At 39.0% G+C, this 72,089-nt stretch overlaps 1 protein-coding gene and 1 long non-coding RNA gene across 3 annotated transcripts; one reads left to right on the top strand and one right to left on the bottom strand.

The window, feature by feature from the left end:
• Window positions 1–22,583: 22,583 nt before the first annotated feature.
• LOC140620401 (uncharacterized) lies at window positions 22,584–57,851 on the bottom strand. 2 transcript variants are annotated; one of them, XR_012020192.1, is made up of 3 exons: window positions 57,694–57,851; window positions 45,901–45,966; window positions 22,584–24,733 (listed from the first exon to the last, which is right to left on the bottom strand). It is a non-coding gene; the product is annotated as an uncharacterized lncRNA (long non-coding RNA). The 2 variants fall into 2 exon arrangements; XR_012020193.1 differs by lacking the exon at window positions 22,584–24,733 and adding an exon at window positions 31,653–31,809.
• Window positions 57,471–70,871, top strand: LOC140620397 (oxygen-regulated protein 1). The gene is made up of 3 exons (XM_072804608.1): window positions 57,471–58,091; window positions 59,395–59,566; window positions 61,757–70,871. The coding sequence occupies exons 1-3, from the start codon at window positions 57,471–57,473 to the stop codon at window positions 67,387–67,389; spliced, it is 6,426 nt and encodes a 2,141-aa protein (XP_072660709.1). The 3' UTR covers window positions 67,390–70,871.
• The last annotated feature ends 1,218 nt before the right edge of the window (window positions 70,872–72,089 follow it).

Below are 72,089 nucleotides of genomic sequence, written 5' to 3'. Positions count from 1 at the left end.
AACTGCCAGGATAATGTATTCACTCACTCATTCATTCCTTCATTCCTTCACTATCTGTTGACATCACAGTTTAACTTTCAGAATATAGTTAGCACATTCATTTGGGATGGTTCTTTACATAGAATTAAAATAAACAGGTCAATAAGGTGCTTTCTGAAAATGACTGTCTACATGTTATTTCTATCTCTCAGGCAGATTGAGTCAAATGACATCGGTTTTTCTAGATCAAGTCATGACATGGAGGGAGGACTGCTGAAGCAGAGGTAGTTTTGTGCTTGTGTGCCTTGCAGACACAGTAGGGAGAGATTAACTGATGGATATAATGATGATAAAAGCAGCAGTTAACATTTATCAAGTATTCCCTATGCACTCAGCAGTATTCTAAGCACGATATATAATTATCTAATTTGATCTTCAACAACCCAATTAAATAATTACTATTAATATCCTTAAGAACAGAGAGGAAACTTAAGAACAGAGAGGCTAGTGGATTTGCCCAAAGTTGCAGAACTGGGATGGCCTGCCAACTGAGCCACACCATGAACACTAACTAGGAAGGTATTGTTCTTGCCTGGCTTGATAAACTGGCACAAAGCAACTGGAAATTCAAGCAGTAGTCAGAAGAGCTGAAGAAACTGTTTTCTAAGAGAAAGTGTTGCTTTGGGTCCCCAGCTGATAATGTGTGATCCAATATTGGGGAGAAGGACATTTAGTTCCCTTTCATCCAAAGATAGTAGGCAGGTTGCAGGCTTCCAGCAGGATAAGCCATAGTCCTTTGAGAAACCCCCCTTGCAGAGAAAGCCAGTAGCCCTGCCTCAGAAGGAACCACTTTCAAGTGCTCCTGTGCAGTGGATTTCCATGAGGAAGTGGGATGGATTGATTCAGGCCTGTGTAGCCTTACCCTGGACCCACCTCATACGCCCAAGGGAACTGTGGAGGAGGACAGTTAGAAGCTTGCTAAGAACTAAGGTTCTACAGCCACTCAAGTAAGGCCTTATAAGCTAGCAAGCCTTAGGAAACTGCAACTTAATTGTACTCACAAGTAGGTGAGTCTGGATGTGTGCTGAAAGAATGAAGACTATTCTAAAAATAAATCTTTATTCAGTTTTATTCTATTATTCTAAGTTCCTAAGACCTGCTCAAAAGAACAAATGAGAGAATACTTTATATCAGGAAAATAAGCTCATCTTAGTTGTCAAGTGTTTTTGGAGAAGCAGGAACTCTTTATAGCCTGTTTCTCTACCATGTTTCTGTCCCCAGAGGCTAATATGCCATAGTCAATGGCACATAACAGATGCTCAACAAATGGCCATCAGCCTGAGCATTTCACAGATAAATGGAATGTGAAATATAGGTTTTTTTTTAAGTAACCTCTACCCCCCCCCAACATGGACTTGAACTCATGACCCCAAAATCAAGAGTCTCATGCTCTATCCACTGAGCCAGCCAGGTGCTCCTGAAATGTAGGTTCTTCAGAGGATAAATAAAAGGTTCTTCCCTGAAGCTTTTTAGTTACTACATGAGGAAATGCTAATAGGAAACATCTGGACAGTGACATAATGTGCAGCTATTACATAAAGATGAAAAATTCAGTCACTGTAATAAAACATCAAATAGAAACAAGAAGACACAACTCTTTAAGCCATGAGCAGGGTGAGAAAAGGCAATAGCACATTTAAATTCTGCAGAGAAATGTTTTTGAGAGATAATTCAGGTTTTAAAGTTATCACCAAAAATTCTAATCTCAATTTATAGGGGAAAAAAAGTCAGCCAACCAAGATCTCACTACTCCAACACGTCAGCTAAATTTAACCATGTTTCTTACTGGACAGATGCCCAACCAGTTTGTGTAGAACCTCTAGCTGTAAAGTTCTATTTACCTTCTGAGCCAGAGTGGCCACTCCTGAAAACCAGGTTTCTCTGCGAAGACAGCTGAGCATCTTCAGCAGGTGATGCTGGGTGGCAGAAGACCGATCCTGTGTGAGGGCTCCTTGCAGCTCCCAAGGAGAGCACAGCCAGGTGCCTCCCTTTTTCCCTCTTCATCACTGGCAGCTGTCACTGGTGCCATGTGAGTGCACGGAGAAGAGAAGCTATTGATTAAACTGGAAAAGATTCTTTCCTTGAGCTCAGATTAAGTTAGTCCCCACGTGACCCAAGGGAGCTTTCTTTTTTTTAATTGCGGCAAAATACACATCACATAAAACTTACCATCTTAACCACGTTTAAGGGCACAGTGCAGTGGCATTAAGTATATTCACATTGTTGTGCCACCACACCCATCTGTCCCCAGAACAGCTTTCATCTTGCAAAACCAAAACTCTGTCCAAGAGAGCCATTGGTACAACTGTCTCTTTTTTTTTTTTGGTACAACTGTCTCTTAAACGTTTTTTTAAAAATAAACTTTGCTTTCTTGTTGCTTTCAAAAAATCTAACGAGAAAGGAAGGTAGCAATATGAAACATTCTGTTTTTAATAGATGTAGTTGTCATGTTTGTAACAAATATATTTAAGACCCATATTAAGCCTGCATACTTACAAATGAAGCATGACCTTTGAAAAAGTCTCAAGGATACCTTTATTAAGAGCCATTCAAAATCAACCAAAGCTTCCAGGGGTTATAGTAGTGCAAATGCTACATTTCCTATGAAAAGAACTGTGTTATAATAAAGAATTTGTCTGGTCTTTGTCCTGGGTTTCTGATTGTCCAGGTTGTCTTTGTTATGCTAATGAGATGACTCACAGAGTCTCCTAGAAAGCTTTGGGAAGGTGGCTGGTCACCAGAAAGACCAGCCTTGTTTTTTTTTTTTTTAATTATAAATTTATTTTTTATTGGTGTTCAATTTACCAACATACAGAATAACACCCAGTGCTCATCCCGTCAAGTGCCCTCCTCAGTGCCTGTCACCCATTCACCCCCACCCCCTGCCCTCCTCCCCTTCCATCACCCCTAGTTCCTTTCCCAGAGTTAGGAGTCTTCATGTTCTGTCTCCCTTTCTGATATTTCCCACACATTTCTTCTCCCTTCCCTTATATTCCCTTTCACTATTATTTATATTCCCCAAATGAATGAGAACATATAATGTTTGTCCTTCTCCGACTGACTTACTTCACTCAGCATAATACCCCCCAGTTCCATCCACGTTGAAGCAAATGGTGGGTATTTGTCATTTCTAATGGCTGAGGAATATTCCATTGTATACATAGACCACATCTTCTTTATCCATTCATCTTTCGATGGACACCGAGGCTCCTTCCACAGTTTGGCTATTGTGGACATTGCTGCTAGAAACATCGGGGTGCAGGTGTCCTGGCGTTTCATTGCATCTGTATCTTTGGGGTAAATCCCAGAGGCAGGTCTATTTTTAACTCTTTGAGGAACCTCCACACAGTTTTCCAGAGTGGCTGCACCAGTTCACATTCCCACCAACAGTGCAAGAGGGTTCCCCTTTCTCCGCATCCTCTCCAACATTTGTGGTTTCCTGCCTTGTTAATTTTCCCCATTCTCACTGGTGTGAGGTGGTATCTCATTGTGGTTTTGATTTGTATTTCCCTGATGGCAAGTGATGCAGAGCATTTTCTCATGTGCATGTTGGCCATGTCTCTGTCTTCCTCTGTGAGATTTCTCTTCATGTCTTTTGCCCATTTCATGATTGGATTGTTTGTTTCTTTGGTGTTGAGTTTAATAAGTTCTTTATAGATCTTGGAAACTAGCCCTTTATCTGATACGTCATTTGCAAATATCTTCTCCCATTCTGTAGGTTGCCTTTTAGTTTTGTTGACTGTATCCTTTGCTGTGCAAAAGCTTCTTATCTTATGAAGTCCCAATAGTTCATTTTTGCTTTTGTTTCTTTTGCCTTCGTGGATGTATCTTGCAAGAAGTTACTGTGGCCGAGTTCAAAAAGGGTGTTGCCTGTGTTCTTCTCCAGGATTTTGATGGAATCTTGTCTCACATTTAGATCTTTCATCCATTTTGAGTTTATCTTTGTGTATGGTGAAAGACAGTGGTCTAGTTTCATTCTTCTGCATGTGGATGTCCAATTTTCCCAGCACCATTTATTGAAGAGACTGTCTTTCTTCCAATGGATAGTCTTTCCTCCTTTATCGAATATTAGTTGCCCATAAAGTTCAGGGTCCACTTCTGGATTCTCTATTCTGTTCCACTGATCTATGTGTCTGTTTTTGTGCCAGTACCACACTGTCTTGATGACCACAGCTTTGTAGTACAACCTGAAATCTGGCGTTGTGATGCCCCCAGATATGGTTTTCTTTTTTAAAATTCCCCTGGCTATTCGGGGTCTTTTCTGATTCCACACAAATCTTAAAATAATTTGTTCTAACTCTCTGAAGAAAGTCCATGGTATTTTGATAGGGATTGCATTAAACGGGTAAATTGCCCTGGGTAACATTGACATTTTCACAATATTAATTCTGCCAATCCATGAGCATGGAATATTTTTCCATCTCTTTGTGTCTTCCTCAATTTCTTTCAGAAGTGTTCTATAGTTTTTAGGGTATAGATCCTTTACCTCGTTGGTTAGGTTTATTCCAAGGTGTCTTATGCTTTTGGGTGCAATTGTAAATGGGATTGACTCCTTAATTTCTCTTTCTTCAGTCTCATTGTTAGTGTATGGAAATGCCACTGACTTCTGGGCATTGATTTTGTATCCTGCCATGCTACCAAATTGCTGTATGACTTCTAGCAATCTTGGGGTGGAGGCTTTTGGGTTTTCTATGTAGAGTATCATGTGATCGGTGAAGAGGGAGAGTTTGACTTCTTTGCCAATTTGAATGCCTTTAATGTCTTTTTGTTGTCTGATTGCTGAGGCTAGGCCTTGTGTTTAGAGGGTTGGAATTCCCAGTCATCCGACCTCTGGGAAGGAGAGAAAGGCTGAAGATTGAGTTCAATCACATTGCTAAAGTTTAATCAGTCAAGCCTATATAATGAAATTCCAGTAAATAACACTGGACATGAAGCTTAGTGGAGCACCTTTCCTGGTTGGTGAACGTGGATATGCAGGGAGGGTGATGTGCTCTGATTTCACAGGAATTTAATGCTTCCATACTTCTTATCCAGAGCTTTATATGTGGTACATGTATTAGTCTGGATTCTCCAGAGAAACTGAACCAATAGGAGATTATATATATATACAAACATACATATATATGTAATTATTTTTTCTGGAAAGAATTGGTTCACGTGATTATGGAAGCTAAGCAGTCCTGAAATCTGTAGTTGGTGGAGATCCAGGAGAGCCAATGGTATAGTTCCAGTCTGAGTCTAAGACTGAGAAGGAGTGAAGACCGTGTCCCTGGTCAAAGACAGGCAGGCAGAAAGAGTGAATTCTACCTTTCTCAGCCCTTTGTTCCTTTCAGGCCTTTAATATACTAGATGAAGTCCACTTACATGGGGAAGTGCAATCTGCTTTACTCAGTCTACTCATTAAAATGTTAATCTTATCCAAACACACCCAGAATAATGTTTAAGCAAGTATCTGGGCACCTGATGGCCCAGTCAAATTGACACATAAAATTCACTACCACAGTAGGCAACTGTTTGCTTTAGCTGTTGTAATAAATTACCACAAACTTAGTGGCTCAGAACAACACAGATCTATCATTTTATAGTTCTGGAGGTAACCCAAAATGGGTCTTTGTGGGCTAAAATCAAGGTGTCCCAGGACTGGAGGCTCTAAGGGAGGATCAGTTCCTTGCCTTTTTTAGCTTTTAGGAGCTACCTACATTCCTTGGATTGTGGACTCTTCCTTCATCTTTAAAACATAGCATCTTCCAATCTCTCTGACTCTGGCCCTCCTGTCTCCCTCTTGTAAGCATCCTTGTGGGATGCCTGGGCGGCTCAGTGGGTTAAGTGTCCAGCTCTTGGTTTTGGCTCTGGTCATGATCTCTGAGGTCAGAGATGAGCCCCGTGCAGTCTCAGGGCTCTGTGTTCAACATGGAGTCGGCTTCCCCTCTCTCTCTTCTTCTTCCCCTCCCTTCCCTGCCCTCCCCCACCATGTGCTCTCACAACCTTTCTCTAGAATAAATATATAAATCTTAAAAAAAAAAGAAAAGAAAAGAATCCTTGTGATTAGGCTGGGCCCACCTAGATGACCTAGGATGATCCTCCCATCTCAAGATTCTTGGCTTAATCACATTTGGAAAGTCCCTTTGGATATCTTTTGGGGGCTATGCTTCTGCCTACCACAGCAATCAATAAATAGTGTTGAATTAATGAACTATTAGTATAGTCACTTAACTGGTTTCTTTGTATTCAGTTTCACTGCCTTCAAGCTCAACCATCTCACCAGAATGGTAACTATAAAATAGAATTTCACTACTCTGTTAAAATTCTTTAGTGGCTTCTTGTAGACTGTGGTCTAAATCCAAACTCCCATGATGGGGTAGTCTCTGCCTCTTTTTCTAGCAGCCTAATTGCCTCACTATATGTATATAATAGGAATTTATATAGTTCAACCTAATACCACCATTAGCCACATTGATATACTGTCCTTAATTGCCTCAATGTAACAAGCTTCTCTGGCTTCCATGTTTTTTTTTTTTTTTAATTTTTTTTTTATTTATTTATGATAGTCACACAGAGAGAGAGAGAGAGGCAGAGACACAGGCAGAAGGAGAGGCAGAGACACAGGCAGAGGGAGAAGCAGGCTCCATGCACCGGGAGCCCGACGTGGGATTCGATCCCGGGTCTCCAGGATCGCGCCCTGGGCCAAAGGCAGGCGCTAAACCGCTGCGCCACCCAGGGATCCCTGGCTTCCATGTTTTTACAGATGTTGTTCTCTCTTCTCCCTTCTCTGATATAAATATATTGAAGCAAATTGCTGCACGAATTATGAGTACTTAATGTGATAAGACTGTGCAGGTTTTATTATTTGAGCCTTAGTACACAATGTAGTCTGAGCATTGCTTTCTCTCTTCTATCTGTCTTTAAATATTATCATTGTGCATCCTGTGATTACATTAGGACCCTTCCCCTCTTGTGAAGACTGGGGTCAGGCTGGTGTTTAGTAACTATGCAGAGAGCAAGAGGAGGTGAATGGAAGCTTCTATAGATCTGTTTGGGAGATCACTGAATTTGTAATCCTCAGAATGTGTGTATCCAATCAAACTGATCCTAAATAAATATTTGTTGAGTGAAGGAATGAAAATAATTTCCTTTGTCCCATTCTTTACTTAGATCATGAACCATGACCTCGTGGATATAGTAGCTGCTTTTCAGTGAATTAAATAGTCAAGAGGCAGAGTTTGAGATCAGAGTCAGCTACTAAAGGGTTGTCTGACCTCAGGAAAATGCTGTATCTTTCTGGGCCCAATGTCTCTACACATGAGACCAAGGGCCCTTCATTTTGACCCTCTGTCTTGCATTATTCTTTAGTCTTCCAGCTCATCAGTGATGTTGTCTGCTGCCTGGAGCTGTTGGAGGTGGGAGGCTCAGCACCTTCAATGCCAGGGCTGTTGTGTAACTGGATGCTGAGGAGTGATGTTTTCTGATACCTGTGTGGTTTCTTTGCTTGATAGAGTTGTAAGTACAGGCTGGAATGTTTGCTATGTACTTGCCTATTGCATCTTTCCTTGTGACATATCACTAAGGCCAGGTTGCTGTTTTCTGAATTCAAACGTTACACTTTGTATCAGATCACACAGAAGCGTGTAATGGAAGCTTTTCCAAATATTCACTAAACTCTAAAGCTAATTCATGAAGGTCTAGTAGGCATACCCTCTTTATAATTGATACTTTGCTGGGAGCTTTCATCATCCTGTTTAAGAAGCAGAAAAAAATCCTGCCTGCAGGGATTATTAGCCCCACTTGAAAATAGAGGGTTAGAGAAATTAAGGGCATTATCAAGATTCCTTTACCAAAAGAAACAAATTCCTGATGCATATATGTGATTTCTTTTACAAGATGTAAAATGGACAAATAGATTAGATAGATGATAGATAGATAGATAAATGTTCAATACCTACCACTCATTAAATATATTCCTCAGAACATCCCTGGAAGATAGGTCAGAAATATTTTCTTTGTTCTATAGTTGGCAGGACATTTTAGACAAGATAAAAATGAAATCATTTGCCAACTTGACTATCAGTTTAAAAAAAACTGGCTATTTAGAGATTACTTTCTTCTAAGTAAATTAGTAATATTTTTTCAGACGGTGCCAAATACCACAAATGAAATAAAACAAAGTGACATGTTTAGTGACTGGGAGAAGGCGAGCCAGTATTGGCCATGGTGGCCTCAGAGGAATGACGTTAGAGCTGAAACTTAATTGAGGAGGAGGAAAAAAGCAACCTAGCTTGTGCAAAGCCCTTAAAAGGGTGAGGACTGGTAAGGAAGAAGGCCAGTGGTGGTCTACTTGTAGTGTTCAGCACTATCTGAAACAACTTGACTCATGAAATTACTTGTAAATTGCCTGTCATTCCTATAAGAACATGAACTCTAGATGACCAGGAACTCTCTCTTCATGCTTGTGTATTGGTGTATCCCAGCACCTCATACAATGTCTGGCACATAGCAGGTATGCAACAATATTGAAAGAAAAAATATACTAGGTGTAGGAAAGTTTATCCAACCCAGCTCCTTATTTTGCAGACTGGTTAACAGGTACAGCAGAGGAGAGAAATCAGTCCCAGTTTCTAGCCAGCCAGACTCTGATCTTTCTGCTGCACCATCCTGCCCCCTGCTGCTTAATTTATCAAGAAATGCCAAGTTTTTCAAATGCACTGGTTCTAGATAGAATTTCTTGCTCTCTGGAATTGACATTTTGTGGTCACATTTTTTTTTTAGATTTTATTTATTTATTCATTCATGAGAGAGAGGCAGAGACACAGGCAAAGGGAGAAGCAGGCTCTGTGCAGGGAGCCTGACGTGGGATTTGATCTGGCGACTCGGTGTCTCACCTTGAGCCGAAGGCAGACGCTCAACCATTGAGCCACCCAGGCATCCCCTGTGGTCACATTTGAAGGAACTTTGTTTCCTGTGTGTTCTACGTCACAAAAAATATAATTTTTGCATTGAGATGAAAAACAAATAGATTGTGCCTTTGCTCTAAGCATTAAAACTATATGAGACTATTACTAAATACCAAAATAACCCAATTAAGAAATGGGCAAAGGACTTGAACAGACATATCTTCAAAGAAGATATATAATTGGCCAATAGGGATATGAAGAGATGCTCCACACCATTAATTATCAGGAAAATGTGAATCAAAACTACAATGAGACATCACCTCACATCTGTTGGGATGGCTATGATTAAAAAAAAAAAAGAACAAATGTCGGTGAGGACGTGGAGAAATTGGAATCCTTGTACACTGTTGGTGGGAATGTAAAGTGGTGTAGCCACTACAGAAAACAGTATGGTGATTTATCAAAAAATTAAAACTAGAACTACCATATAGGCCAGCTATCCATACACTTCTAGGTATTTATCCAAAAGAATTGAAATCAGGATCTCAAAGAGATATTGGCACTCCATATTCACTGCAGCATTATTCACAAAATATGGCAACATTCAACTGTCTGTTGACAGATAAAAGCAAAAAGAAAATGTGATACATACATACATAAAACAGAATATTATTCAGCTTTAACTTTGCAACAACATGGATGACCCTGGAAGACATTATGCTAAGTGAAATGAACTGATCACAGAAGGATAAATAATGCGTGATTCCACTTGTATGAGGTGACTAAAATAGTCAGATTCATAAAAGCAGAGATACTGATGGTGATTGCCAGGGCCTGGGGGTGGAGGAATAGAGAGTTGTTGCTCAGTGGTTATAGTTTCTTTTATGCTAGATGAGTAAGTTTTAGAGATCTTTGTACAACATAGTGCCTACAATTAACATATGGTATAGTGCACTCCAACTTTAAGATCATAGATCTTAAATACTTAACACGAGATATCTCCTCTTAAAAAACAAACAAACCAACAACAACAAAAAAGGAAACTTTGAGGTAATGGATATATCTGCTCCCATGACTGTGATGATGGTTTCACAGATGTTTATATATGTCCAAACTTATCCAATTGTAGCCATTAAACACATGCAGTTCCTTGTATATCAGTTATACTTTAATAAAACTGTCCAACACCCCCCCCCCCCCAGAAAACAATACAAGACTTTCAACCAGGGGCTCTGGTGACCAAAATAATGGTAATGATGATGACAAGTGATTTGATATACTTAAGACCTTCTGTGGCCCCCTCCTCCTTGGGCGGTTGCATTGCTCAGAGCCTATCTTTGCATGGCCAGAATAGGTACTTCTATGTATTGAGAGAATAAGAGAAAGTAGAGATAATATGTGCATTTGGGAGTCATCTAGAACAAAAAGTACCTGACTTGTGAACTCTTTGAAGTCAGACTTTTTTTTGGCAGGCATGTGTCTTAAATGGAACAACTCACTTGTTATGAGGACTTGACCTCCACTTCATAGTATCTAGATGAAAACATATTTTTCAAGATAAATATTCAAAATATCAACTTCAAAATAAGGTAAAAAGCTCATAGCTCAAAAAAGCTCATATAAAAAAAGCTCATATATCAAATTATATTTATATACCACAAAAGATCCATTGATTAGAAAAAAACCAAAATAGTATCTTTTGTGGCCATTTAATAAAATTGAATTTTATCTAGAATAGCTCATTTACTGGATATTATAGGCAACTGGAAAGATATGGGAGGGCAGCCCCGGTGGCCCAACCGTTTAGCACCGCCTTTGGCCAGGGGCGTGATCTTGGAGACCCAGGAATGAGGCTTTCTGCATGGAGCCGGCTTCTCCCTCTGCCTGTGTCTCTGTGTCTCTCATATATAAATAAATAAAATCTTAAAAAAAAGATAAGGGAAAGCACGTACGTGTGCTATATTTTGTGCTTTTTTTTTTTTTTAAATCAGAATGAGAGGAATCTACTCATTAATCCATAATAACAGTCTTGAATCTCACTCCCGCTTTATCCTTTGTCACTGCGTGGCTTGGGAGTTATGTGAAGTGTTTGCTGTTGCTATAGGTAAAGCATGTGATGATGCAAACATTGCTCTTTCCTTTGACCAGCCCAAATGAAAGCCAGGTTTACTCCTACGCAACATCTGAGTAATAAGGTCTCAGTGATTCCAGGCTCTTTGTTCTGATTCTTCCAAACTGTAGCCCTCTTAAGACATTCTGGAAGTAACAAAGGACTTTCTGCATATACTTTGGATGTTACAGGTAAAATACATGATTTTTTCTCTTCTGGCCTTTTTATTCTTGTTAGGTAATGGTAATCAAAATTTAGGTTTTATAATTTTTTTTTTAAAAAAAGATTTTATTTATTTATTCATGAGAGACACAGAAATGTGTATTTATTTATTCAAAGACACAGGCAGAGGGAGAAGCAGGCTCCTCGAGCGGAGCCCAATGTGGGACTCAGGGATCATGCCCTGAGCCAAAGGCAGATGCTCAACCACTGAGCCACTCAGGTGTCCTTTATAAAACTTTATTTTTAGAAGGCAGGATATCTTTAACTTTTATTTAAGCAAGGAAGGTTGCTTACTGGTGTGGAAAATATGTCAAAGATAAATAAAGAAAGCAGGAAAAGCCTGAACTAAAGAATTTTTAGTCATGGTTGCTGTGGGTGAGTGAACTAATTTTTCTTATGAAATAATTTTTGCAGATGTTTCTAAGATATTCTAGTTTTGAGAAGTTGTTTGATCACTTGTCCTCAAGTTCAAGAGCCTGCAGGCCAGCATAGGACTTGGAGTTTGATCCTTAAAGCCCTGGGGATAACTTGGAGAGTGTAAGGCAGAGGAATATTGTGAGTAATCTTAGCTTTTAGAAATAACAACTCACATTTATTAACTATGGAGGCAAATAGGAGAGTGGCTCATGGTGGCACAGGATTAGATATATGCTTCAAGACCACTTAGGAGGCTATCCAGATATCCCCAGATAGTCTGATATGGGATGACAGGGCTAAAACTAAAGAAGAGGAAAAGAATATTCACAAGACAGAGGGGGGTTATATTTAGGGACTCAGTCACCGAATGGGAGAAGGAGTTTAATATGGCTTCTAACGTGGAAATTTCCAACTTGGTTTCTTTTCTTTTTTTTTTTTTAATATTTTTTTTATTTATTTATGACAGTCACACACAGAGAGAGAGAGAGGCAGAGACACAGGCAGAGGGAGAAGCAGGCTCCATGCACCGGGAGCCTGACGTGGGATTCGATCCCGGGTCTCCAGGATCGCGCCCTGGGCCAAAGGCAGGCGCCAGACCGCTGCGCCACCCAGGGATCCCTCAACTTGGTTTCTGACCTGGATGACATTAATTACTCATATTCTTGCAACGCAATTTTTTGTGTTCAATAAGTTAACATTTAAGCTGCATATGTCTTCCTAGTTTGCAGAACAGGTAGACTGGGAGGGGAAGCTTGGATGCACGATGGCAAGTTCACAGGAGTCGGAGCCAGAGCAAGTGGCCCAAGCTGGAACCTGCCCCCCACCCCCAACCCCCACCGCTGCTGCCCACCCATGGGCGTGCAGGCAAGAGCCTCAGGGTTCCTGACACTCTATAAACTAAAGTGCTGCATGAATGTTAGTTATTATCTTAATTTTTTTTCTTATCAGTTCAAGGTGAAGTTTGTTTTCATTTCAATTAAGTGACTAGCGGTTCTGACAGCCCTGGAGCTGGCTGGAGCAAGGAGTTTTGCATAGGGCCACCAGTCTTAATGCATTTGTTAGATACGCAAACAGAGAAGCCCCGAAAGTGGCTGGCACTGAGGTCTCTGCATTGAGGCAGTCTTAGGTGGCGGCTCAAAAAGCCTGCTCCAAGTCCTCCAACCCTGTGCAAGTTATTCCACCTCCTCCTTCCTGTTTCTATCTGTGAATTGGGAATAGTAAGGGCAGGGTTGTGGAAGGTCACCACATATAGGGCTTAGCACATTGTGAGCACACAATATATCAACAGGTAGATCTTACTTATTCTGGGTCTGACATGCTGATATCATTTGGGTAGGGAGACCCATGCCGTCTGTATCATATTTGGTGTTATCCCTATGTGGGTGGCCTTCAGTGGCTCTATGTGGGGCTAGGGCTGGAGCCCCCATGTGAGGAATGTGGGCACATGGCTGGCTCTTGTGCTCCCCTCAGCATTGGAGACAGGGCTATTCCACAGCCTCAGGACATATGACAAAAGATTTTGACACTGGAGAGATCAGAGCTGATTTTGAGAGGGCCACATAGTGAAATTGCCTGCGATTGGAGTGGCAGGACTAGATGAGCCCTGTTATCCCAGAAGGTGGATCCTCAGAAGAAGGTTCTGTCAGTCTGGCCCTGTAGACTGAAAACCCAGTCTAGCTAAACCTTTTTGCTGTGAAAGCTTCTTAATAAGTCCCCAATCTCCTCATTTGATTTGGTATATTTGAAATTAATGTCATAATACTTTCATAAGAGCACACTATAACATCACTTTCTTCCTTTTGGAAAGCCACAATGTAGGTATTTAAAATTTGTAATGTAGATTCTGTGTTGACTCAAAGTGATTGCTAAGTTACTTTCCATTGGCCCCATAGCAATAGGTGTTTTATTTCTGTTTATATTTACTTTATTCAGTATCTTAGAATCATTTAATAGCAACATAACATAAAAGCCAAACAGCACCCTGAGAAACGTAAACACAATGAAGACTGGAGCATTACCACAGCTGAAGGATTCCTTCAGTACAAGCAAATGCTAGAGAAGTTTGGCAGGCATGACTTACCTGGTCAAGTCAGACAGAAAGTGAACAGCACAGATCATCAGCTTATAAAAAAGGAAGAAGATGTGGTGTTTCAGGTATTAGTGGTAGAGTGTTTAAGTTCCAGCCATTGGATTATTTTATTCTAGGTTGACTTATTAGTCACAAAAGAATTTTAGTAACTAGAAAACAGAAAAAAGATCAACAACAAGTATCATTGCTATTACATTCTATGAGTACACTTCTGCTTTCAATGCATGGTTGGTGAATGCCCAATCCCAATTAATGACAGATCCTAATAATATATGAGTTAATGTCAGAACACCAGAATATCATGCACACAATAACTATACTCAAATAATGGAAGTACTGTCAAGTATGAATGGAAATAATTTTTGTTTTCCTTTGAGAAGGTACTTCAAAGTTTTATAGTGCCTCAGGGACATTAATATAAATATCACTCATCACAACAAAATACCATAACTATGAAGGTATATGAGATTGGCTGTCAAATGAATGGATGGTCCCTAACTTGCCTAGAGAAAGATGAGATCCCAATAGTTAATATGAAGCAATTTAAAATGAATCTTCTTAAAAAACTCAGCAGCTTTTCTATTACTTGAAAGATTCAAGCTCAGAATTTCAAATTTCCTGTCTTATGTTCATATGTAAAATTAGTGAATATGGGTGTAACATTTTTATGCCCATTAAGAAAATAAAGACTCATTGATGAGTGCTTTGCTTTAAATAATTGCATGTTTCACATCTGAAGTTACTTGATGTTTCTGAGAAGGCTCTTCTAAAGAGCATATTGAAATGGTAACATTTGTTTATGATATATAAACAGGTTTCTGGAATAAAAGGAACATTTTTAGTAATATTAGGGTTGGTGAAGTATTATTTATTTATAATTATTCAGATTTCAATATTAATTGATTAAAAAAGCATTTTCATAGTAGATGCCAAACAATGGCACCTTCTTTGACATAGAAGAAAAAAAGTTTTCCAAAGGTCTTGGAAGGTTCTGTGCGAAGAACAAGGGACCAGGTAAATGCCTTCTGTTTCTATGGGCTTTGCCCTGAATGGGTGCTTCTGGCACTAGTCAGTCAGGCAGGCCACACTGAAGCATTCTTTACCAAGGCCCTGGAAAATCCAAGTTTCATAACACTCAAGGCATCCCAGTACTGCTTGTGGTCTTTTCCCCTTAAGTTTATGCCCTGTTATCTGCCCCTAAGTCTTACCACTCTGATAAGGAAGGAAATCAAATCTAAAGAAAGAATGAGGAAAGCATAAATAGGCTCAGAACAGAAGGGCCAGTCTTTGGGGTTGGCTCTGGCTGCTGTGTGGCTTCCTAAGGAGATCAGACATTGGGAACAGGCCAAGAGGGAGGAGATCCGGGACCTCTAGTCCCCTCAGTCGTACTGGAAATCTGGATCCTGTGATATGCTTGCTTGTTGGGATGGGCCTCTCAAAGAGAAGTACAGTGCAGGAGGGCATCATTTACCTCCTTAGGTCTCCATTTCCATATATGTGATGTAGATAAAAATACCTCTTTTATAGGCGTTTGATATTTTAGAACCCAGCGCATTTTAAATGCCTTACAAGAGTTAGCTATTATTTTTTGATACCCAAATCTTACTTTTCTGGCCCCAAAGTCCATACATTTGTCTAACACAGGGAAATAGCAGAAAAGGACTAATCTACAAGTAGTAATGTTGGCCCTTTCACAAATGTGGGTAAACATATCCCAGGAGGAGCTACCTCAAGATATGCTGATGTGATAGATTTGGTAGCCATGGTGGCTTTTCCTCACAGAAATGATGAGTCTCCTCAGAACATTCCAGTCCAGGTCTCCTTTGAGTAGGGCTTGGCAGCTTTCATCCCTGTCCTGGTATTATTATTTTTTCTTTCTGTCCTAATATTCTTTTTTAAAAATTTTTTATTTATTTATTAATGAGAGACACAGAGAGAGAGGCGGAGACATAGGCAGAGGGAGAAGCAGGTGCTGACATAGGACTTGATCCTGGAACCCCCAGATCATGACCTGAGCCAAAGGCAGACGCTCAACCAGTGAGCCACCCAGGCATCCCTGTCGTAGTATTCTTGATAGGGCTGGTCAGCTCAGCAAACAGATATCATTCAAGACTTACAGCAGTGGCCTTCAACTTGTGGAAGCTTGTTTTCTTACAGTAGGCTTCTCTACTAGAAGGATTTCTCCAATTTAGTCATGACAAGGATCTGATGGTAACACTAAAATGAATGCCACCAAACGCCAGGTACCTGCTATGATTTGTTACAGAGTTAGGGTTGGACTCTGGAACTCAAGCTTGGCCTGTGTTGGAAATGCAGTCCTGCACTTCATGGCACAAATAAGGAGAGTACCCAAGCTCTAAAATCACAGTGTCCTTCTTGGTCACATGGGGAGAAAAGTAAGAGTAGCCTCAGAGAGTGGTCATCAGGGTTGCCTCATTTTTCCCTATATGGTCATGATGAGAGACATGTCATTTACAAAGTCCATCAACAGAAGACTTGTGGCTAAGGATTTGAGAGGAACACAGCCCTTCACTGTTATTCTCTGGGGGCTCGAAGCTGGGCTTGGAGGACCCTGGGCTCTAAACAGGCCTGACTACTCTGGGTTATTCAGGACCTCTCTATCTTGTTAGATAGACACTTTCTGTGTTAGTGTCGTGGGACTGCCATAATGAAGCACAATGGTGGTTAAAGCAACAGAAATTTATTACCTTACAGTCTGGAGGCTAAAAGTCCATGGTCAAGGTGTCACCAGGGTCAGTGCCTTCTGAGGGTTGTGAAGGAGAAATCTGCTCCATGCCTGGTGCTTGTGGCAATATTTGATGTATCTTGGCTTATAGAACATCACTCCAATCTCTGTCATCATATCTGTATGGTATTCCTCATGTGTGCGTGTCTGTATCCAAATTTCTTCTTTTAATAAAGATACCAGTCATATTGGATGAGAGGTCCACCCTATCCAGTATCGCTTCATCTTGACTAATTATATCTGTAATGACCCTATTTCCAAGTAAGGTCACATTCCAAGGACTGTGGGTTAGACCTTCCACACATGAATTTGAGGGTGGAGACAGGACACAATTCAACCCATTATGCCTTCCCTTTTCTTAACAATAATCTTTGACTCCTTTCAACACAAACTTAATCAATGTTCTCCTGATAAGAGAGGGAGATGGAAGGATTGAATCTCTACTTCAGAAGGCAATGAGTTTACCCCGGGCTATCCTAGAGGTGGGTCAGGATGCTAAAACTTAATATAGATCCTTTGCATTCCTCTTTCCAAATCAAAGGAAAGCTCACATGTTTCAGGCTATGCTCCCTGAAGAGAGTGAAGGACCTCACCAGGCAAAGTTCCACCCCTCCCATTTCCTTCTGCACTGTGGGATGTATTGGCCAGAACAGGTGCTGGTCAGACTGGAGCCATTCAGTTTGAGAATCTCTATCTGGTGGCTGCCTTGTTCTGCCTTTCTCATTAAGAGCTGTCTTAGTTCAGTTAGGTTTGCCTCTCCTGTTTGAGCGATAGTTTGTAACCTGAGGCTGGCCCCAGAGAGCTGTGGTCAATGGGCAGTAAAATCCAGAGGTGAGCTCAGAGCTCTTCTATCTCCCCAGATGCTGGCCTCCACCCCACTTGTCTGGAAGTGAAAAAAAGGGAAAAGATAAGAGATTTAATGCTGACTAATTATTTACAAAAGGCTCAGATCACCAACTACTACAAGCCACAGAGACCAAATCACCTTATAGGGCCAGGGAAAGTATGCTGAATTTGATAGAACAGAGTAGGAGTGTTCACTTTGTGAGGAAAATGGTGGAGGTGAGACATTCAGCTCACCTGGTCCTGCACATCCCCTGGTCTGATTCTACTGGGAGCCCTGGGGATAGGGGAAACAGAGCTGACCCACCCCCTTACAAGTCCTGGCTGCCACTCAGGGGTCACCCTCAGCCTTGGGTGTTCCCTGCTTTTCTTACAGTTGATTTGAATACTTAAATCCCTGTAGCTCAAAAGGCAATCTGACTTTTGCTTTTTAAAAGATAAATGTTAAAGGAAAAACTCTTCAATATAAGCAATTATTTTGTCTCCTTACATCTAAATGCCTGTTTGACATATTTTGTCAAACTTCCCTTTAGTAACAGAATGTACTATTGTTATTCATCAGTTAAGGGCTTTAGGCTTACAGAGGGATGCCTACACTTGGCAAAATGAGTAGAGAACTTCCATTATTCTAGTAAAAGGGCCGATAATATGGGCATCAATGCCTAAGCAATATTTTTTTACAGTTTCAGATCTAAATACCCTTCAGGAAACTACAAAAGGCTTTATTTTAGCAGCATAATTCAAAGCTTATCCAGGTCACAGACATTTCACTTATTATCAAGAGGCTTCCTGAGGAAAAGGAAAGTAAAAATATAGGCATGCAGGCTTCCAGAACTTTACTTTTTAGCAGGTAGGTTGGAGAAGGAAAAATGTTCCCACTGGATTTGAGGTAATTATTTTCAGTGTAATGGTCTTTGAATTCAGTAAGCAATGGGAAGCTAGACCTTACTTTGTAGATTCAGAAAAAAAAAAAAAAACATTGTGTTTGGGAGAAGAATCTATTAAAAAGTCATGGATTTGACAATGTTTCACAAAATTTCAGGGTCCTCTGAATATTTCTGTACAATTTTTAGAGGAAATGTTTATGGTCAGTGTGATCTATTTGTGATTGCTTCATTAGATCAGGTTTTGCTGAAATACCCAAACTATTTATTTTCTGTCTGTATGTGTGTATTGGGGGTGATAGAGGTGGAGGGAGATTTGTTTCTAGTGTAATGCATGGCAAATAGTAGATGCTTCTCTCAGATTATTTTGCTGCACATAACCAAAACATGAAAAACAGACAAAGGCATTTCTTTCTTATTAAAAAGTGTGAATATACAGTCCAGGGTTGATACTGTGGATCTATCATGCTGAGACTCAGGATACTTCTATCTTTTCATTCTGCTATTACTGGCTACCATTCCCAGGATCACCCCATGGTCCAAGATGGCTACATGAGCTCAGCCATGGAACCATAGTTTAGGACAGAAAGGAGGAAGAAGAGGGAAAAAAGGAACCCCTCTTTATTAGTGAATCTTCCTGAAAGAATCAAACAACACATCTGTCTCCACTTTGGTGGTTAAAACAGTGACATGGTCACAGGTGGCTGCAACAGACACTGGAAAATGTGCATGAATACTTTTACCAAAAATAAAGAAAAATGGATTTTGAAATACAGCTAGCAATCCCTGATATACAGATCAAAAAATATTTGTTTAATTGAATTGGGTCAATTGGCTAGAATCGGTGTATATGAGACATCTTGTTGACTGATTTTCTGTCGGGAAAAATGGGTAGAAAGCTTCTTATCATACCTTGCAGGGTAATAAACATAGGATTTGGGAGAGAGAGTGCTGGTCCTGAACACACCTTGGGCTGATCTTGACTTACTGTGGGCAAGGACGTTAGAACCTTGTGTTCTTTTATTCTTCAAGAAGTTAGGTGTGAATGTGTATAGTCTGAGACAAATGCTTTCAAGTTCCATCAAATAAAAATCAAATGCTCTGAGGGTAAATGGGATTGATCTGACCTTTCCAGTTTCTTCCATGTAATCAGCACATTGGACAAAATCTAGGGAAGACTCCTGCTCTCTCATGAATTCACAGAATGTTCTTATCACACGTTAGAAAAAAAATTCAGTGAGTATTTAGTGTTCTGCGTATCTTTCCTTTCATGTTGTTTAAAGTAGTTGTCAAAGTGTTCTTAGCTCTCTTTCAATAAATAAGTAAATACACAAATAAGAACTCACCCTCTCATAGGAACCTAATGACTAAAACTCATTGAAAAGGAAAACTGGCTTTGTGGTCTAGATTAAGTCACACATGCTTATTCACTATTTGTTTTCAGCCTGCGATGCTCCATTTTAAAATAGAAAACAGAAAGAATGCCAATAGCCCAGCAGAAATCTAAATATAACTGAAGTCTGGCACATAGTAGGTGACTTCTTGATGGTAGGATTCCTTTGAAACTGGCACTACTGCCACTATTGTGAGCATCAACTCCTTAGTCCTGTGGTCTCAATGGACTGTGACTGACAGCCATTGCTATATCACGGGAGCCATATTTACTCCTTCATTTGCCAACCCTCCATTCTCCCCTTCTGGCTGTCTAGGCTGTCCCTTCCCTTGAGAAGGGTGGATGGTGCAAGATGTGATCCATGCAGGATCAATGGAACAACTCCTCCTCCCACTCCACCTTTCTCTGTTGGGGTGCTAATCCCTCATCCTCATTCTTTTCTCCTTTTTTGCTCATGGAAGTCTCTTCTGGCCCACAGACTAATCCAATTTTCCCAGGGCAGCCTCTGCACTTTCACAGCACACATCACAGTTATCATTCCTTGTTTAGAGCTGATCTTCCCTGGGAGACTTGGGATTCAGGGTCTCAGGGATTGTGTCTTTTGGTCCATGGCTGCATTCCATGCCTAGCCTGATGCCTGACATGTAATAGGCACTTAGTGAATATTTGTTGATTGTCTGACAGATGTAACCCCTCCCCTCTGATTATCATGGATAGGTTCCCAGGGTAAGGCATGCACTTGGAGCTTCTGTCCATGCCTGTGTAGAATGGACATGTTAGTTTCCAAGGGCTGGTGAGATTAATTAGTTCACTCCCTCTTTTTTTCAGATGAAGCAATGGTTTTAGTTTACTAGGTCTGACAAACAAATTGCCTCAGGCTTGGTTTGGATGACTGAAAGTTTTTGTTTCAACAGTTCTGGAGACTAGAAGCCCAAGATCAAGATGTCAGTAGGGGTGGTTCCTGCTGAGGGCAGAGAGAGAAGGATAGGTTCCCTGCCTTTCTCCTAGTTTCTGGTGTTTGCTGACAATCCTTGGTGTTTCTGGGCTTGTGTGGAAACATCACAAAGATGTCTGCCTTCATCTTCACATGGTATTCTCCCTCAGTACATGTCAGTCTCCAAATTTTCCCTTTTTATGAGGACACCAGTCCTACGGGATGAGGGCCCACCCTAATGACCTCATTCTAATGTGATCATCTGCAAAGACCCTGCTTCTAAGCAAGGTCATATTCACAAGTACTGGGGGTTAGGGGACACAATTAGCACATAGCAATGACTCAGTTCATAATACATTGTCCCCTCTGTTGAAAGATGATGCTACTGACTCACCATTCCTAGAATATGGAGGTTGGGTTATTTTCTAAGTCTAGTCTTATTTGTTGTCTTTTGTGAGCAAGAACAATAAGACAGAGGAAAACTTGGGTTATAAATTAAGAGGTTAGTTCACTCAGGTAATGGAGTTTGTTTGCTAGGTTTGGCAAATGGTCTTCACATTAGTGTTTTCAACTGATTGACATTAGACCCACTTGGCTGCATATCTACCAAGAAGGGCAGTCACAAGAGTTCATTTATTCTCATGGATCAATAAACAATTATTTAGAGAAAGTGACTTTGTCAACAATTTAATTAAAGTCACCCAACCTTTGAAATGAGAAGTAATCCAAGTTTGGCCTCATATTAGCTCCATGGCCCTAGGCAAGTGACTTAATTGTCTGGACCTCAGCGGGCTATCTGTAAAGCTCTGGTACTGGATTAGTAAACGCCAATGACTCTTCTGGCTGGAACATTCTTTGGATTACATAGTTCTTTTAGTGTTAAAAGCAGAACAGTCTTCTAAGGAATTGGGTTGTGCAAAGTATAAAAAGGAATCAATAGTTGAAACGCTTTTCCTATTCATTATCATCAGTAGATATGAGGTGGTTCTAGGCTCAATGTAGAAAGATGTTTGGTCCCTGCCATCATCTACTTTTATGTGCTCATTGTCTACTCCATGCAAATGACAGACCAGCACACAGGACATATGACCTCTGCTAACAGAGGACTATTCCCCTGGCCCACTCCAGTGATCACATGTTAGTGGGTCTGCAGTGTTAGAATTTGCATGGGTTGACTGTGTCATTTTCATCCCCCAAATAAGTAATTTTCTAAGGAGTTATTTATAGGAGTGCCTGATAACATATTTAAGAACCTGATTAGAGTTTTAGTTACTTGTTGCTAGTGTAACCAAGCCTTTGGGGTGTACACACTCATTCTTTATAATCTCAGCATAAAAATTCTTGCTTATAATATCATCTTTACTATAAATAGGGATCTTTAGATGCTCTGCCCTTCTATTGTCCTACCTCTTACAATGCTCAATGTATCTTAATCCCTTTTCTTTATTTTGTAACAAAACTGTGACCCCTTATTGTAGGGAGGATACAAAATAGACCAGATGTCTTAACCATGTTTGGATAAATCAGTCATCACTCTTCTTTTTTCCAAGAAAAATGAGACATAAAGCCTTGAGTGAGGGGCGTAGACCCTACTTTCCATTCAGTCTTTCCAAAGCAAACAGAAAAGAGGTGTAAATGTCTGTTAACTGAGCTATGTCACTTGAATGGGCATTCAGTTTTAAGGATGCGAATAGAGGGGGGAGACCCAACTGTCAGTGTTTTGTCTCATTTAAAATTGCGACTAAAAATAACCTCGGGAGAAAGCGAATTGATTCATTAATTTAGTTCTAATGTTTGAAAGGAGTATAGATTTTGATATGAAGCCAGGGAGACAAACTCTCAATACAGTAGTCTTTCCCTCAAATTTAGAATGCTACAATTTACATTTAAATAGTATCTGATTTCAGAACCTTACTTTTTTGCCAAAAAAAAAGTCCCCTCAACAACATTACAATGAGGCAGAGTTGATTTGCAGCAACATAACAATAAGTCAATCATCAAAGTATTTTATTCCAACATTTTATATTCTGTGTTAGGTATCAGTGGCCAGGTTAGATGTTGAGCATACATAATATTTAAAGCAAAACAACTTTATGAGATCAGAACAACTCCAATTTACACATGAAAAAAAAATAATACGGAAGAAGTTCAATAGTCTGCTCAGGTTCATCCAGTTAGGAAATAGTATACTCAGTTTTCATGCATGGAGCAGGACTATTTGACTCAAGCCCTGAGCTCTTTCCAAATACTCTGGAGTCCTATTAACAGGGTCTTGATTTTGTACACAGCTTTGCAGGAGTGAGAATCAGATTACTACAAAGGCCTTGTTCTGACATGGATTCCTATGGCATCATTCAGCTACGCCAGGACAGTGCTGGTGGAGTTAGGAGGAGGACCGGAAGCACACACTAATGGGCAGGCAGAGGTGAGGGAAACAGTTCCTCAGAGTACTTTTAGGAGGAAAAAAGTACACACATCATTATGATAAAAGAGACCATAAGAGTGCCATGAGAAATTATGAAATAATGCTAATGGGAGCCTGAGAAAGAAGAGATCCTGGTATGCAAAAGCCATTTCGAACCCCACTCCAAGTATGACCACTACAGTGGTGGGCTCTATCACTGGGGAGAAGATCAGGAAAGACCTATTTGAGGAAGGGGCACAAGGATGGGCCTGAAGGATGGTTAGGGTTTTGATAAGAGGAAATTCAGGGATCCCTGGGTGGCGCAGCGGTTTGGCGTCTGCCTTTGGCCCAGGGCGCGATCCTGGAGACCCGGGATCGAATCCCACATCGGGCTCCCGGTGCATGGAGCCTGCTTCTCCCTCTGCCTGTGTCTCTGCCTCTCTCTCTCTCTGTAACTATCATGAATAAATAAAAATTTAAAAAAAAAAATTAAAAAAAAAAAAGAGGAAATTCAGGTGGGAGATGGCATTCCAAGGGAATGGTGTGGGAGAAGCATAAAAGTGGTGCTACTGTATAGGCAGAAGAAGACACTACTGTAGAGTATCATAACTTAGGACAAATATTTGAAAAGCAGCCCAAGGTTTATAAAACTGGGGCCTGGGAATGTTCTAGTCCAAAGATTTCAAATTCTGTCTTGTGGTTCTTTAAGAAGCCTGGAAATGGGCTTTAGTTAGTCTATGAAGTTTTATTTGAAACTCTGAATGTATGTCCATATTTCAGTTATCTATTGCTGCATAACAAACCACTCCAAACTGAATTAAAATTGAACTGACTTGAAACAATAATTTATTATTTCTCATGATTTTGCAGTCCAGGCTGGCTCAGCCAGGAACTAGAAATTTGCTCAAAACTCCAACCAGGGATCCCTGGGTGGCGCAGCGGTTTGGCACCTGCCTTTGGCCCAGGGTGCCATCCTGGAGACCTGGGATCGAATCCCACATCAGGCTCCTGGTGCACGGAGCCTGCTTCTCCCTCTGCCTGTGTCTCTCTCTCTCTCTCTCTCTCTCTCTCTCTGACTATCATAAATTAAAACAAAACAAAACAAAACAAAACAAAACAAAAAACTCCAACCAGATGTTTGGGCCCTCTCACTTATTTTCAGGCCTCCTTTGTGTTTAGTGCTTGCCCTCCTGCCTAGAATTTGAAGCAACAGCTACCCCCATCCAGTGGTTCCCCATCAAAGGCCACTTTGGGGGACATTTCCACAATTTACATTGAACATCCCCTTGCTGTCAAGTACAGAACTTAGATAAAAGAGAGGACATTTTGTGGATCAGTTTGGCTCAAAATGAATCAGAACTTTCTTACATCTGGGCTATGGACCTTGTCCTCAGCCAATGAGTCATCCAACTTTAGATGAATTGAAGAAGTGAATGCGTAATGACTCAGGAATTCTGCAAAAGCAATTCCTTCACTTCATGAGGATGGTCTTATGATGACTTGGAATTTAAGGGTCCTCGATTAGTTGTTCCTTGACATAACAAAGCTACTGAAATGCAGAAAAGCTATAGAGATGTCTGGAAACAGCAGGGTACTTGATCACTGGAAGCATAGATAATGTCCAAATCCATAGCATTACGATTAACTGGTGGGAGAGGAGTTCTTTTTCACCCGAGGGTAAAAGCAGGGAGAAGGAAGACACTATTTTCTCCATCACTCTTTCCTGCCTTAGAGAGGTCCCAGCCTATGTGCTATTTATGTGTCCTAAGGAAAAAAGTAAAATGAGTGAATACATTAGACTCTTACCACTGATTAATGCTGATAATCAGCCTTGCAACATCTGCTCACTTAACAACTTTATTAGCAGCCACAGAAGTGTATATTTGTACTTCTCTCGTGTTACTTAATGACAATTTAATTTACATTGGTCCTCTTCTCATGCATTAAAGACATTCTTCAAAAGTATATTAGATATTAGCAGAATCATTGTCAGCTAAATTAAAAAAAATGATGTCATATAGGTCACAAGGAAGAGATTCCAACCTGCGGGTTCCCATTTTGACTGAATCTGAATGTAATAAATCACCTTTGTCACAGACATGCAACAGGTCTGGTCCTATCCAAAACTGCAGGGAAAATGTTAAAAGTCTGGAAGTAAAAACATGGGGAAGTGACTTATTTGAGAACAAGAGTTAATCTCTTTCCACTTTGGGTCCGGAAATTCATGGACTTTGTTCCTAGATAAGAGTCCCTACAGCTCTGGCCAACAGGAATAAGGTGGTGAGGCAATCCTAGGTGTGGACAGTGTTATCAATAGCCAAAAGCTAAATTTGATAGCCACTTCTGAAATCCAGTCTTGATTACATTCATCAATCAGAATATGTTTTAGATTTCTTTATAATGCTGTAGTTGCTCTATCTACTATTCTACAATTTTAAATATGAAACGAAAACTTTAAATAAAAGAAAACTATCAGAGTTATGGGGAAAAACTGCTTATTTTTGGTGTAAAAAATGTCAGTCCTTCATACATGACTTCCACGTTAGGGAGAAAATGTTACTGTCCTTGAGTGACTAAAAGATAAATGCTAGAAATAATGAATCTGCATTCCAAGTTTATGGTCTATGTGGTTTTCCTTATATAAATAAGTACTTTTTCGCTTACACAAAATAACAAATAATGTATTATTAAACTCACATTTCCTTTTTAAAAACTTTTAATCTGAAATAATTAAAGATTCATAGAAAATTACAAAAATAGTAGAAAGAAGTCCCCTTCTCCCAGCGTGCTCCAATAGTAACATCTTAAATGTTACTTAACATTTAAATCTTAAATAGCTAGAGTACAATATCAAAACCAGGAAAATGACATGAGTACAATCCCCAGAGCTCATCATAGTTCACCAGTTTTACATGCACTCATATATGTGTGTTTCTGTGTGCATGTTTGTCAATCTATAGAATTTTATTACCCTGAGGAGATTCATGGCCCAGCATCATTTTGTCTCTTATAGTTGCTGTACTCTTTTAGAATCTAATAATGAAAACAATATTCATAATAAGATCTCTGTTTCAATCATGGCTATAATTCTGATAGCTTTATCTAGTTTAGTTTAGCAGATAGAAAACAGTATTTATGCACTTCATATTTCCTTCTTACATAGTAAGTATGTTATGGAGCAGTCCTATGTGTTATGAATTGCTTACTTAAGGCTAACATGATTTCTTCTTATTCAGTGTTATGCTATTTTATCTCATAAATCCTCAAAATAAAGCTATAAGATAGATATGATGATAACCATATGGTATATGAGGTGGTAGAGACTTAGACTGTATAATTATTCAGGACACATAGCTGGAAAGCACAGAGGTGGGGCTCAAATCCAGGTTGTGTCCATTGTCAAACTATGCACTTTTGTCAGTGTACTCCATTGGCTTTTCACATGGTACATTGATAACCTCAGACTTGGATAAATTCCATTGATGAGAAAGTTGGTAGACATTTTCAGAAAGGAAAAGTTGGAAGCATTGAAATATTTTCTAAATATAGAGTGAAAAATGGCTCAGAGGAATCAAATATTTTCTTAAAGAGTATTAGTTGACAAAAATTAGTTGAGGGGATCCCTGGGTGGCGCAGCGGTTTGGCGCCTGCCTTTGGCCCAGGGCGCGATCCTGGAGACCCGGGATCGAATCCCACATCGGGTTCCCGGTGCATGGAGCCTGCTTCTCCCTCTGCCTGTGTCTCTGCCTCTCTCTCTCTCTCTCTGTGACTATCATAAATAAATAAAAATTAAAAAAAAAAAAAAATTAGTTGAAAGTTTAGAAAACTAATTCTGGTTTTCATTTCTTTTACCTTGGATTTTTGCTCTGGAAGTGAAGTATTTTTAAATTTCTAACAAGGGTCCCAGGATACTGTGGTTCCTTTCAAATAAAAGTATCTTATGTTATGGCTTCACAAAACGAGCTGCTCTGTTCTTTTGCCTAATGAATCGAAGGACTCTAGCATTTGTTAAGCATGAGACACTGTGCTAAGCAAATTACCTCCTTTGATTCTCACAGCAAACTGTGAGTGTGGTATTAGTGTAGACATTTTTCAGCCGACCAAATAGTCCAGCAAAGTTAAATGTCTCAACACAAGTTTTACATGCTATAAGCCACAGGGCTGAGATTCCAACTCATGTCTGCTCATGTGCTTCTTAGAAGAGATTTATTGTCCCTTGAAAAGTGAGGGAAATGAAATAATTTCCCCAAATAAACAGATTTTTAATTAACTTTCCAATTTTCTTTGTTCCCATGTTTTATTCTGAAGGTTGGATATATAGTTAATGAGAGTTCTAATTCAAAATCTGCAGCAAGTTTGAAGAGCTGTGTTGGTGTGTTGTTTCAAGAACTGCCAATCTAATCAACATAGCTTTTGTCTAGGAAAGTGAAGTCAGGGGCTTGAAGTGTCCAGATTTCCACTTGTGTTATCTCAGTAGACACACAGCTGCAAATCAGTAGTTACAGTCAGGCTTCTTTGATTATTCTCAACGTTTCCCTCCAAATGAAGGAGAAAACTAAGAAAACTAATGTTGAGTCTAGTCAGCAGGTTTTACCCATAAAGATTCAATAATTTGAAATGTAGGACTAATTCTGAAGGTCCAAGAGCAGGGAAATGTTATTGACTCACCTTCTTGGGCAGATGTGCTCCTCCCTTGTCACTTTGGTTATGGAAGGCTTTGGTGACTCGTGGCATATCTTCATTCTTTGTTAATCTGGGGTGTTTGGGATTATTGAGTCAGCTGCAGGAATGAATCCTACTATTCCTCTTAGGGTTTGGGTCAGCTTCCCAGTCCCATAAGTCTGTTCAGATTCTGATTCAAAGCCTTGGATAGATCCAGGATCCTGAAGCCCCATGGAATGATCAGCAATGTAAGTGTGGTTGCTAAGTATCGGGAACTGCTGCTCCTTGATCTTGCTCACTCCCCAGTTAGGGAAGCTGGGAACTTTAGATGCCACTCCATACTCTGGTATTCCCATAGCCTCTGAATCTAGGTTCCTTGTTCCAACAAGTTAACTCCATTCACTTACCCCTTCCTTAAAATTGGTCTGCACACATGGACCTACAATGTTTACCTACTTCTCTCTGAGCCTGTCTCCAGAAGTCTTAGAGGCAGGCTATCTCCTGAGAAGTGCAGTGTTCTGCTTCATTCTTATCTTCACATTCTGCTTGGATTCTGTTTAGACTTGGAGAGCCCAAGACCAGCTGTTAATATTCTCTGACAATGGTGCAGCAGTAACAGCAGAGGGCTGCAGAAAAAGCAATGGTTTGAGCCAGATGGTAACTGAAATATTGGCTCCAATGTGTGTTTAAATGGCCACGGGACCCAAGACAAGTCTCAGTTTCCTTGTATGCAGAATGAGAGGACTAACTGCTGTGCGTGCAGGGGTGGTTGTAAGGTCAGAGTCAATTCATATAAACCAATTCATATAAAGCTTAATGACTGGTATGTGTTAGCCATTTAATAGTTGATAGGGTTTATTATATGTTTCAATGAACTATTTGGACAGTGGGAAGCAAAATGTAACTTAGACATACTTAAGCCTCTGGTATGATTTGTAATAATGAAAACAGGGAAACCAGTACTTGAGTTCTCCTGTTCTAGCACAGGGATCTTTAGAGAATGCCGATCCTGGTTTTGATGAGGTCTCATTCTTACCTTTCTCAGGTATTTTAAAGGTAGACCTGACAAGAAAGAAGAAATTCTCTTTCTAGTACTTTATCTAGATGGCGCAGCCAGGGAAGGAAAGCCTTTGGAACCTCCTGGAAGGTTGGAAATTTAGGCTGAAGAACTGGAAGGGGAGACAACTTATGGAAGTTTGTTAGTGGAATAGTTTTCCAAATGAAGTGCCTGAAGCCAAAACTCTTAGGTCATCTAAAATTAGACTAGACAAACCTTGAGAGTGAGCTATGCTGGCAGGGAAATGAACAAGCTGGCCTAAGGACGTTTTCCATTTCTAATTTCTGTGACTCCATGGAAAGATCTCTTTCTTTTTTGTATTTTCAAATGTATTTTTTTTCTTTAGCCTTCTCAGGGTTTTTTTTTTCCTCCTCAGATACATTTATAAATTCTACTTACAAAGCTTAAAATTACAGCAAAAATGCCATTTCATACTGTTAAGTTTAGTCCATTTTAAATCCTGTCTTGCAAACTTCTCCTCCTACAAAGCAAAGCTGTCCCCATCATGTTGCCTTATGGCCATTGCTATTTTTGAATTACATTTAGAGTAGAGTTAATCCACCTTTGATAAGGAATTTAATATCTATTGGCAGATCAGCTTGTAACTTTATGCTGTGAATATAGCTGCAGATTATGGAGCATCTTTTAGTTTAAATTATTCCCTGGGATGGAAAGCCAAAGTATTCAATGCTGAATACTTTGTGCTGTAAAGATTAAAGAAGCATTCTTCCAGAAACAATGCATCTGCAGTGGACATGACTTTCAGGATGGGCTGTCACAGAGGAGTGCAATTGGTTCTGAGCATATGGTGGGAAGTTGGGTGTGAAAAAGCAAATACAAGAATGGAGAAGCATTAGGAGAGACCAGTATGGGACTGAGAGGGACCCAGAGAACATTAATCATGGCACTGTGGTTCAGAGCTGGGTGGGCTCAGAATCCAGACTGGTACAGGAAGCACTTTCGGGAGATTAGAGCAAGTAGTTGGGCTGGAGTTTAGGAAAGTAGCTGCAGTGTTAGGATCTCACAATGGCAGGAGGCAGGACCCAAGAAGGAACTGGATAATGGGCTTTGGTGACAGAAAAGGACACAAACTGACATTTCAGCTTAGTCCGAAGTTTTATAATGTTAGGTCTCAAGTCAGTGTCACAGCCTGTAGGTGTAGGTAACTGACAGTACCGGGGGGACAGGCTATCAAGTGAGATTTACAGGAAGAAAGAAGGTTGCCGACTTTATAATAGCTCTAACATAGGTCTACTTTGATTTCAATGTCCCTTGGTGTTTAGTTTTTATTCAGATACTGGATCTTCCATCTGAGAAGTAAAATGTAAGGGAATTAAATAAACATTTCTCAAAAGTCTACCATTTAAAAAGGACTTGGCTAGGCATTTTTCACATGCTACTCATTGAACTGTGACAGCAGCCTATGACATAGTTATTTTTATTTCTATTTTATAGAAGATAGGGAGGCTCAGAGGGGTATGTAATTCACCGTAGTGCACAGTTAAATGTGGTAGCCTTTAGATCCAGTTCCAGGTCTGCATGATTCTGAAGTCCCCACTGTTTCCATTCCACAACACTGCTTCCTACGGAGGCCCAATGACTCTGGAGGCTGGGCTTGGCATTAAGTGTCAGGTGCTGTTGACTTTCTCCCTGCCTGCTTCTCTTTCTCCTTCTCCTACTGATCTCTTAAAGATCCATTCTTTCATTTTCCCCCAATCTTAAAAAGTAGACTTCATTTTTTAGAGTAGTTTAAGATTCATGACAAAATTGAGCAGAAGGTACAAAGACTTCCCATCACTACTGTAGTAACTACCTGACAAGGCTTCAGACTCTACAGCAATTCTAACATCCTTCTCATAGTAACCAGAGTGAATTCTCTAAAATGTAAATAAGATTACTTAGTAAATAAACTCCAAACTCTTTACCATGGTCTAGACGTAAACAATCTGATCTCTTTCTATTCCTCTGATGTCACCTTTCTTTACTGTCTACTTTGTTTATATTTTCCAGCCATATTAGCCTCATTTCTGTCTCAGGGCCTTTGCACTTGCTGTCCTTTCTGTTTGGAATACATTTCTTCTATATCTTTGAATAGTATTTTCTTGTCCTTCAGATTTAAGTTTCATCTTAAATGTCCCCTTCTTAGAGAGGACTTCCCTGAGAAATTGAGTGACCCTTATCACCTTCTACTAAATTAACCTATTTTATCTTTTCCAAATCACTTCTACACCTGAAAGTATCTTATTTAATAATTTTCTTCTTTTTTCTTATTTTAGCTTTGCATTACATAGATAATCACCCCAAAGCTAGTGGCTAAAATGGCCACTTACTGAACTTACAAATCTTTGGGTGAGCCAGCTGGACTGGGCTCAAGTGAGTGATCTTCTGGGTTAGACTGGGCTTACTCATGCATCTATGGTTAGGTAGGTGGCTCTGCTTCTGAGGGCTGGTTGCCTGTTGGCTGGGGTGCCTAGAGCACCTGGACTAGGTTTCTCTCATTATCTAGCAGGCCAGCCCAGGTTTATTCATATAGTGGATAATAGAATTCTCAGGAGAACAGAGTATAACTGTTCTCTTGAGGTTTTGATGTTGGGATAATGTCACTTCTGCCTCATTCTATTGATCAAAGCTGCCCAAATTCAAGGGGTGGGTAGTAGACACCACCTTTTGATTTACAGATTACATTGTAATGGGGTGTGGCTATAGGGAAGGAATACATGCTGGTAAGCATTTTTGCAAACAACCCACCAGACAGTGTATACTTGCAATGCATCCGAGCCTATTAGCATCTGAATCCCTTTTTGAATCTGGGAGATTACCCACTTTATGGCTCTTCATAGGGCAAAGATTCTTTCTTTCTGTGGAACCTAACAAGCTACATAGTTTCTTTTCATTTTCCCCCCTTTAAGGCACAGGCACTTGTACAGGTTGGAAGTGAACAAGGTAGACCAGCAGGTTCCCTGTGAAATTTATTTTTTTGGTTAGAGTGACAGCAAAGGTGACTGTCCTAGGTTGGTTTTATTTGCAGGATAGTTGTGCTCCTAGTAGAAAAGCAGCAAGAATGTAAGCTGTGGCAATTCAGGCTCTGTGGCAGGCAGGTGATTTCTTCATCAGGCCAGTTCTTAGAGAAAGAGAGAGAGAGAGACCAAGAGAGAGAGGGAGAGAGAGAGAGCAAGAGAGAGAGCGAGAGAGAGCGTTAATGCATGAGGGGAGGGAAGGGGAGGAGAAAGGGGGGGCTGCAAAGGGAGAGGGAGAAGCAGGCTTCTTGCTGAGCAGGGAGCCCGATATTGGGCTTGATCCCAGGACTCCAAGATTATGACCTGAGCCAAAGGCAGATGCTTAACTGACTGAGCCACCCAGGTGCCTCTCATTAGGCCAGTTCTTTTTTTTTTTTTTAATTTATTTATTTATGATAGACTTAGAGAAAGAGAGAGAGAGGCAGAGACACAGGCAGAGGGAGAAGCAGGCTCCATGCCGGGAGCCTGACGCAGGACTCGATCCCAGAACCCCAGGATCATGCCCTGGGCCAAAGGCAGGTGCTGAGCCGCTGAGCCACCCAGGGATCCCCAACATTAGGCCAGTTCTATGAAAGGTTTTATATGTTGTTTCTGGAATCTTAAGTTTGAACCTCATTCTTTAGACCTCTCATAGATCCTGTGACCTACTCAATATTCTTTAAAAGACTCCTTTTCTTTGTAATCCTCCAGGGTCAGATTTGGTTGCTTTGCCACAAAGAGTTCTCTTCCAGCAGTTGGTATCAGGAATGAAGTTAATTTTTCTCATGTAACAGCAAGAATTAGGTGGTTGTCAGGTTGGCCCAGCTGCTCATACAGCTATAAGGATTCTTCTTCTATCTTCTTTTTTCACACTGTTGCCTCCTGCTAGCTCCATGTATTGCTTTCATGTTCCAGGCAGGAAGGGGTGGCACTAGCTGCGTTTGTTTCTTTTATAAAAAAAGGAAAAGTGTTTAGAAGTACCCCTTTAGATCTTCCCTTACACTGTCTTAGCCTAAATAAGATCACCTAGATTACCAACTTGAGAGACTAGGAGGTGAGTATCTAATCTCTCTGAGGAAGGCACAAAAGGAGGAAGCTAGAGAATCTGTGTTGAATAAAGTGATGACCAATACCCCTCACATTCTTAATCATCCTCTTTATAGAGATGGTTCCTGAAGATCAGATGGTTCCTGCTTCATACATTTTCTCTCCAGTGTTTAGAACAGTGTTTGGAAAATTCATTGAGTGGCAATATTGGGAGATTCTTTCTTTAAAATATATCTTATCTTTTGTTTCCATTACAGAACTACCATTTTATTCAGACCAATTATTAAAGATTTGTTTGTTACAGATCTGTTTTCATGCTGTATTTCTTTCTAGTCTTTCCCATCCTCTGTCTATATTACATTCTGCTACTAGTGTATCATCTTTAATGCCATTTTTGTCCTTTTTTTCTTCTCAAAAATCTGTATTAGTTTTCTTGTAAATCTCAATCTCTCAGCCTGGGATTCAGCTCCTTGCATTAGCTGTCTGTTTACCTCTCCCCATCAGCAACTTAAATGGTAATCACTCACAAATCCAGCTAATCTTGTGGCCATCTGGTACATGCTGTCATACCCACTATATGCAGAGTGACAGACTGCAGGGCTCATGGGGCAAAGGCAGGAGGCTTCACTGTGAAGGGAATAGGTGAGATACAGGGAAGGCTCTCAATAAAGGATGGCCTCCTTGCTGTTTTGTTGAAAGGGGTAGGGCAGTTACTATTCACTTTGAACTTGTCTTTAGTCTACAGTCTCATTGGTAGAACTCTTAACAGGCAGAGTCTGACCAGGTTGAAGCAGGCCTGGGCTAGCTCAGTCCAATCAATGGGGTGCTTGTGGCAGTCTTTTGGGGAAGTAAAGCATAAACCTTTTTGAGAAGTGGAGTCTTTTTGAGAAGTGGAACATGAGAAATGGAGCATGGATCAAGAATAGCAGATTGAAACACAGACTGGTCTACAGGGCAGAGAGTACAGGGAAGGCTGAAGTTCAGGGGCATGCAGGTGTCCCAGGGCTCCCTAGAGCAGATAGGACCATGGACAGTCAGCCTTGGCCCTTGTTGGTCTGAGACTGGGGAGGCTGAGCCTATACTTTATAGGACCTCACTGTTGGCATCCAGATTGTGTTGGATCATGCAGGGACTCGCAGCATCACCCTCTTGCTTCTTTTCTTTACCTTTACAAATGTTCCACTTTTTGTTAGAAACATTCTCTTCTGGTGTGCTTAGAGGGACATTTTGAAAACTGTGGGGGACAATTATGATATATCTCAATTTATTTGATGAAAAGTAATTTGAACCATTTTTACAATAAAACAGTATAGATACAGATAAATTTGACATGTATAGACACAGATAAATTTGACATGATGTTTTTCAGGCAAAATTAAGAGTTAAATTTCAAACTTTGATTAAAACTCCAGTCTATGATTATACATTCATTCATTTCATTAGGGGTGCTAGGATGGAAAGAACAGAAATAGAGAATTCTAAGACAAATCAAGGGCCACTAGAGACACTAAACATTATGGAAGTGGTTCATTAAAGATACGTGTACTAGGAATTTAAACTGAATTAAAAAATTTCCATTTTTAGAATGAGTTAAAAAGACCATGCTCGAGATTTTAAAAAATATTCTCTAATAGGAAAGGAAAGTTCTTGATAATAGCATTTGGTGCTAAGGATTAAAATAAAATTGCGATTTGGAGACAATATCTAAATGCCTTTTTTCATAAGGTAAAAATGTCAAGTCAGTCTAAAAGAATTTCAAGGTATTTTTCTCACTTAAGAAAATAACCTATTTCTCTCTTAAATACATCCTTCTGCATATTGTACTTTTATTCAAAAATGTCCGTGTCCTCTAAGCAATAAGGATCTTCTGAACATTTAAAATTAACAGTCTGATCACATGGATGGATTGAAACTTTTCAGGGTCATTGTTTCATAGCAAATTGGAATCTTCAAGCACCTAAATATCTTCCTGTGGCAGGGTGCTAAGAATGCACCAGGGGAGTTTACACCAAATCACTCTTTTTCACTGGCAGCTTCCAATAATTGATTTGAAATCCCAAGAACTGCTTATCAATTGAGAGAGAAAATTATAAACCTCGGGTCTACTTACCTGATTATTTTAAGCAGAAACTGCTTTATTGTTCTGCCAAGGTATTTAGGAATAATTTTGTGTACTGATTCATCTCTTAAACATAGCTTGGTTATGCATATTTTGAGGATAACTGCATTTTCTTTCACTCATGCTGAAGTTGTTCCTTTTTATGGGAAATAAAATATATTCCTTAACAATATTTTGAACACTCTTAAAGACTTTATGGAAGAGGTGATTTATCTCTGACAAGCAAATTTTTTTTTAAAGATTTTATTTATTTATTCATGAGAGACACAGAGAGAGTGAGAGAAAGGCAGAGACATAGGCAGAGGGAGCAGCAGGCTCCATGAAGGGAACCCAATGTGGGACTCAATTCCAGGACCCCAGAATCATGCCCTGAGCTGAAGGCAGATGACCAACCACTGAGCCACCCAGGTGTTCCGACAAGCAAATTTTTTAGAGAAGCCCATTTTTTTTTTCATTCAGTTCTGACCAAGTGATTATAACTTAATAATTTGTCCTGAATTAAAAAATAAGTTTTGTCAAATGATAAATTTTAATTTAGAATAGCTTAAATTCTTGGGATGATAAATTTTAATTTAGTACAGCTTAAATTCTTGGGATATGTAGGATTCTACTTCAATAATACTATTTCTCCATAAGACTGTAATAGACTTCAAAACATTTAAATCAGAATCATTTGAATTTTAATTTAGAGTACATTTAGATCAGTTTCGTCTGATCAGCCACTAATGGAAATGTGAAATTCCACTGTGATTTGGGATCTTTCTGTTATCTTAACATGACCTAGATTATCTTGTCCATTATAGGACAAGATATCACAACTATAAATATATAATTTCTAAATATATCTATATCACAACTATAAATATATAATTTCTAAAGTTTGCTCATTTCATTACATGAGCAGTAATCTTCTTTTATCACAATTCTTTCAGCAATTCCAAGACACAGGCTACATCCTGGACTTGAATGCTTCTAAAATCTCTTGCTTATTCTGACCTCTGTCTCCTAATCTCCAATCATTAATAACTGCTTTTTGAACATCACCACCTGGATGTCTTTCTATGACCTTAGTAAGTATGTTAAAATGGAACGGATTTATGCAATTCCTGACTTAGCATTCTCTCCTCTTGTGAGAATTGTTGTTAATGACACTATAATTTTGCTAGGCTTAAAAATATGAGTGGCTCCTTTAAGCAAGGCCACCACAAGCACTTAGTAAGAGCCAACTCGTCATTTTTGCTCTTCCTGCTTCATGCAAGTTTTTCTGAACGGTGCTCAGTGCTGGATTCTTTAGTTACAAAAGATTATTCATTTAAAGGATTAAATAAATTACCTATCTCCTTGTCCTCCACAATTAACCTATTGTTATGTTATTTTGGGTCTACCTCTGAAATTTTGGGGGGAATAATTTCCTTCCTTTCAATTCCTATTTTCATTACTCTAAGTCAGGCTCTCAGGAACTCTTGATTTAACTATATTTAGAGCCACCTCACTGGTCTGTCATCACAGTCTCTTCCCTCCAAATTATCTGACTTAGCAACGTCAGGGAAATGTGCAGTTCTGATGATGTCACTTCCCTGATCAAAAATCTTCAGTGCATTTCCATGTTCTAGAAAATAGAATCAAAACTCCTTAGCCTGGTATTTTTTGATCCTCCACACAGATAGGTTTTAACATTTAATGGAGAACATTACTGCAGGGTGGTTAAGAGGCTGTACTATTTACTGTCCGTCTTTTGGTAAATTACTATTTCTTTCTCAACCCCAGTATTCCTACCTGGAAAACAGGGATAATAATAGTACATACCTCATAGAGCTGTCGTGAGGATTAAATAATTTATTTAAGGAATTAAACATGGTGCCAGGCACAAAATAAGTAATCAATACATTTTATCATTGTTATAGCCCTGCTAGATGAGTTGATAAACAGATACTATTCATGGAACTTGGTATCTGTTCAGTTCTACTCTGTAGGTTTTACAAATGGGGACATGAGTCTGCTTATAGCACTGGGAATTCTGGTTTCCCACCATTTAGTTCCCATGTATTTCTCATTAGCAATTATTTCCAGGTGAAGGGCTCTGCCTGTTGTCTTGTATGGACACACTGAAAACTGTTGTGACCACTTCCCTAATAGCATTAGTCATAAAACCCAAAAGTCCCCTAATTGGTGAATGGAAAAAAATATATGGTATGTTCATACACTAGAATACAAAGGAATGTTGTACTGATATATGCTCAAACATCACCGAACCTCAAAAACATTATGCTAAATAAGTGAAACCAGACACAAAAGGCTCCATGTTGTATGATTCTGTTTATATGAAATGTCAAGAATAGGCAAATCTATGAAGACAGAAAGATTACTGGCTGCTTTGAGCTATGGGTGGAAGTGAGAAATAACTGTAAATGGGGTCAAAGTGTCTTTCTGGGTTGACTGAAATGTGTATATATAGTTATATGTCATTTTATTACAGGTATAACCATCATCACAATTAAGACACAGGATTATTCAATTCCCACAAAGATCTCCCTTGGGCTACCCTTTTATGGTAACAGCAACAACTTCTCCATACCATCTCTACTCCTGACAACCATCAATCTATTCTCCATCTCTATAACTTTACCATTTCAATAATTTTATGTAAATGAAATCATACAGTATGTGAGTCATTTCCATTTAATGTAATTTTTGGTATCTTAGTGGTTAGGTATGCCATATTATTTTTTAATTTTCCATTCTGTTTTTTCATTTTTCTATTTTCTCTTTCATGCCTTCTTGTAGGATACTTGAATAGTTTTTAGAGTTCCATTTTGATTTATATATATTATTTTTTAGCATATCTCTCTATGTATGTTAGTGGTTGCTTTAGGTATTACATTATACATATATCAGTTTACTGATGTAGACATTTTACCAGTTTGAATGTAGAAAGCTACATTTAACTTCCCCCATTTATAATTGTTTTAATATTTCCTCTCCATACATTGAGAATTATATAAGGCAATAGTATACTTTTTGCTTCAACTGTCAAAAATCACTTAAGGATTCAAGAGAAGGAAAATCTACTATATTTATTCATATTTTTGATCTTTCTCTTTTAAATATTTTTTTTATTGGAGTTCAATTTGCCAACATATAGGATAACACCCAGTACTCTGTTGCTCTTTCTTCCTTCCTAATATTCCAATATTCCTTCTTTTATCATTTCCCTTCTATTAGATAGCTTCCTTTATTAATTCTTTTAAAGTAAGTCTGCTGATGATAAATTCTCTTAGCTTTCCTTCCTGTGAGCACATCTTGGTTACTTTTCATTCCTCAAGGATATTGTCACTGGATTAGAACTCTAGCTGACAGCTCTTTTATTTTAGCACTTGAAAAACAGTTGTAGTTTCCTTTTGACCTCTCTGGTTTCTGATGAGAAATCTGTTGTTATTCAAATTGTTTTTCTCTTAACAGATAATGTGTCATTTCTCTTTGCAAAAATTTTTGTCTTCAGTTTTCTAAGTTTGATAATGAATTATCTTGGTGTAAATGTCTTTGAGTTTATTGTCTTTGGGGTTTAATCAGCTTCTTGAATCTGCAGTTATGTTTTACAAAATTTGGGAATTTTTCAGCCATTATTTATGGGAATATTTTTTTCAGCTCCACTTTCTTTCTCTTTTCCTTTTGCAACTCAGGTGACCCAAATGTTAGCTATTTTGTTAAAGTCCTAGAGTTCCCTAAGGTTCTGTTTATTTTTCAAAAAATCTATTTTCTATTTTTTGTTCAGATTGGGTAATTTCTATTGTTTTATCTTCAAGTTTACTGATGCTTTCTTCTGTCTTCTTTTTTTTTTTTTCTTCTTCTGTCTTCTTTATTGTGCTGTTGAGACTATCCATTGGGCTCTTAAATTTTAGTTATTATATATTTTCAGTTCTAGGATTTCCACTTTTTTTAAAAAATATTTTATTTATTTATTCATGAGAGACAAAGAGGCAGAAACACAGGCAGAGGGAGAAGCAAGCTCCATGCAGGGAGCCCGACGTGGGACTCGATCCTTAGACTACAGAATCACATCCTGGGCCAAAGGCAGGCGCTCAACCACTGAGGCACCCAGCCATCCTGTTGACTGTATTTTTTCAGTCAAGTTCAGATTTTCCTGGTTCTTGGTATGGTGAAATTTTTTTTTTCATCTTATTTTGGGTATTATGTTATGAGATTGTGGATCTTGTATAAAACTTGTGTTTTAGCAGATCTCCTTTGACATAATGGAGTACCCTCTGTTTACTGACAAGTATAGATAGAAGTCCAGGTTCCCTATTGCCTCATTTGACACCCTGCGGAAGGGAAACCTCATTACTTCTGAGTGGAGGTGAATTTCAGGTTTCCTGTGTGGTCTCACTGACCCTGGAGGGTGAAATGGCCTCACTACTCCAGAATGGTGGTGAAAACTTTGGCTTTTTTTTGGATTCCTTCTGACACTTCCTCTGACATTGCAAGGAGGGGAGCAGTATGGATCCCTTACTGCCAGTTGGGGATGGAAGTGCTGGGTCCCTAATTGGTCTTCCTTGATGTCATCTCAGCATGGGAAAGGGAGGGATACCACACTGAAGCTGGGAAGGGATAGAAGTCAAGACTTTCTAAGGCAGTTGGAGGTTTTTTTGTCCCTCATGGTGTGTGGTTGTGGTTGGCAGCTATTGTTTCTGCATTGCTAGGGTTGCCCCTTTCCTGGACTTTTGCTAGAGAGAGCTGGCTTCTGTTGGAGCATTTTTTAAATTTGCTCCCATTGGTGTTTCTGGGTTGTTGGCTTCTCTAGTACCAGTCTAGATGCATCAGGCAAAAAGACAAACCAGGAAACAGATTGTCATATCAGTCCTTGGGTCCTAAGATACCTTGCCTTATGCCTCCTCCTTGGTATCTTTCAAGGTATTTGTTTTATATATAATGACCATGGTGTTTAGTTGTACTTAGCAAGAGGAATAAGAAGTAGTCTTTTGTTAAAATCCTGTGGGTCCCTGAGATTCTATTTATTTCTTTAAAAATCTATTTTCTCTTTATTGTTCAGGTTAGGTAATTTCTATTGCTCTATCTGCAAGTTCACTGATGCTTCTGTCTTCTCCATTATGCTGTTGAGACTATCTATTAGGCTTTTAAATTTCAGTTATTATATATTTTCAGTTCTAAGATTATATTTAGTTCTTTATATCTTCTATTTCTTTGCCAAGGCTTTCCTGGTCTGGATAATACATTTTAATCAAGTAATCTGACCTTTTTTTTTTTTTTTTTGCCACTCTGCTTTAGGATGTAGGAGTATTGATTTGCATGATCTATAAGGAAGTAGTATAATGATAAAACAGGCAAATAATGGAGTTTACTAAGATAAATAATGGAGTTTTACTAAAGATACATCCTTTTCACTATAAAAAATTAAGCTTTGAAATCCCATCATAAGAAAGTAAGATAAATAGAAATAAAACCAAAAATATATTCAAATTGTAGATATGTATAATTTTCTTCTCTTAAAAAGAAATGGTATCGTCAAAAACTTATACATAAATGTTCATAGCAGTATTATCCACAAAGACCCAAGTCTAAAAGCTCAAATGCCCTTCAACTGGTAAATGAATAAGTAAAATAAAACAAAATTTAAAAATCCATAATATGAATTACTATTTGGCAATAATAGGGAATGAAGTACCAATACATGCTACAACATGGATGAACTTTAGAAACTGCTAAACTATGCTACATGAAAGAAGCTACATATCACAAACGACCACATATTATATGATTCCATTTATATGAAATGTCCAGCACAGGCAAATCTGATTAAAAAATGGTAAAAAAATAATAGGGGGAAATTTAACGAAAATTAGAAAGTCTTATACATAGTTACTAAGTTAATCGCAAATATCATGACAACAATAATCTGTGTATACTGAAATCTCTGATTGTTTTTTAACTTTTTTAACTCTGAAGTCTTCCATTATTTTCTCAAGTCCAGCAAGTATCTTAATGATTGCTGCTTTAAATTCTCCATCAGGTACATCACTTATATCTGTTTCACTTAGATCTCTGGCAGTGACCTTACCTTGTTCTTTCATTTGGGATGACTTGCTGCCTTGGCATTTTGTCTAACTCTCTGCCTTCTTCTATTATGTTTGAAAAGCCTGTTATGTTTCCTGGCCCTGAGAGTGAAGGCTTTATAAAGAAGAGGTTATATGGTGTCCAGGGCCTGATGCTTCAGGAAGTGTCTCTGGTATGTGCTCTGTGCACTCTGCTGTTGTGTTTTAGCTGTTTTATCCCTTGGTCAAGTCATCGGCAGAGGCCCTCCTTGCCTGCAGTGGGCAATGTTTGGTCCTTGGTCAGTATATGGTGAGTTTTAACTAGGTGTGCTCTGGTTTGCTTGTTAAATGAGATCTGATACTACTTCCATTAGAGCTGAGGCCCTGTAGAACTCTCTGGTGGGGAGACATGATGTGGGCAGGGGTTTTTGGTGGTTATCTTGGGAAGGGGCCTGCTGCTCTGGGACTGAGGCAAGATTTACTGAGAAGGGCAGCCACCACCACAGTGTAGGATTGTGGGACTTGGTATAAAAAGGTTAGGCATCTAGTGTCCATGCTATGCTGCTTACCTACCACAGGTGACTCTGTGTTTATGCTGAGAGGCAGAAGAGGAAAATAGCTCCTGCTGGCTCCTTTGTCCTTGGAGAAGAATCTGTTCCAAGAAGAGGGAATAATCTCCCTGCTGTGTGCCCTAGGTGTTCTTCAGATCCTTGTTTCCAGGCTGTCTGCCCTGCCCCCCCTCTCTGGGGTTGTTTGCCTGCCTTCTCTCCAGGAGGAGGGCAGCACCCTGAGGGCTCCATCCCAGCCAAGTCAGGCTACTGCTAAAACTCCAGTCTTCAAGCCCTGCTGCTTGCAAGAACTCACGAAAATCAGTTCCTCTTGTTTGCCCAGCCAATGGCTTTGGGGAAATGTTCTTGTGTAATCCCTTGTACATTCTCCTGTCTCTCCCCTTTCCCCATGACCAGAGCTCCCTGCCCTCCACCGCACCCATGATCCATTTCTCCCCCAAACCACATCTCCATACTCCCTATCTTCTTCACTGTGGCTTCTTCTCTCCTTTTAGTTGTGGAGTTTGTTTTATCAGTCTTCAGGTTGATTTCTGGGTATTTGGAATGAATTGATAGTTATCTAGTTGTGTTCAAAGGATGACATGAACCTAGGATCTTCCTACTATGCCACTATCTTAGCCCCCCTACCTATACCACACCTGTGTGTATTGAAGTTTTTGCTAGTTATCTCTCCCTTCCAAGAAGCATCCCATCCTACAACATTTTGGTTAGTTAAGTATATTTGGGCTGAGTTTGTCTCCCTGTTAGGCACTAAGCACCATGAGGACAGAAGCTGGGCCTGCCTTGTCTATCGTCACATTGTAGGATCCAGCACAGGTCAGAGATCAGGCTCTTTTGCTTGGTTTTGCAGGACTCTAGGTTACAGACAGGTATGCTGAGGTATGGGAAAGCTCTGTAGTTGGGGCCAGGAATGCCTAGGTTCAGCCCGGATACAGGTAGTGAGCTGTGATGGATATATCCATCCATCCATCCATCCGTCAGGAAAAATCAAGAGTACCGACCAAGAAATGGTCCTGTTCTATGATCATAGCAGGTTAGTACTGTGCACTGTGAGCCAGGCTTTATCATCTCTTGGCATCACTTTACATTTGTGACTCCCAAACCTTGGTGCAAACCCTGGTGCAGCCTGCAAACCTACTATACCTCTTTGTTCAGTTACTCTTCTACTCCATTACTATTCCACACTATTCTTCCCAGATTATAGCACTTCCTCCGCACTTGCACCCTCAATGGGTAGCCTCTTATTAGAGGTTGCTGATACTAGAAAAGTACTCAGTGGGAAGTTTTACGTCTACCTGCCTTCCTGCAGCTCTGTGTGGGAATCCAGGCTCAACATAGAGTCTGCTTGTCCTTATTATTCCCCCTTCTGCCCCTCCCACTGGCTCACACTTGTCAGGCTCATGTGCACCCCACCCCTGCATGCCTTCCTGCAGATAGACGTAAAACTTCCCACTATTACTGTTACTAGGGAAGATCGTCCCTGCAAACCCTGCTAAGGTGTGACCTCCACTGTGCATTAGATCCCATGTCCCTGCTAATCCCTCAAGGACACTGCTCCAGCAGTTCTTGCCTCTTGCCGTCTGCATTGAATCTTCCCTTTTGACTGGATCATTCTTGTACATCAGCATAGTATTTCTGATATTGAACAGGAAAATCAAACCAAAATTAGCAAAAATATTAACTCTACACTCTGGCTCAAATCCCTCTTCTTCCAGTTTTCTCTTTCTCCTATTCCAGTGAGGCTTTTACCTACTCTGTTCCACCAAAACAGCTTTTGTCAAGGTTACTGATAAACTCTACACTGCTAAAGCCCATACCTAATTCTTGGTACTCTTCTTAATTCCTTCCTTGCTACCTTCTTTTTTTAAACACTTGCTTCCCATGGCTTCTAGGATACTACTCTGTTGATGCAACCATTTCTTCAACACCTCCTTTGTGGTTTCTTTCACATCTCTGTATCTGTTATACTCTCAAGTGTCCTAACCTCTTACCTTGACCATTCTCTTCTCTGTTTATACTTACTTCTTAGAAGTTCTCATCTAGACTTAATCAAATACCATCAGATTGTAAGTGACTTCCAAATTTTTCCATCAGCTTGACCTTCTAGTATACATATACCTGATTGTCTACTTGATAATTCTACTTGGATGTCTAATATGCTCTTTGAGATGATGTTCATCACCATCTCCCACCCTCCAGACTGATACTTCTGAGGTGTTCTCTAATTGAACAATCAATAATTTCATTCTTCCTGTTTCATTGGACAAGAACCTTAGTCATCTTTGATAGTTCTTTTGCTCTCATTCCTCACAGTTGATCTGTAAAAATCCACATGTAATCCAGCAGCAAATGCTGTCAGTGCTATAGTGGAGATGTCCAGTATCTCACCATACCCACCACCTGCACAGCAACCCTCTTGACCTGAGCCACATTCATCTCTTGCTTGGATTATTAATCACTCTATTAATGGCCTTACTTTTATTTCTTTTTAATAATTTAATTTATGTAATCTAACAATCTAATTTATACCAACTTAATTTCAATAGCACACAAAATCTCTGCTTCTATAGTTTTGTCCTCTCTTCTGTTATTGACATCACAAATTAGTTTTTTATACATTGTGAGTGCAGTGATATTGCTTAATACTAGTTTTTATGCATTTTTATTTTAAATCATGTAGAAAATAAAGAATGGAATTGCAAACCAATATTAAAATAATACTAGCTTTTATAAGTTGCCCATTTTACCTTTCTAGAGATCTTTATTTCTTCACATGGTTTTGAGTTACTGTCTAGTGTCCTTTCATTTCAACTGGAGGGACTCCTTTTAGCATTTCTTATGGAGCAGATATAATGATAATTAACTCCCTGAATTTTTGTTACTCTGGAAGTGTCCTAATATCTAATTTTTGACGGGTGGTTTTTGCTAGACATAGAATTCTTGGTTGAGTTTTCTTTTTTTTCTTTCAGCACTTTGAATACATGACCCACTGCCTTATAGCCTCCAGGGTTGAACAATCAGTTGATAAAATTATTGAGGATCTCTTAAATGTGAAAAACTGCTTCTCTTTTGCTGCTTTTAAGATTCTCTTTGTTTTGGCTTTTGACACTTTGATTATGTGTCTTGCTGTGGGTCTCTTAGTTTATCTTACATGGAGCTCATTGAGTTTCTTCAATTTGTAAATTTATGTCTTTCACAAACTTTGAGAAGTTTATCGGGGTGCCTGGGTGGCTCAGTTGTTTGAGTGGCTGACTTATCATTTTGGCTCAGGTTGTGATTGCAGGGTCCTGTTATTGAGCTCTGTGTGGGAATCCAGGCTCAACATAGAGTCTGCTTGTCCTTATTATTCTCCCTTCTGCCCCTCCCACTGGCTCACACTTGTCAGGCTCATGTGCACTCCACCCCTGCATGCCTTGCTCTCCTGTGTTCTCAAATAAATAAATAGAATCTTTTAAAAAAATAATTTTTTCAGCCATTATCTCTTCAAATATTTTCTATATCTGTCTGTCTCACTCTCTTTTCTCCTTCTGGGACACCCCACTGCATATATTTGTCTGTTTGATGTGCTATAGGTCCCTTAGGTTTTGTTCACTTTTCCTTGATTTTTTTGTTCCTCAGACCCAATAATTTCAATTGTCGTGTCTTTAAAACCTACTGGTTCTTTCCTTTGCCTGCCCAAATCTGCTTCTGAACCACTCTAGTGAATTTTTCATGTCAGTTATTGTGTTTTTCAGTGCGAAAATTTTTTATTTCCTTTCTATTTTGCTTTTTAATAGATATTCTCATTTTGTTCATGTATCAATTTCCTTTCTTTGTTGATGTCTTTCTTTAGCTCTTTGAGCATCTTTCAGACAGTTGTTTTAAAGTCTTTGTCTAGTATCTGGACTTCCTTAGGGATAGTTTCTGTTGATTTATTTTGTTCCTTTAAATGGATTATACTTTCCTGTTTGTTTGTATGCCTCATATTTTTTTTTTATTGTTGAAACCTGGACATATGAGTCATATATTTTGATAACTCTGGAAATCAAATTCTTTCCTCCTCCAGGATTTTTAGTTTTTTTTTTTTTTTTTTTTTAATTGTTGTACAGCATCTCTTTGCCAAAGATCAGCCTAGGGTGAGAGCTTAAGGTCTTTTCAGGTCTTTTCTGAGGTCGTGTTTTTCCCAGAGTATGTAAGGTGACTTTCTAAATCGTCCCATACACAGTTACTTCTGAATATGCTGGCCTTGAATGCCTGCTCCTAAAAGGGGGAAAAAGTAAGACTGGAGGGGGAAAAGTCCTGGTGCTGTTCCTTTAAACCCTATTAGCCACTTCAGCCAGTAGGGGTTGCAACAATGGGTACCCACCTCTGGGTGCACCTCCATGACCAGAAGCAGTAATCAGCCATTAGAACACAGAATCACATTATTTGGAGGACAAGGTCATTATTACCCACCTTGGCTTCCCTAAGCTGCTTCAGGGATGCGGCCTCTTGTCCCCCATAGTTGGCTGCCATACAGGGCTGGAGGATGAGACATAGATAATTACTACCATGCTAAGCTGAAACAGATAAAAATTGACCACAATTTTACCAGCCAAACCTTTCCCTGGTAGCTGCAAGCATTCTAACAGACTGCAGAGTTCCAAAATAGTTGCTTCAGGCAGTTTCTGCCAATGCATGTGCTGTTCAGGTGTTCAGAGTCCTAGCACTTTCTACCCCACTATCTTCCCTCTCATCTACCCCTATGTTTAACTCCAGTTTTATTATTTTTTTAAGATTTTATTTATTTATTTGAGAGAGAGCACAAGCCAGGGGGAGGGATAGAGGGAGGGGGAAAAGTAGACACTTCCCTGAGCAGGAAGCCCGATGCAGGGCTTGAACCTGGGACTCCAGGATCATGACCTGAGCCAGAGGCATACATTTAGCTGACTGAGCCACCCAGGCACCCCTTAAATTCAGTTTTTAATACAATATTCAAAGTAATAAAGTAATACTTCATAGTATCTTTGAAATTACCCCTCAAAAGCCTCCTTTAGTTTCTCATGTCAAACAAACTGTGTTTAAGTCAAAGTCTTTACAAAGGGTACAGGCCTTATGTAACTTGACTTCTCTAGCCATCCTGACCTTCCTATCACTTCCCAAGTACTTCACATATTTCCCACACACTCTATTTTTTTTTTTTTAAGATTTTATTTATTTGAGAGAGAGAAAGAGAGTGCGCACGCACAAGCAGGGTGATGAACAGAGAGAGAAGCAGACTCTCCACTGAGCAGGGAGTCCGACATGGGCTCAAACCTGGAACTAGGATCGTGACCTGAGTCAATGGCAGACATTTAACTGACTGAGCCACTCAGGCGCCCCCACACACTCTATTTTTGACTCAGGACTTTGCATTTACTTTCTCTCTAGGAACACTCTTCTCTCAGATTCCTAAATACTTTTCCTCCACTGCTTTAAGGTTCCTGCTCATATATAACCTTCTCAAGGAGGTCTTCCCTGACCTTCAGCACTACCATTCCTACTTTGCTTCATTTTTCTTCATAGCACCTAGCATTGTGTAACATGCTGAAGACTTGTTTGTTCATAGTTTGTGTCTGATGGATAATGTGAGCTCCATGAAGGCAAAGATATTTTCTGTTGCATTCACTTGTGTGTGCTTAGTGCACAATGTGTGCATTAAATATGTGTAGAATGAATGAATGAACAAATGAATGAATAAGGAAGATAATGTGAGAAACCCAAAGGCTACAGGGCAGTACTCCTATGGACTGAATGATGTACTCCCCAAATTTGTATGTTGAAGCCCTAATCTTACAATGTGATAGTATTTGGAGATGGGGGTTGTGGGAAGTAAATAGGTCATGTGGGTGGAGCCCTCATAATGGGATTACTGCCCTTAGAAGAAAAGACACAAGTGAGTTCTATCACTCAGGTAAGTGTGAGCACTCTTACACTCTCTCTCCACTCTCTCTCACAATGTGAGGACATAGTAAGAAGCTGGGTGTCTTCAAACCAGGAAGAATGCCCTCACTAGCAACTGAATTTGTTGGCACTTTGACCGTGGACTTCTCAGTTTCCAGAACTGTGAGAAAGCAATGTCTGTTTAACCCACTCGATTTATAGTATCCTGTTATAGTAGCCTCAGTGGGTTAAAACAGATCTCAATTTCAAAGTCCAGGATAAGTGTAATGTGAGGAATGGTTTCGAAGACAGAGACTACCAGGTTCAACAACCAGTAATTTAATTTCAACAGAATGGACCCTATACAGAGTTCCATGTGAAGTGGATGGAAATGACAAAGGTTATATTCCATGCTAACTGCATAAAATGATTATGCATCCTGATAAAGTCTGATATCTGCCCTAGGTTCCTTGGGCCTGCCTGGAGAGGTAAATTCTAGCAGTTAAGATTAGCCAGAGTTCTTTAGGTATATCTATGTATCTATATATATCTATTAACATACTGTATTAAACACAAGCAGAGGATCATTCGTTTGGTCAATATTTATTGATTGTCTACTATATAGAAGGCATTGAACTGTTTCTGGAAATTCTCAGGTGATAAGTAAGTTGCATGTCTGGTGCTTAATGAGCTTATTGACTAAGAAGCTACCAATTGCATTGCAGTATGAAATGTGCAGGGCATATATTTTTACAGATAACAGATTACAGTGGAGCGTATCTATTCACCAGGGAATTTTTATGCAGTGGGAACACAAGGGTTCATAAGGGTTTCTGAGATGAACTGAGTATTGGAGGAAGAGATGCAAAGGTGGTTGGTGATGCAGGGCAGGGAGTTTGGGCTAGGAGAAGGCATTCTAAGTACAAGAAGCAGTATGTGCAAAAGTTTGGAGCCACATTTAAGAAGTATCAGGTAATTCAAACTATAGAGTAAGACACATGGGTTGAGATGAAATTGGAAGGTAAGCTGGTGTCAGATCATAAATGGCGTGGCAGGGTAGGGTGTGGTGATGTTTTACTAAAGGCTACAAGGACCTTGGGAGTGTTTTAAAAGATTAACATGGAAAAAATAATAATTTCCATTAATTTTTAGGACATTTAGGTGCTCTGCCAAATACATAATATGTGTTGTCCTATTTAAACCTCACAATGAGACTATAAGATAGGTATTTTCTCACATTTTCTGGCCAGGAAAATAGGCATAGAGAAACTAAGTAAATGGCCTGAGGCCATCCAGCTAAGTGGAAGGAACAGATAGGATGTGAACTGAAGTCTGACCTACTTCAAAGCATGTATGCTTAACCACTGTGCATTGGACTCCCCGCGAGCTGGCTACTCTGTCAGCAGTGACCACCTAGAATTTAACAGTTTAGACATGTCAGGCAGGTTGCCTCAGAGGTCATGGCTATCAAATCCATTAACAGGGAGGAACCTTAAAATGAGCTGTGCCATAGAGGCTTTTGGTATTTCTCAGACTTAATATAATCAAAGTGTGGTCTAACATCAGCAGCATCAGCATCAGCAACAGGGGATTAGAAATGCAGGCTCTCAGGCTCCACCCGAGACCTACTTAGCCACTACAGTTCAGCAAGATCTTCAGGGGATTCATCTGCAAATTCAAGCTTGAGAAACAGTGGTGTGGACTTCCCACACTGCTGTGTGCCAATACAAGTGATGCGAGGGAGATAGCATCATGGCATGATTGGGCAACAGGTGCACTTGGTCCCTCTTCTTAACTGAAGTCCTGGGAGTGCAGCATGTGTTACAGGAGATTCTTGGAGAAGGAGAGTTCCTTCTTGCTGATGCATGAAATTTTACTCTTCCTAAATGTGCCCAAAAGACTTCCTTTAGCTGACATTTCTTCACTGTTGAAATAAAACTGATAGATGTGAGTTGTTTATCAGACATGGATTGTAGGATTCAAAATAAAGTCAACAGAAATGCCTCATTAGCCTGTAACTATTTAGGGGCAGGTTGTATCTCATGCCAAATTTTTAAAATGTGTCCTTTTATTTGAAGCTAGTAATGATGCCATTCATGTATATTGGTACCCTGTAAACATAAATTTCTTTTTTTTATTTATATTTTTTTAATTTATTTTTTATTGGTGTTCAATTTACTAACATACAGAATAACCCCCAGTGCCCGTCACCCATTCACTCCCACCCCCCGCCCTCCTCCCCTTCCACCACCCCTAGTTTGTTTCCCAGAGTTAGCAGTCTTTACGTTCTGTCTCCCTTTCTGATATTTCCCACACATTTCTTCCCCCTTCCCTTATATTCCCTTTCACTATTATTTATATTCCCCAAATGAATGAGAACATATAATGTTTGTCCTTCTCCGACTGGCTTACTTCACTCAGCATAATACCCTCCAGTTCCATCCACGTTGAAGCAAATGGTGGGTATTTGTCATTTCTAATAGCTGAGTAATATTCCATTGTATACATAAACCACATCTTCTTTATCCATTCATCTTTCGTTGGACACCGAGGCTCCTTCCACAGTTTGGCTATCGTGGCCATTGCTGCTATAAACATCGGGGTGCAGGTGTCCCGGCGTTTCATTGCATTTGTCTCTTTGGGGTAAATCCCCAACAGTGCAATTGCTGGGTCGTAGGGCAGGTCTATTTTTAACTCTTTGAGGAACCTCCACACAGTTTTCCAGAGTGGCTGCACCAGTTCACATTCCCACCAACAGTGTATGAGGGTTCCCTTTTCTCCGCATCCTCTCCAACATTTGTTGTTTCCTGCCTTGTTAATGTTCCCCATTCTCACTGGTGTGAGGTGGTATCTCATTGTGGTTTTGATTTGTATTTCCCTGATGGCAAGTGATGCAGAGCATTTTCTCATGTGCATGTTGGCCATGTCTATGTCTTCCTCTGTGAGATTTCTGTTCATGTCTTTTGCCCATTTCATGATTGGATTGTTTGTTTCTTTGCTGTTGAGTTTGATAAGTTCTTTATAGATCTTGGAAACTAGCCCTTTATCTGATATGTCATTTGCAAATATCTTCTCCCATTCTGTAGGTTGTCTTTTAGTTTTGTTGACTGTATCCTTTGCTGTGCAAAAGCTTCTTATCTTGATGAAGTCCCAATAGTTCATTTTTGCTTTTGTTTCTTTTGCCTTCGTGGATGTATCTTGCAAGAAGTTACTATGGCCGAGTTCAAAAAGGGTGTTGCCTGTGTTCTTCTCTAGGATTTTGATGGAATCTTGTCTCACATTTAGATCTTTCATCCATTTTGAGTTTACCTTTGTGTATGGTGAAAGAGAGTGGTCTAGTTTCATTCTTCTGCATGTGGATGTCCAATTTTCCCAGCACCATTTATTGAAGAGACTGTCTTTCTTCCAATGGATAGTCTTTCCTCCTTTATCGAATATTAGTTGCCCATAAAGTTCAGGGTCCACTTCTGGATTCTCTATTCTGTTCCACTGATCTATGTGTCTGTTTTTGTGCCAGGACCACACTGTCTTGATGACCACAGCTTTGTAGTACAACCTGAAATCTGGCATTGTGATGCCCCCAGCTATGGTTTTCTTTTTTAAAATTCCCCTGGCTATTCAGGGTCTTTTCTGATTCCACACAAATATAAACATAAATTTCTTTATTGAGTCAATAGCCATGTCATTGTGTGAACAGTGATGATTATATTTTTTATTTTTTTTTAAATTTTCATTTATTTATGATAGTCACAGAGAGAGAGAGAGAGAGAGAGAGAGAGAGAGAGGCAGAGACATAGGCAGAGACAGAAGCAGGCTCCATGCACCGGGAGCCCGACGTGGGACTCGATCCTGGGTCTCCAGGATCAGCCCCAGGCCAAAGGCAGGCGCTAAACTGCTGCGCCACCCAGGGATCCCCAGTGATGATTATAAATGGAGGTTCGTATCAAAGTTAAACACTATTGTTTCTCTTATCTACACCTCTCTCCCTCCATCTTTCCTTCCTTCACTCAGTGACTCTCTCTCTCCCTTCCCTCTCTTACTCTTTTTTACTTTTTTTTTTTTTTTTATTGATGATAGTCACAGAGAGAGAGAGAAGCAGAGACACAGGCAGAGGGAGAAGCAGGCTCCATGCACCGGGAGCCTGACGTGGGACTCGATCCCGGGTCTCCAGGATCGCGCCCTGGGCCAAAGGTAGGCGCCAAACCGCTGCGCCACCCAGGGAGCCCTCTTTTTTACTTTTTAGTAGGTGACATGTTATGAAGTCGGTATTTATCAGGCAGAGTGTGCCATTTCACGAAAGTCTTTTTCCTTTCGTGATCTGTTTGGAGACAGCATTTGAGAGCACATGTTTGAACCCGATCTTTTTTTCCTGGAGGACCCCTTACATTGTTTTTGTGGTTCAGAGCTGAGGCAGGAAGCCTGATAGGAAATCTGATTAGGTAGGGTAACTTCAAATCAGATTAGACTACAGGTAGCCATTAGAGGCAGCAGGTGTCACCTCAGGTGACAAAGTCCTGAAACATGCTCAAATCTCATCATGATTAAGCAAAGCGGAAGAGTGCTATGTATGCAGAAGCATAAAATCACTTTGTCATGTGGTGCCTCTTTTATTTGTCTTGTGTTATGCTGAGCAGCCAAATTGTTCACATTTACAGCCATTTTCATTAGAACTGCATTGATGCAGTAATAAACAGGAGTGCTTAAATGACTACCATGAGCAAATACGGACTCAGAGTTACTTGTCAAAGAATGATAAAATGTCAAACTGTTTCATTTTTAGCAGCAGAACAGTCTTTTCTCCTTAACATAAATAAATGAGAATTTAAGACTGTCTGAGAGAGAAAAGCTCATGGATTGGTGATCTGAGAGTGATACTGGGTAAGCAAGACAAGGCAAGAAAAACTGATTAGGAAGACTTCATGACTGTGGAGCGTGCTAGGAACTGGTTTGTTTCTGGCTGTGGTCTCCTTAAGGTGAATTCTGTCTGGTGATTAGCATCACTTTGGATTAAATTAATTGGCTTACTCAATCCCTGGGTGGATACGCTAAGAATAAATCCAAAGACATTAGTTTCTTTGCATGAAAAGAGCAGGTTACATATCCAGTAACATTATATAAATTATATAAACAACTTAAAACAGGTTTTTCTTTAAAGGGGACGTTTCAAGTTCTGGTAAGTAAACTATTTGAAATCTTTATTTTGAAAGCAATCTGTGTTTAGCTGTATTTTATTTTCCATTTTATATCTAGATTGTATATTTGTATTCTATCTTTAACCATTAGAAAAAAAGAATAAATAGGCTAGAAACCTTCATAATTTGCTGATATTGAAGTAGGAGAGAACTTCAGTATCAAGAAATCAAGAAATTCTAGTGTATTCAAATAGGGGTAGGTTTTTTTTTTTTTTTCCTGGTTATAAGAACACTATTTACACATTAGAGGAATCTGAGCAATCCATTAAAGAAGGAAGCTGGCTTTAATTCAATAATGCTGTGACCACCATAGGGGAGAATTTGTGTATTTCCTTTTTGAACTCCCATCCTTAACCCCACCTCACAGAGTTATGATAAACTGTGGAATGAATGAATTTTTCTTGTAATGTCAAATCTCTGAATCACCATAGAACTAACTTTATGAATATACCAATGAAGTAGAAGTCTACTTAATTCTTTTTCTGAACTGCCTGAATTCCTAGTGTATAGTAGAAAATTAAAATTATAATTAGTGAAATGATGCATGTGCATCTTGTAATTCTGCAGTGTGTTTTGTCAAGTGAATGGTGGTAAGAAGCTATGGCCCTCTTGGTAGAGCAACTATTTAGATCTGAGCAGTACAGGTATTGAGAACAATGATGGCACAGATAAGCATAATCATGGGTAACCAACACTTTCCACCAGTGAACCAAATAGTGTTAAAAACATCTGCTGAATCTTAAAAATTGATACAAATATCATGATAGTTCTGCAGTTTGACTTTTGGCAATGAAGAGAATGCAGAGAAGAGGTAAAGATACTGGTAGCATGCTATCAAGTCACTGGAAGTAGATTTCACTATAATGTGGGCTGTGGGGAAGAGATTTTGTTTATCAGATCATTTGCTACTTCTAGGAAAAGTCAGCGGTGAGAAAAACGGAGGGCCTTAGGAATCTAGCTTCCTCATTACTTCTTTGCACCTCTACTTTTCCTTCAGCCTAACCTGCTGGGAGAAGAATTAGACCACTTCAGGCTACTTTGTCCCCCCAGATCTCCCTCCCCTAAGTATATTACTACCTTATTCAACTTTAGAGGGCATAGAATAAACCTTACTATTTAAAAAGTATGAAAAGAGATATTTTAAAATTTCCATCTACATTCTGATCAGTTTTTAAAGCTAATTAAGAAGGGTAAGACAAGGTAACTAAAAGGTGTGAAGGGGCTGGTAGCTCTGTTTCACAAAAAGGGACAATCTACTGTCAAGACTCACTGACCACATTCTTGGTCTTGCTCAGGTCTTTGGCAGAAGCTGTACTAATTCCTGGAGGGCATCTCCATCATTCTGCCTCTGGCATCTCAGCTTTATGCAGTCTCTCCTGTAGAAACTGCCATTTCGGGGATCCCTGGGTGGCTCAGAGGTTTGGCGCCTGCCTTCAGCCCAGGGCATGGTCCTGGGGTCCCGGGATCGAGTCCCACATCGGGCTCCCTGCTTCTCCTCTGCCTGTGTCTCTGCCTCTCTTTCTCTCTCTGCATCTCTCATGAATGAATAAATAAATAAATAAATAAATAAATAAATAAATAAATAAATAAATAAATAAAAGAAACTGCCATTTCTTCCAACCCTCAGTGCCAATCTATCAGGCTCAACGAGAGATCCCTCCTTGATATTCTCATGACACTCCTACTCTTCCTTAACTGTGCTATTGAATTTCTCAGTGAATTTCCCATAGAAAATGTAGGACACATATATGATTATATCAAGGCAAAGATTGAAACATTTCTTCTGGGAGGAATCTGGCTTTGTCCTTTCTTCTTCAATAATGATATTGTGCACTGGATGCACACAGATCCTTTAATTCAAAAATGATACTGAATATTCATCATGTTCTGTATTTCACATACAATGCCCACCTTACCATTGACTCTTAAACCTCACTTGCATGTACACAAAGTGTCAACACTTTCCACCAATGACTTCTAGGCATTTTCAGAGATCTTCTTACATGCAGTGAGGATCCTATGTGTGTGTGTGTATATATATATATATATATATATATATCTATATATATATATATATATATAGATATCTTTTTTTTTTTTTTTTTTTTGCTACAGCTTCCTTCTCAAGGACCCCGGTAACCATCTTATAGGTTCTTTCTCTATAAATACCCCTCCATTGCTGGGCATATGGCATCTTCCCAGGACCTGGTACCTTCAGTTCGGGGTCAGGCAGCTAGGATAGCACAATGGGGGCCACTTCTTCCCTCCAATTGTCCTTATTTTCTAGGTTCTCTTTCCTGGTCCAAGCACAAAATCTCAATTTTTTTATTTGAGGGGGGAAAAAAAAAGAAGCCTCCCAAAAGCAAACCCCTTAGGCTATCAGCTTACATAACTGTGTCTTAACTTGATAACCAGGTCATTGGCTCTCCAAATAGTGAGATCCAGACAGAAGACTATTGCAATTAAAAGCCTTGCTATGTGCTTGTAGGTAAATATAATTTTCCAAAATTAGGAGAAAATGTGTTTTATTCATACACTATTAATGTAAATGATTTTAAAATAAGTATGTAAGTAAAGCAACCTAAAAAGTACTTGGAGGCAAAGAGTCCTGAAGTTTTTATTAAATATTGAAAGAATTCATCCCTCTTATAGTTAGTGAGGGCATGGGGATTAAGCAGCATGCCCAAGGTCAGACCACAGTTTATCAGCTGAGGATAAGAGGTGCAGTTTTGCTGACTCCATTGCAAAGGTGGATTTCCCAGCTTCTGAAGCACAAACCTGCTGCAGCTGCCTTTATTGTCTTAAGTACTATAATTACTTTAAACTGCTTGTCGAAGAGAGTGGGGGAGACATATATAAATTCTAGTTTGATCTCTGAATGTATTTTCCTAAATCACACATAAAATTTGCAAATCATATTGGAGATACACGAAGGATCTTAGGCAACAGTTTGCAAACAGTTAAGTAGATGATTTGGGCCAAATTTATAGCTGATTTATAATGACAAATATGCTTTTTTCATCTAATACTGATCACGTTTATTTAGTTTGTTCAATTTGTGCTTAAGGCTGCAGGGCATTTTTACTCTATCAAAAGACACTAATAATTACATCAACTTAAATATAGTAGAAAATAGTCACAGTATGCTACAAATGAGAAGTGAATCCAGAACCAGACAAACCTTTCCATGAGCTGGTCACTTGTCAGACTCTGGTTTCACTTATGAAGTAGGGGGGAAAAACCTGAGTGGCTGAAAATGGCTCTTAAATTCCCTCCTGAAATAGTTTTTTTTTTTTTTTAAGATTTTATTTATTTATTCATGAGAGACAGAGAGAGAGGCAGAGACACAGGCAGAGGGAGAAGCAGGCTCCCCACAAGGAGCCCGATGTGGGACTCGATCCTGTATCCAGGGATCATGCCTGGAACGGAAGGCAGACGCTCAACTGCTGAGCCACCCAGGCGTCCCCCTCCTGAAGTTTTAATTTAATTATTTTTAAAAAGATTTAATTTATTTATTTGACAGAGAGAGAGCACAAGGAGGGGGAAAGGCAGAGGAAGAAGCAGGCTCCCCACTGAGCAGAGAGCATGATGTGGGGATTGATCCCAGGACCCTGGGATCATTAAGTGAGCTGAAGGCAGATGCTTACTTAGCCCACTGAGCTACCCAGGTGCCCTGAAGTTTTAACTTTAGAACCACCAATGGGAACAGTACCTCCACTTTCAATAGCTCATAGCAATGCTATCATTCATTCGAAATATTTAATGAAATGATTCCCAAAGAAGGATTAATGGTGCATAATCTACCTGCGTTTTTTTGGTATATTTTTATATTGGAGTTCAATTTGTCAACATATAGCATAACACCCAGTGCTCATTCCGTCAAGTGCCCCCAACAGTGTACCTGAATGTTTTAAAAAAGATTTAACTTACTTATTCATGAGAGACAGAGGGAGGCAGACATTGGCAGAGGGAGAAGAAGGCTCCCTGCGAAGAGCCTAATGCGGGATTGGATCCCAGGATTCCAGGATCACAACCTGAGCCAAAGGCAGACACTTAACCACTGAGCCACCCAGGTGCCCCTACCTGCATTTTTAATAATCTGTAATGGAAACATTTTACATTAGTTTAATATGGCCTTTATTTAAGGATTTACATAATATATTTGTTCTAGAATTTAATGTCAGAAAACATTTTCTTCCAGATGAACTCATTTCGTTCTACCCAACAATTCGAACTGGATAAACTTTTCCTGTCTCCCCCTTTTTTCCTTCACTGGCAGGACATGCAGAACTAAAGGGATCAACTGCAAAACTCTTTTCTCATTGGATGGCTTTTGATGTGTGTCTCTTTTGTTATTTTTTAATTGTCCAATAATACCTATTTAGTTTTTAGGATTTGCAAAATTTAGCAATGTATGAGAAACAAGTATTTATCCATAGTTCTGCCAGTCAGTGATAATTACCGTCAACATTAGGGCTATATGTGTTTCTGGATTTTTTTTCCACTAGCATAATAAATATGTATATGCTGGCAATGGCATGGTATATGTATTTTATAAACTGCCTTTTTCTTATGATCATTTTTCTATGCTGATAAATATAGACTTCTAAAGTAATGTTTAATGGTTGCATAGCTTCCTAGGGCATGGGTGTATATACCATAATTTATTTAATGACACCTTTATTCGTGTCTTTAGTTTGTTTTTATCTTCAAATTATAAATATCCTTATTGTTTCTATTTTTTTTATTGTAAGCCCCTTAAAGTTCCCTTTCAAAATAGGCAGGAATAATGAATGAATGAAATGCTAGGAATAGCCAAGATACCTACAACTATAATCAGATTGCATTTACATTATCATGTATTCTTTATGGTGCCGTCATTGCGGAGATGAATAATTATCCTCACCCCCCCCCCCCCCCTTCGCAGCCAAAATGAGCGAAACTTCTTCCACTAGTGTTTCCATGATTCATCGGTCTTTTGAAGGTCAAGGTCCTCCTCGCCACCTGAGTGTCATGCATCCTGTTGTGGCCAAAAAAATCAGCTTCTACAAGAGCGGAGACCCACAGTTTGGCGGGGTCAAGGTGGTGGTCAACCCGCGTTCCTTCAAGACATTTGATGCTTTGCTCGATAACTTATCAAGGAAGGTGCCTTTACCTTTCGGGGTGAGGAACATCAGCACCCCTCGGGGAAGGCACAGCATCACACGCCTGGAGGAGCTGGAGGACGGCGCGTCGTACCTGTGCTCCCACCGTAGGAAAGTGCAGCCGGTCGACCTCGACAAGGCCCGCCGGCGCCCGCGACCGTGGCTCAGCAGCCGGGCCATCAGTGCGCATGCGCAGCGCTCCCCGCCGACCAGCATAGGCGCCGCCGGGGCTCCCGGCATGCTACGCGCCCCGCGAAGGCTTCTGGTCTTTAGAAATGGCGACCCGAAGATAAGGCGCGTGGTTATTGTGAACAGAAGGGTCACGCAGAGCTTCCAGGCTTTTCTGCAGCACCTGACAGAGGTTATGCGGTTCCCGGTGACCAAGCTGTATGCCACGGATGGAAGGAAGGTGAGTGTTCTGGGCGTTTCTCACGTCTGAGCTCGCGTCACGTAGGATGTGGGTGGAGGCCCCGGAGAATGAAAGGCTTCACGTGCACGTGTGTGTGTGTGTGTGTGTGTGTGTGTGTGTTCGTGTTCCCACCCTGGTGGGAGGGTACCGGCTCACGTGTGTGGGTGGCTCTACTGTTCTCTGGTCAGAATCCGAGGAAGCGATTGCCATGAGGGGCTCTTTTTAATCTCACACTCCCTCCCCTTTTTTGCCTTCCTTGTGCACCGAGTTGTATAATGGGTTGGCACAGAATCTTATCAGGACAATATTTCTTGAAAAGCCGTGGCCACTAGTGATACTGTTAGGTAGAGAAAGCATTTTTTTCTGCCATCTCTGCTGGTGTGAGGGTAGGTAGGTAGGTGGTGGAACAGAGGAGAGCTCCCCCTGCAGCTGTGAGCCTGTCCACCAGGCCCTTTCTCAGCTTGCTCATGGTAGAAATTAGCTACAGCTGGATATTTTGGTGGGGAAGGCAGAGGCTGAACTGACTTTTAAAAATATTTTTTAAGTTATGGCAGAAGACTGGTCACCAGGTAGTGTACAGGCCGAGTAATGATGTTGGTCTCACCACCCCCACCTTGATAGTTGGTAATTTTGTATACATTATTGGTGCCTACAGAATGCTTGGTGATGGGCAGCCCAGGTGGCTCAGCGGTTTAGCGCCGCCTTCAGCCCAGGGCTTGATTCTTGAGACCCGGGATAGAGTCCCACATCGAGCTCCCTGCATGGAGCCTGCTTCTCCCTCTGCCTGTGTCTTTCTCTCTCTCTCTCTCTGTCCCTCATAAATAAATAAAATCTTTAAAAAAGGAAAAAAAAAAAAAAGAATGCTTGGTGATATCTCTGTAAAGCCCTGAAGGTTTTTGATTCCATTCACTATAAAGTTGACATGGAAAGGGGGCCATAGCTGGCTCAGTCCACCACACTCTTGATATCAGGGTTGTGAGTTCAAAGTCCCACGTTGGGTGTAGAGATACTTAAAAAAAATAATCATAAAATCTTTTTTATTTTAAAGATTTTATTTATTTATTCATGAGAGACACGGAGAGGCAGAGACACAAGCAGAGGGAGAAGCAGGCTTCCCGCAGGGAGCCCACTGGGGGACTAAATCCCAGAACTCTGGGATCACGCCCTGAGCTGAAGGCAGACCTCAACTGCTGAGCCACCCAGGCTTCCCAAACATCATAAAATCTTTAAAAAAATTACGGTATGGAAAGAACAAAGCTTCATGTTGCTCATATAAGGACCTTAACTCTTTGGTTTCTTCTAGGTTCCCAGTCTCCAGGCGGTGATCCTGAGCTCTGGAGCTGTGGTGGCAGCAGGAAGGGAGCCATTTAAACCAGGAAATTATGACATCCAGAAGTACTTGCTTTCTGCAAGATTACCAGGGACCTCTCATCATGTATACATCAAGGGAAATACTAGATCAGAAAGCAGAAAGAGTAAGTCACTTAAATTTTTAGCCCTGAGTTGTGTGTTTTTTTTTTCTTTTGTTTTTAACCACAACATCAAAAAAACAAAAACAAACCCAAAACCCAAAGCAATCTATGCTTAAATGACCAATTTCCTTCATCACGTGAAAGAAAATGAGAGGATCAAAAACATTCTAAACTGAAATTGGTTATATGTATAGTTGAAAAGAGTCATAGAGATTGTATGATTTTTTTTTTTTTAGATTTTTCCAAATCAGTCAGTGATTAAGTTGATGTGGTAAGCCTTTATTTGTGTGTGTGTGTGTGTGTGTGTAATATAATACCTAGATAAAAAAAATTGCCAGCATTTCTTGATTTGGAGAGGAGCTTTATGGAATTTGTGTAAGTGACATCTGGTAGAGTTTTCTCCAGATTGTACCATGCAGCATCATAGCTGAGCGCAGCAGATTGAGTGACTGTGTTTTTAAAAATCTCTTAAGTACATATCAACTCCACTTTCTGAAGTTATTCCAGTAAAAATCACAGCCCTTGGATCCATTTTTTATTTAAAAAATTGATGTGATCATTCATGCTGGTTAATAATAATCTAGGTTGATGATTCCTTAGGAAATGCTGCACAATATAGCATAATCCTTTGGGTTGGGGAGAAAGAGGGCTTGTTGATGCTCAGAACTGTGGCATAAGCTGTAAATTCTCTATGCAGGCATGGTTAGTTGTATTATTCAGTGTGCTCAATATTTTAATCTCTATTCATTGTGCACACTTTTTTAGCTCTATGCTAAGGAATTTATTGCCATTTATACTTAAATTTTGGTTTTCATTTAGATGTGGAATAATAAACCCTTTGAGTAGTATTAATCTCTCTACTTACTGCTGAAGAGGGTGAAACTCCTCTGTTATGATATATTCAATAGATATCTCTTAATGTTTCTATTTTGTAGGCATTAGCTGCCAAATACCTGGTAAGTGTATGGTAGTACTATTTCACTGTGCTCATTTTACTAAGGTGATTTTACTATTTTGTGATATGGGCTGCTGAGTATGATTTTTGATGGTGCTAGGGAATGTGAGGGTTTTGTTAAGTTTTAATTTAAAAAATTTTAAGTGAGGCATTTTCATTGGCAATTTTGGTAAATGCATACAAAAATAAGAGAAAATATTTTTAGGTTTATACTCTGAAATGTTGAAGGTATTTGATTGATGCAAAACATATGTAAATCCATACAAACTGTTAATAAGAGTTTGATTGAATTAAAGAAGCTTGAATACTAAAGTTATCTTTAGAGACACACAGTAAAAAATAACTAAATATGTTGGCTTGTTGTCTAGCTGTTTTTTTTTGTGCCCTATGTCAAATGTACTAATTATGCAAAGTGAATGCTAAATTAGTAATTATTACTCAATTAATGTTTTTAAATTCTAAAAATGTTTTAGCTTTCATAATGCTATAGATGTCTCTCTTGGCTTTGCACAGGCAGGAAAATGAATATAACTGAATTATATTATTTGCTTTGTTTGCATAGGTAAGCAGCACTTAGACTCCAGTTTCAGTACTGGTAAACAAAACAACAAAACAAAATTCCACAAAAATCTTTATTTTTGCTAGAATCCTTGTCAGTTTCTACTTTATAATTTCCTTCTTAAAACTGCCTAATTAAACTCATTAAAATTCTATGAATCTCATTATTAAAGTAGGATTATAGGTTTTCTTTTTGAGAGTAGCTTGTAGAAATGTACCAGATGTTATAGTGAATTTAAGTAACCAATGAATAAGAGGTGAGAAACATATTAATAATCTTACTATGTATGATTTTAACTTCAGATATAGAGCTGCATTATAGTTTCAATAGGGTTTTTCAGACAAGTTTCTGAAACAAACCATGATTTACAATATTGTTTCTACAGAAGAATGTGTTGCAAGTTCAAACCAGCTGATTTACTGATGATATTTGGAAAATAAAACATCCATGCATTTAGGGCTGCCTAGCATCAATGTGAGGAAGGTTTGGTTTGTAATAAAGACTTACAGTGTATTCAAAAAAAATCTTACTATGAAATTTAGAAAATATGGTATTTTTCTTACCAATAACTTAATTTTTTTCTTTTCTTTCTTTGCTGCCTCTTCTATTGGATATTTATAACTTCTCTGTCTTCTGCATTTTGACATGGGACATCTTTTAACTCTTAAAATCTTGAAAGTGAGCACACATGTGCCTTCAAGCCCAAGGTCCCAGATTTATTCTGTTTCTTCTGGCAAAATGCATAATAATGATTGCTACTCAGACCATTCTTTTGCTTCTGAAAATTACTTGGCCTTGGAAAAAAATGATTCTCGGAATTTACTGATATACCCTTCTGAAGATGATATTGAGAAATCAATTATTTTTAATCAAGATGGCACCATGACAGTTGAGATGAAAGTTCGATTTAAGATAAAAGAGGAGGAAACCATAAAGTGGACCACTGTCAGTAGAGCTAGTCTTTCTCATAACAATGAAAAGTGTGAGGTAGGCTGTTTTCCAGGAAGAACAGATGATCAGTCATCTCATTTAAAGATTGCGGCATGCTCATTGTCTGCAGATGTCTCATCTCTGGAGAAAGACAATAATCAAGAGGTCAGTTTGACAGAGGAAATAAACACTCGAATAACAGATCAAGAGACTGAAACTTGCACTTCTGTTAGTTGGGAGAATGGTGCTATGGACACAAACACTGTCCAGGGGACTCAGGATCAAGCAAAGCATCATTTTTATAGGCCCCCTACACCTGGACCAAAGAGAGTGAGACAAAAATCTGTGAGAGGGAGTGTGACCTTGGTTTCTGAAACGGAAGTTGAAGAGGAAATGATTAGACAATTTTCCTATAGTGAAGCAAGGGAAGATGGGGAAAACAAATCTGAGTATCACATGTTCACACATTCTTGCAGTAAAATGTCATCAGTATCTAACAAACCACTGCTTGTTCAGATCAATAACAATGAGCAGATGGAGTCATCTTTAGAAAGGAAAAAGGAGAGCAGGTTGCTCAAGTCAGGTGCAATACGTGCTGGTGTAGAAATTACAAATCAGAAGATGTTAGAGATGTCTCATAATAATGGCTCGCCGCAGACTATATCAGAAAACTCAATTGTGGGGGAAGTTATAGTTGATAGTTTAACATCAGACAACAAAACTAATATCAAAATCTTAAGGCCTTATAGTAGGACCAGGGATAGATTCAGCCCTATTTTAGCAGATACGACTCATTCTTTAAGTAATGACTCTGGAATTGACAAAACTGTTTCTGAGATCCCAGCTTTGGTAGAGTCTTCCACTGTTACCACAAGAATTGACAGACTAATTAATGAATTTGCTCAGTGTGATTTAACAAAATTTCCAGCAAATGAAAAGCAGACTTCGTTATCTGTTGCCAGCAAAAAGAAGATGAAATCTCAGCAACAAGTGATAAATTCTAGGCATCAGATCCGGAAGATTGCAACCAAAGGAATTCTTAGTAAGAATAAGAGAATAAACACAGGACGTAGAATTGCACAGGAAATCATATTGGAGGGTTCAGATGGTTCCCTTAAAGGAGGAGTAGTTTGTGAGGAAGACCTCCATGTAAGTGATACGGTAATTGAATCAAATTATTGTTCCCAAAGTGATCTCAATCCTGTAAATTCCAAGAATTTCCATGTAAATAAATTAAATACTCTTCAGAATCCTAAGAAGTTTCAAGGACTTTTAGCTAAAAGAAAATCCAGACCACTAACCAAAGTAAGTTTAGGAGGACCTACAAAAAGAGAAATTGGTCAAGGAGATAAAGTATTTCCCCATAATGACTTTAGGTATTGCAAAAATAATTTTGAAGATCAAAATTTATTTCCTATGTTTAACTTCCTTGAGCAAAGACCCAGTGATTTTTGTGGACCACAGGGCCAAGCAGAAATAGCATCTTGGTATTTGGGAGGAATTACTAAGAAAAATTTAGTTTCAAAAGTTAATAATTCACACATAACTTTAAAAACTCAGAAGAAACAAAAAGGGGATAAGTTAAAATCAAGTACTACTGTAAGTAAACAACAAGTTACAACCAGGGCAAATTCCTTAGGTTCTTTGAAAAAAGCTGTTTTTCCTGAGGCTATTAGCCATCATTCAGTTCAAAATTATATACAGAGATGGTTGCAGAACACAAATCCACATTCAGCTTTGCAATCTAGAAAATCAGCTCCAATATACAAAAAGGATAGGAGTGTGGTAAGTTGTAACAACAATGGTTTTGCAGGAACTAAGTCCCACACAAGTTCTGGAGAAGGAAATAATTTTGCTAGAGAAAGTAACAAGTATATAACTAAAAATGCCAGTTTGACAGAAAATCTAGGTAAAAAGGTAGGTAAATTTTTTGACAAAGTTAACAGTGAAGAACTTTCTAAAGATCTCTGTGAGAACCAGGTTGAATCTCTGAATGATGCTTGCTTGCTTCCCTTGCATGAAAATTGTGCTTTGTCACAGTCAGCTATTGATGATCATAATACTAAAATCCAGGTATGTGCTGAAAAATTAGGACCAGAGATAAGCCTTGTTTACCAAGAGATAAATGTAGCTACAAAAAGGCACAGCGTAGAAGCTGCCATTCAAGTAGATCTTACAGAAGAAGACACTTCAAAAGACCCTTTACCAATCTTATTGCTTCGCCAACTGCAAGCTTTAGTTCCTAGTATTCATAAGACTCAGAATGGAATTACTCAAATGCCAGGTTCACTTGCAGATATTCCCTTCTCTTCCCCAATATGTAAGTCTTATACTAATGTTCTTCTAGCTTGGCTTCTGGTACTAACCTTAAAAGGAAGTATAAATAGCTTCTGTCAAGGTGATGCTCACAAGACTACCAACAGAGCTTCAGAAATACTTGGATTATTGGAGGTCCTAAGGCATACTGCCATCACAGAGGAAGCTGATGATTTGAAGGCTGCTGTTGCCAATTTAGTGGAATCAACCACAAATCACTTTGGACTCACTGAGAAAGAACAAGACATGGTTCCAGTAGGACTTTCTGCAAATTGTTCCACACCCAACCTTCATAGAGTTCCTAAGTGCGTTGAAAATGAAAAAACACAGAAAATCTCTTCAGGTGGAGGCCACTCTGCCAGTGAGCACTGTGGCCCTGAAGCCTGTGTTTCAGAGTTGACTTGTTCATGTCAGATGTGCATTGTGAATAAGACCTGTCCTCCAAAAGAGACTTGTAACCTCAGTGACATTTTTTGCCCTAGTGATGGCTGTACTGTTGATCAGACCCCCATGAATAAGGCTTGTTTCCAAGGAGAGGTCTGTTCACTTACTGATGCTCTATCTTCCCACAGGGCTTGTGCTCATGAAGAAAACCATAGTCGTAAGGCAACTTGCCCAATTGATGAGGCCTACATTCCCAACAAAATCTGTAACACCAGTGATTTTTTAATTTTTAAAGAAAACACATGTACTGATAATTTGGAATTGACTGAAGAATTAGAAAGAATAAATAAAGTTCAGAAAGATCTAAATGTTTTGGCAGACCCTGGGTGTAAACATAGCTTTAATATATTGGTATCAGACCAGAATATCAGCAATTTAAGCTACTCTAGCTTTCCCATAAATGAAACTGAACCAGAATTTGATAAGGAACGTAGTTCTGTAGCTGAATTGAAAAATTATTCATTAAAGACATTTCAGGGTAAAAATGCATATACATCCTCTGATAAGGAAGACTCCAAGACTTCTGAAGAACCAGGCTCAATAACCAATAGCATGACATCAAGTGAAAGAAACATTTCAGAATTGGAATCTTTTGAAGAATTAGAAAACCAGGACACTGATACCTTTCATATGAAGGTAAATGCAAGAGAGCAGGCCGCTGAAGAATTGATCCAAAAAGAGTTAGAGGCTAGTAAAAATTTGCAATTGATCGATGGCTCCAGAAGGAACATTACAGAAGAAGAAGAAAGAAATGGTATAATTTGCGAGGCAATCCGAAGGAGGCTGGCAACACCACCATCTTTAGTGTTTTGCTATGATTCTAAGCAAAATACTGAAAAGGACCTCAATGAAGGAGAAACTAAAATGAGAGTAAAAATGATGGTGAAAAGCGTGGAAATTGGAAGTTATTCAGAGTCCTCTCTTGATTTTAAAAATGACTTCATAGGACCAGTGACTTCTGATTGGTCTGAATTTAGACCAAGCAGTGAGAATGAGCAGCCATATAAAACATCCAGTGATGGCCCCAATGGCAGTTGTGAGGAAATTGTTCAAGACAAGGACTATAATAAAGGATTTGTTAAAAGGACAATAGAAAAACTTTACAGTAAAGGGGAAATTATTAAACCATCTTTTTTTTCTGGGTCTATACACAGATCTCAGGTTTGTCCTTATAATTCTGTTGAATTTCAGTGTGCTAGGAAAGTAGATCTTTATGATTCTGAAGGTCAGTCATTTGGCTCTTCTGAACAGCTCTCTAGTAATTCATCTATGTTGCAGAAATTTCTAGAAGAAGGACAAGATAAATGTGACTTTAATGATGTGAGGGCCAATTATCATGGAGGAGACATTTTAGGACATGGTACAAAACAAAACGATCATAACAGAATCATCAGAGACATAGAAGAAGGAGTACTGATTGATAAAGGAAAGTGGCTCTTGAAAGAAAATCATTTGTTAAGAATATCATCTCCTGAAAATTCAGGCTTATATGGCAATGCAGACACCATATCAGTGGATACTCTACTTAATAATGACAATGAAGTACCATATTCCCATTTCGGAAATTTGGCCCCAGACCCAACCATGGCTGAGCTGTCCTCTTCAGAATTGGAGGAATTGAGTCAACCCCTTGAACTGAAATGCAGTTATTTTAATATGCCTCATTGTAGTGATTCTGAGCCTTTTTGTGAGGATTTGCTAGATGTTCAAAATAAAACTTGTGCCAGGGAGAGAATACCAGTTCATCATGCAGAGGAGAAGGCTAATCATAAATCAGAAAGAGTATGCACATCAGTAACTCATGGCTTTACATCTGCTGGTAACAAAGTTCATCCTGTCTCTGATGATACTATTAAAAATCAACCTTTGCCTGTTAATAATGCAATTCATGGTGCACTTCAGGAAGGCGACTCTCTGGATAAACTCTATGCTATCTGTGGACAGCATTGCCCAATACTAACTGTTATCATCCAGCCTATAAATGAGGAAGACCGAGGATTTGCATATTGCAAAAATTCTGATATTGAAAATTTCTTGGGCCTCCATTTATGGATGAAAGTACATCCATATTTACTACCATCAAACAAAACCATATTTAGAGATGCTAACAATAAAGCAAATGGTAGAAAAGCATTTATTGATAATGCCTTTGATGATACATTTGACTTGATGGATAAAAGAAAATTAAGAAATTTAAAAGGAATTAGTTCATTGGGCTTAGAGGAAGAAAATAATTTAAAGAAATTTCAATTATATTTAAAGAAAAAGTTTTGTGTGAATTTCTTGCACACATCATTGTTGATTGTGGATAATAGGAATTCAGATACACGTGACTCCATTAATCAGACAAATGAAATCTTTGAAGTAGTTGATGAGAATAATAATTTCTTGAATAGCAGATTTCAGAACTCAAGAACAAATCTCAACCAAGTAGTAAGAGAATGTAGTGACTTCTTTTTTGAAATGCATGGTCAGACTTGCCTATTTTACCAAGTTGAAACATCCTTAAATATTAGTAACAGAAATACAGTAGAAATATTTTATGTATTTGAGGATGAAAATCTTTTTATTTGGGAAGAGGAAAGCCAATTTGATCTTGAAAGCAATGATGAAGATTTATAATTTTAATATCAGCACAGACTTTTAAAATCAATACATTTTTTCCTCATAATGAGATGAAACATCTAGAATGGGCATAGACGAGATAACCTTTAAAAATTTCCCACTTCTTTAAAATGAGCTTATTCTAGAAGCTTGCACTTGGATAATCTGATTTGACTTTCATTATTCTGCTGTTCATTTTTCCAAAAATTAGAGACTCAGTTTTTATTGTATTATTTTTGAAATTTTTGTGTTTGTTTTTCCCTGAACATATGTAACTTCCTAGAACTGATTCTTCTTTCAGGACATCACAAAAGCCCTAAGGACAGGAATTAGATATTTTTTCTCTCCTTTTATGTTGTTTACTTTAGTGCAAAATGTGTATTGGTGAATAAAATATATTGATGAATAAATAGAATAGACATAGTCTCAAAGTGTACTTCATTTATTAATTTTAACTGCTGATTTAATAAAGGCATGAAGGTAAGATCTCACAACAATCTCCTATTTCTTGTTCCACATGTGTTGAATCTGGTTTCCTCAGAACGTCTAATGAACTCACAAGCATTTCCAGAGGACAGGATTCACCAGTTCTTTTCACAATTAAAAAAAAATGCTTTACTACTAAGCTGTCTCTCTAGTACTTTGCCTAGAAAATATAATCTTTTAAACAGTAGTAAAATGGTAAGAAATCCAAATAGGTCAGAATAAAAAAGAGGAAAAACTTAGGGCAGCTCAGGGAAGCAAAAGGAGCTGGAATGTTTTAACTTGGGAAAGAAAATTTAAAATTTAAAATTCTCAAAATTGGAAAAGAACTGCTATGAAGAGAAACTTGACATTTTTTAATGTTTCAACTGCAATTAGATATAAAAACACGTTGCCTAGAAGGATAAATAAATTTGATTAGACTATAAATTGCCTCTTTTGAATACTTGAGGTATTTTGCTTGGGATTATCCAGGGAACCTTTTAAGATTCCTTTCACTTCATGACTATATGATAGTACAGAAACACATTTGTTTTAAAAAGATTTTATTCATTTATTCATGAGAGACATAGAGGGACGTAGAGAGAGGCAGGCTCCATGCAGGGAGCCCGACATGGGACCCGATCCAGGGACTCCAGGATCATGCCCTGGGCCAAATGCGGACACTCAACCACTCAGCCATCCAGGATTCCCTAGAAACAAGTTTTATAAAACATTGAAATAAAAAAAAAATAAAAAAAAATAAAACATTGAAATCTATGTTTCTTGTGTGGAACTGCCTCAAAGTAGAACAATTAATGGTGTTTTTGAGCCACATACGGAGGTGCTAAAATAACTTAAATTTGGCATTGAGTAACTAAAGGTAAGTAATTACATAAAAAATACCTTTGGTTTCAGCTCTGCATGAGGCATAAATTCATAAAAAACTATGAGTTGCTATTTATTTCACCAGATGAAGCCTATCTCTATGTAGAGTATGCTTTTTCTACATTAAGTGATAGGATTTTCTCATTGAAAAGTAGAGATTGCTATGTTATGTAAGCTTCTGTAATGACCAATGAGAATTTTGTTCAAATAAAAGGGCTAAAATTGTGGAGAAATAATAGAAGATGGATAATTAATGTTAATTTTGTGCCTATTTTATAGTAGGGTCTATGGTAGTCTTACAGATTGATTACGTGTAATCTTTCCTCATAAAGACACTGAGTTTGGCTTTGCTATACTCCCTTTTTATAGGTGACAGAACCTAGAGTAAGGGAGGTAAAGCACTTTCATCAGTGGTGCACAGTATCATGTCAGAATTTGAACCCAGACCTTTGTGCTTGAAAATCAAAGCTATTTTTATTACACCTTTATTTTTTTAATGTGAGGAAAAAGTGGTAAAATGTTTAAAAAATTGGCATCTGCATGGCTCAGTCTGTTAAGTGTCTGACTCTTAATTTTGGCTCAGATAATGATCTCAGGGTTGTGAAATGGAACCCTGATCAGGCTCTATGCTGAGCGTGGAGCCTGCATAAAATTCTCTTTCCCCTTCTTCCTCTGTCCCTTATCCATATATATGTAAAATCAGTGCTCTCTCCAGAGAAGGAAATTAATTTGGAAAGAGAATGATATTTAGGTGAATCAAGGAGATTGGGGAAATCACATCAGCCAGGAGCTTTTAGGAAAATATGGGATGTAGTATATGGTTTTTACCAATTATACTACAAATGTTATATTAATGCAATAACACTAGTAGGTGGCCCAGATGATATTGGGAATAGAATTGAGAGTGACATGTGAATTAGTAATGCATGACTGTGTAATGTACTATTTGAGATGAATGGGTTCATATGCATTATATTCTGAGATTTGGATCCACATCGTCTATCATGTTTCTATCCTGGTTCTAGCATATTGCTTGGGACATGGTAAGCACCTAGTAAATGTGTTGAATGGTTAAGAAATGCTTTTTCTTTATGCCTTGTTATCTTCAAATTGATACATATAGGGGGATATGAAAAGATGCTAAGAGGTAGAGCTGAGTTTTTTTTTGTATTTTTTGAAGCAATATTTCAGTCATTAAAAACATCTGTGAAAGTGATTTTTTCTTTTAAACATTAAAATGAATTTTAAAAAATTTTCACCAGACTTATATTAAAAACATATCTTGTAACACTGTGAAAGAAGACTAAATGAAACTTCAGAAGAAATTTAAGAATTTTGCACAGATTTAAAGGTGAAGTGTCCGAGGTTGAGGATGGGATCTGAGCCTATTGTGTTCTGGATAATGTAGCCAAGTTCAGAATCTTGGAATCTAGGTGAAATGATGTAATTATTGTTTATGCCCACAAGATGTCAGCTGCGCTATGCTTTCCTGGAAGCTCAGTCGCTGAACTCAGAAAGAGGCTTGCATGGCTAAAGGGAGTGCATCAAGGACTGAGACAGTCCCTGGGCAGTTTGCTTCTGCTTCAAAGAAAACTAAAGACCAAATTGTACAAGCACCCCTCCCCACAAATCTTAAACCCAGATGTCATATCAGGACTCAGAGGAAATAGTCTGTTTGTAGCAAGGAGCTGAAGTTCAAAAGTAGAGGAGTTACTAAGAAAAGTGCAAGATCTTCAATAATCATCAGAGTTGATTACAAGAAAAGCTGAATTTGGAGCATCGGGATAACCCAAAGTCCTAAGTCCAGTTGAAACTAAGTTAATGAATCTTTAGTTTGTGGGTAGGGGTGATTTTTTCCATGGTTTTCAGATATTTTATATCAACTTTTCAGTGACAAAATATGTGTCCTATTTTCAAGGTTTAAACTGAGATATCAAAGCAATGTTTCATGTTTGTACCACTCATTTTGTTAGTTTTCTCATCTGTAAAATGGGGCTACCACGTTAAAGGTCTTATCTGTAAAATAATTTTAAGCTGCCTTATAAGATTGTTGTGAGAGGGTCACTTAAGAGTATGATGGAAAAGGTATTAGCACAAAACTTGGCACACTGTGCTTAATACATTTTAGCTGTTTTGTTTAGCATTTAATACATTTTGGCTGTTTTGTTTTTATTTACAATTTAATTTTTTTTACCCTTAAAAATTGAGATATAGTTAACACAGTTAACACACAACGTGACATTAGTTTCAGGTTTACAACATAGTGATTTGACAACATTATACTTTGCTTACTACAAATGTAGCTACCATCTGTCACCATGCAATGCTATTATAATACCATTGACTATATTCCCTATGCTGTACCTTTCTGTCTTGTGACTTATTAATTCTGTAACTGGAAGCCTGTACCTACCACTCTCCTTCACTCATTCTGCCCGTCCCTTTGCCCCTTGTTCTCTGGCAACCACCAGTTTTTCTATGTGTTTATGGGTCTGTTTCTGCTGTTTTGGTTGTTTCATTTTTTTAGATTCCACATTTAAGTGAAATCATATGGCATTTGTCTTTATTTGACTTCTCTTACTTAGTGAAATGCCCTCTAGGTCCATCTGTGTTGTTGCAAATGGCAACATCTTACTCTTTTTTTATGGCTGAATAATATTCTGTTGTGTATGTATACCACTTATTTTTTATTCTATTAATGGAATTTGAATGCTTCCATATCTTGACTATTGTAAATAATGTTGTGATTAACATAGTAAATATATCTTTTTGAATTAACGTTTTTGTTTTCTTTGGTGGAATTACTGGGTTATATGGTATTTTTATTTTTAATTTTTTGAGGAGCTTCCATAATGTTTTCCACAGTGGCTGTACCAATTTACATCTCTCCTATCCCTTTACTTCACATCCTTGCCAACACTTGTTATTTCTTATCTTTTTTTAAAAATGATTTTATATATTTATCTGAGAGAAAGCAATAGATAGAGCATGAGCAGTGAGAGAAGGGCAGAGGGCAAGGAAGAAGCAAACTCCCTGCTGAGCAGAAAGCCCAATGCAGGACTGATATCCCAGAACCCCTGAGATAATGACCTGAGCTGAAGGTAGACACTTAACCAGCTGGGCCATCCAGGTGCCCTAATTTCTTGTCTTCCTGGTACTAGCCATTCTGACAAGCATCAGGTGGTATTTTATTGTGTGTGTTTTTCAAAGGATTTTTTTTTTTTTTTAAGTAATCTCTACACCCAACATTGGATTTGAACCTAAAACCCGGAGGTCAAGAGTTGCCTGGTCTACTGACTAAGCCAGCCAGGTATCCCTCATTGTGGTTTTAATTTGCATTTCCCTGATGATCAGTGATGTTGTGAATC

The sequence above is a fragment of the Canis lupus genome, chromosome 28 (genome assembly GCF_048164855.1).
Source record: "Canis lupus baileyi chromosome 28, mCanLup2.hap1, whole genome shotgun sequence".
Taxonomy (NCBI): Eukaryota; Metazoa; Chordata; class Mammalia; order Carnivora; family Canidae; genus Canis; species Canis lupus.
This window is presented reverse-complemented; position numbering and strand designations above follow the sequence as displayed.

What these genes read in the sequence shown, in the direction of transcription:
- LOC140620397 (XM_072804608.1), top strand. Translation starts at nt 57,471, where the DNA reads ATGAGCGAAACTTCTTCCACTAGTGTTTCCATGATTCATCGGTCTTTT. An exon ending in ATGCCACGGATGGAAGGAAG is followed by an intron (nt 58,092 to 59,394) that starts GTGAGTGTTCTG and finishes GGTTTCTTCTAG; the next exon opens with GTTCCCAGTCTCCAGGCGGT. An exon ending in TAGATCAGAAAGCAGAAAGA is followed by an intron (nt 59,567 to 61,756) that starts GTAAGTCACTTA and finishes AAATCTTGAAAG; the next exon opens with TGAGCACACATGTGCCTTCA.